The sequence below is a fragment of the Anser brachyrhynchus genome (genome assembly GCF_964034855.1).
Source record: "Anser brachyrhynchus genome assembly, chromosome: 4".
Lineage (NCBI taxonomy): Eukaryota > Metazoa > Chordata > Aves > Anseriformes > Anatidae > Anser > Anser brachyrhynchus.
The window spans coordinates 70,491,841-70,563,504 of NC_137698.1; the positions used below are offsets into that span (position 1 = coordinate 70,491,841).

The following is a 71,664-nucleotide window of genomic DNA, read 5'->3' on the forward strand; positions in this document are numbered from 1 at the left end:
TGAGCAGTGGCAGCGGCGAGCAGGATTACTGCTACTTCTTATCACCATCAAAGCTGCTCTTCTGGCTGTGATGAGAATGAACATGCATGACAGAGGGGACAGGCAAGCAATGATGGTTACTGGTGGACATCTACTTTTTCAGTCACAACCCCCATTCCTTCAAACTTCTGGGAAAGTAAAAGCAAACAGAGGGAAGAACTTGTGTAAAGAAGCTCTAACAATCTTATAATCTCAGAGCACAGCGTAGTTATATAGCAAAATATATGGGGGCAGACTCTGGAAAAAATAAATGACATAATCCACCCCTTAACATTTCTACCCTTGTGACTGTAAATGGAAATAAGGTACAGGTATCCAGATACCTACTGCATCCTCAGCAACAGCTGTTGCACAAACCCATGTCATCTAAGGAAGTGCCCACCTACTTGCTCAGACTGTGCAATTGCTGGAGGAAAAGATTCTTCACCGATCCTCATGTGAAACATTTGTCAGACTGGTGGCACTATTAAAAGGAAATGATTTGCATTTTATCCAAGATCTGTGAAAATACAAGGGCTGAAACTGACACCAAAATATTTTGATTCAAGAAAACAATCCTAATATTAGGATGCAGGGATGGGTTTGGACTAGATTTAATTAAGGGGGGAAAAAGTGGGAGAAAGATTTTTCCTACAGATCAGCTACTGAAAGATGCTTTTAACTGACAAAAATAATACCAGTAAACAAGGAAGTCCCTGAATAAATCTTTTGAGGCATGGGTCCTTAGTCTGATAAAAGATTGACTGAAAACACAGTATCGCATTTCCACGAAAGTATTCTGCATTTAAGACTTTTGGCTCACCTAAGGTACAGGGAAGCCAGCAAAAACACTTCCATCTTTTTCCACTTGTTTCAGGTCAGGAACTTTCTGAGGAACCTAGCACATCCAAAGCAACAGGCACATTTCTGGCTCTGCAGAAAATCTAGCTAGGAATGGAAAGCAGGCAGCAGAGTCAAAAAATTTTGCAATTATTTAACAACAATAGGTGACTATGTAGCCACGCTTTTCCATATTTAATAATATTGACCCCTTGTCCCTTCCCATGCCACTGCTTGTAGTACTCAGTTATTGGCTGAAGTGCTACTGCAACATAAATAACCAGTCAATAAATAATGGCAATGTCGCCTGTAAATGATAAACCCAAAAGTGCCAGGCTTTGCACAGATTTCAGCTGGGTTCAACAGTTCCCCGTAGTCCTCTTCTGTGTCCTTCTGGGCCACGCAGTGCCAAAGGACTCTGCGACTTTGTCCCAGCCCTTGCTAAAATGCTGGCAGGAATTGCTGAGCCTTGCTGACTCCTCTTAATGACAAGGCTGTAGCCAAAGGCACTCAGCAGGTTTGAAGAGATGCTCAGCCCCTTGCAGGATTTGGCCCTGACGTATTGCAGCTGTGTCATGATGAAGAGGGATAAATCTGTTACCAAGCTGTGGACGCTGAATTATCCCTGTAGTAGGATGAGAGAAAAGGGGAGATTATACGTACCATGCCATAGCATGGGGTAGTTCATTGTGAAAGGACGCGTTTTGGGAGATTCAGGACATATTTAGGTAGAATTTGCAGTTCTGGCTGCCTGCACAGATTTTGTGGACGGTGAAAACAACTGTCCTTGTGGCATAATCAGCAGCTAATTCATCAAAAAAGCAGCAAGTTTTCCACCACCAGCTCCCTGTCCTCCTTCTGGAGGCTTGCTGCCCTTCCAGCATCTTGTCCTGGAGCATCCAGCAAACATCTTCCCAAGTGCTGTCCGTGTGCTCCCTGCCCCTTGCTCCCAGGGATGCTGTTCCCTGGACAACGTGCAATGCCCAGCACGGGCATCAGCACCCAGACCCGCAGCCAGACGCGACCCTGCCACGGAGGTCACCTTCTGAGGCTCTGGCAGCAAAAGCCCCAAAATGCTAATTAAAAAAAAGATCAGAACGGAGAGGAGCCAGCAGGCTTCAAGCCTCATCAGAAATGTATGAAGCAAGGGCTCCGGATGATGTCAGGAAGCGCCGAGTGACCCAGTCCCCGGGACTTTCACTGAAATGAAGACCACAGTCTAGCGACGGACTGTTAGGACTAATTAAGCTGAATTGCTGTAAAATGGCCATGAGATTCAAAATTCACTGTGAGGATGATACCTGAAGGCCCAGCAGGTCTTTGCGCGAGGGATGCCCTTGTAAAAAAGGATCAAACTGGGGTTCGGCATTGAAGGCAAAATCCCCCCGAGTGACACAAGATGCCCAGGGAGGCAGGGGCGGCGGGCGGCGCTGTGACACCGCGCAGTGCCAGCAGGTGGCAGTGCTTCAAAGCGCTGCTCGGGGCCCAGCACCAGTTCTTTATTCGTGTTTAACTACCCCGAGCAGAGCCGGTGACAGTGTCTTAGGGGGCCACCCAGCCACTGAAGGGCTGGTGGCAAACACGCGTTGCCCCCAAAGCCCAGACTCGGTGCCTCTGTGCACCACGGGCAGCACGTCCCAGCCCAGATTTTGCTACAGCCCCGTTTGAATTTCCCAACGCAGCGGTGACGGCAGGTGTTTTAGGTATGTGCTAGGCTGGGGCTGGATTTTCTCTGTCTTTCAAGAATCAAAATCAACAAGGCAGGTGCATTTTTGGCTCCAGTTCGCCTCACAGGTCCTCACTGCCACAATGCAGCAGTAGGGCGTTTGTTCAAAAACAGGTCTTCCCTTTTTGCTGTAACCGTGGGGATCATCTGTGGCTATTCAGTGCCTTTAAATCCAAGGTGGCATTGTCCTTTTGGAGGTAAGCAGCAGTGCTGGAACACTGAAAATGGTTTCCCATATCAAAGGTGGCAACGAGGAGAGCGAAGCCGCGCACGGTGATTGCAGGCTGACAGCGCTGAATGGGAAACATGCAAAGTGTGTCAAAGGACCGGATAGCTTAAAATGTGTATTGATGCATGAACTGCAAGGTGTCCTTGAACTTCAGAGCTAGGGGAGGCAGCAGAAAGAGCGATACCCAGCTCACAAAGAGCCTGGATTTAATTTTGTTTGCAATGGCATTGTACTTGCGCTGGGAGCTGCAAAGGCGCTGAGAAACTTTCTCTGGCATGGGCAGGGAATGGGAACCCCCGTGGCGAGGGAAGAGGGATGCTGACGGGATGAAGTGCTGCACTTCTCGCTGCTCCATGTACCACACATTTCTTTTGCAATTACAGGCAAAGCACTCAGAGCTCCTTAGCAGAAAAACCCAAAACTTCAGGCATCTCAGTGATTGTGGATTTAGACTTTGAGGTCTTTGTGCTTGGGTTTTCTGACTGAAAAAAAAAAAAAAAAAAAAAAGAGAGAGAAGAAAAAAAAAGAAAAAAAAAAAAGAGAGAGAGAGAAAATAAACACACCTTGCCCTCTGGAAGCAGAAAAATGTTAACAGATAACACAGGGATAGTGGCTGTACAGATATGTGCAAAGGACAGTCCACGAAGTAGGTTTATCACCAGGGGGCTGATTTGTTTGTCACCAGCCGGATAAGTAAAAGTGCGCTCACTCTGACAAAATCCACCCTGTGCAGAAGGTGTTTGCTAACGGAGAGGCAGCTCTTCAGTTTTCTTGCAATGTCTGGATGGATGCTTGTCATCCACTGTCAAGCTTGTCCACTACAGCGTTTTCAGCAATGAAAATGGCAAATTCCCTGATATGAAGATGGAAATCCATATATCCATTTACTCCTGCAATCAGAGCAGCATTTTGTCTCAGGACATTGGCAGGTATAGCTGGACCATCTCTCACCACCAGCTCTCTAATTGCTTCTGCAAAACAGCCAGAGAATATTTGGAGGGAACTGCAGGGAAGAACCATGGAAAGAATCGCTCATATTTACATGGCAGGAGCAAACTTCCCGTGTAAAAGCCAGGCTGGGTCAGAGGGCACCAACCTCTGCCATATGATGGGGACAGCAAGTCTTACCATGTATGGAGCACTAGAAATAATTCTTTCTCCTATGCCACAGCTACCGGGAGTCATGCCCTTGCTGAAGTTCACTCCTTCCTATGGCTCAGCAACCTGCAGAGTAAAAATGAAGCCAATCTCCCATTAAATTTTGCACTGAGAATCAAGAGCAGCTTTGGGAAGAAGAAGGCAAGGTCCCCAGCACCAACTGGAAAGATTCAACATCCTTAAGTATTTCAGTTTACTCATATATGCAGCTACCTACAGAGCAGGAGACAGGAAAATCCACCCCAGCTACATCCCACTCACGGGAATGGAAAGTCTCGGTGGATCCACGGGTACAAACAGGGAGCTGAGTATGAGCAGTTGGCAGCACACTGCAGGGTTACACAAGCCGAGTTGTTTAAGGAAATAAAAAAGTGAGATGTGTTAAAAGCCAGCCATTGTCTCCTCCTGGAGAGCCGCCCGCGCTGCAGGAACTTACTGCTTGTCTCAGCTTTTAGGCTGGATTTCATATTTACACAGTCCTGGAGATGGCCCTATCCAGATTTGTGCAACACGCAGCATAAATACAAAAAAAACTCCTTCTGTAGAGGCACCTGTTTGGATTTCTATTTTTTCTTGCCAAAACATCATATTCTGCCTGATCTAAAGGAACTTGGCCCATCACTGCAGCCCGACATTCTTTGGAGCATCATTAGAGATTTCGAGGCCTACATTAGCTGAGCAGCCGGCAAGCTTCCAGTCCCCCTAAATATTTTCTAAGCATTCGGCTCCCAGAGGAAAGAGATTTAAGAGGAAATTGGCATGCAGTAAAGCTACTCATATTTGTGCTGCCACTATTGGAGAAATGGCTGTGGGCTTTGGCTGTGGGCTTTTTTTGGGGGAAAAAATGTTCATGCAGGTCTCCATGAGCATTTTGACATTTGTGCCTTTTGGTTTGTAGCTGACATTGCCCAAAATAATGAAAAATCAATTCACTGCATCCACAGTTGGGTGCTAAAGAGAGTTAGAGTCTCCATACACTGCTATTTTATCCTTGCCTCATGGCAGTCCATGCCCTTGGCATGCCCTTCTGGTATAACAGACTGGGAATTTGCAGGTTTTTCCTAAACTGAACATGGATCACCACTAAAACTGCTTGGCTCTGCAGCAGATGTTCAGGATAAAACTTGCTCAGTGTCTTCTGAGTGGGGTCCCAAAGAGACTCTGGCAAAGATCCCACACGGGTCAAGGTGACAAGAAGGGCAAGCGAGCCCAGGTCTGGGAGGGGGAAGAGGTTGGCTCACTCCTTTTTCTGCCTTCTCTTTTGATTTGTGCCCACCACAACCTCTGACAAGGAAGCTGAAGCCCTCATTGGAAATGCTGTGGCTCAGCTTTACCATCCGTGTATTACCCATGGAGCATCTTCAGGTGAAAGGCAGACATTGCTGGACCTGCAGTTATGCAAATTTCCTACATTTATTGGAGTAGTTGAAGGAAACTAATACCACATTGCAAACCCAGTCCAAACAGTCTGACCATGCCTACCACTGTAGCAGCTGCCCTCCGAGTTGGGCAGTCACTTTTCCCCTGGGTTTCCTTGACCAGTGTGTTGTACCACTGCCTCCCTCCATCCTCCCAGCCCTGCCTGTGATACTTATCATGGGCACGGACACCTCCCGCCAGCCCAGGCTGCCCAAAGCCCCATCCAGCCTGGCCTTGGGCACCCCCAGGGATGGGGCAAATCACGAAAAAGCCTTTTATGACTCATCATTACACCCTATCAGGCCATGTTTTGCTTTGAGGTTTTCAGCACAAAGACTTTATCCCAATAATATCATTTCAGTCTAGGAATGCCCACAAAATGTATTTATAATTTAAAAAAAAAAAAAAAAAGGAGAAGAAAATCAGGGAGAAAAACCTCAAGCATGTTATCATGGCAGGATAATAAAACACAGAATATGTGGGAAAAAATAGGATTTTAAACACCTTTGATATTTCTACCCGAGCTTTCTAACATCTGTACAGGTATAAGACAGGGATCCTAGCTGGGGCAGATGCAAGTATCTCCTGCTGTACAGGATTAACAGAAGGCATGGATTTTTCTCAGGCTGTGCAGAAGTGCTGCCCAAGTGCCTTGGTTAACAATCATTGCAGGCTTGTATTCTACCAGAAAATATGGGAGCCTTGTCAAGAATCTTATCTTAGCCTACGCTTTTCCCAGGGGAACTTTTCAGTAACACTTGGGATTGATTCTGTAATGCCCAGAGGAATAAAATGCTGACCTCCTATGGCATTCAGGAACCATGATGAGAACTGAGGCTTTCAAATGATGAATGCTGGGGCTTGGTTCGAGGAAGGCAAACGCAGAAGGTGAGTTCTTATGGATATTCAACTATTCCCCTCCCCAAATAGGGTATGGCTGGAGAAAGCAGGACCAGTCAGCACTCTGACTGCTCTGTGAGGGTCTACATTATTAAATTCTATTTTATTTCTTTGGTCTGAATCCGTATTTATAAACACTCTGTGTTTACCCTTATAATAAAGCACATTGCTGCTACATCACAAGGCCGCAGTGCCCTTCCTAGGGCACATAAGCTGCAGCAAGGGATTAGGGAATAGGCAGTCTTCTGGAATCTGGCTGGAAATGTTGCTGGACCCATGCACACGAGGGAGAAATAGTCTGGGGCAGCAGGGAGGGCCGCCTGTGAGCCTGTGCATGGACTTCTCTCCATGATGATTGCACTTGAGAACTCCCAATCCGTCACAAAGCCTCAAAAACACCATCACCTCTGAAAGGGAACAAGGTTAAGTGAATTGCCAAGGTCACTCGGGAGCCTGAGCAGTAATACAAGCTTCTGAACCCTTACTGTCTTGCAAAATGACCAAATTGCTGTCTCTCAACATGGGTTTTAAGTTTAACGCTCACTACAAGAAGCTAGAGCTGCAAACAGCCATAGTTGTTTTTTTTGCACCGACTGATAATAAAACCAAACATAAAATATTATGAATAAACATTTTTTCATGAAGTGCTTGTAAAACTTGTTTTGCAAAATTGTTTTCTATGTTTCTGTGCATGTTCAAGATTTGCACTGCCACAGTTTGGCTGTGTTAATCTTTAACTAGCCTACACAGCACATGGGCTGATCGGGTAGACGGCTCTGGAGGGAAGAGGACGGAAAATACAGCCATAAGGAAGGAAAAATGTGTAGGAGTTCAGTTTACAAACCAGTCAAACCAACCCATGGGCTATAAATCAAGATGAAGTTAATGTGTCTTACTTCAAGAAGGCCCCGAGCATTGAAAAAACGAAGTCTGACTGAACTAATGAGACTGATTTGAACATAATGAAAGAGAAATTTGGTGTTGGTGTGACAGCAGAGCATCGCCAGGAGCAGCCTTTGTGAGATCTGTTTTATTGCAGACATGCTGGTTTGATTCTTGGCATCACCGAGTGAGGGATGTTCATGCAAGGAAGCGGATCCCAAATCATACATTTCTGGAGCTGTCAGGAGCTGGATACTTGGAGCTACCTCTGAAGTGAAGCAGCTGCTTTTTGTTGTTGCTTCGGATTATGGGGAGAAGAGTAGGGCTCTGTGCCAGCCTGCCTGGCTCCCCCAAATGCTTACAAGCTCCCCTTTTGGCACTCTGGTCAAGATTTTATGCTCTCGAGGGGGATGGCACATGAAAACAAGTAATACTCAGACTGCTCTAAGATCCATTATTATTGCAGCAACAACCAGAACCTAAGGGGAAGAACAGCGGTCACCTACACATCCTTCCTTGTGATGCTTCTCTGCCAGACTGAACTGCTCCTTGCCTGGGGTTGGGTGATTCCAGGTCTTCCCTCATCCCGCACCTCCACTGCTCCTTTGTCAGCAAACCCATACTAACAGGCCCATGAGAGAAAAGCCAGGACCAGGCAACAAATACACTGCTCAGCTGCCAGCCTGCACGCCCTGGTGACACTGCTCGGTCTGGCCTCTTTTCTGACCTAAGTATATTGCTTACATGTAATTGGTTCGGTGACTACCAAATTCTGGTGTTGTATCATGCCCTCTGGACACCATTTTGCCCCAACACAGCTGTAAAGGCACAGAAGGGTGAGATCAGCCCTACACTCAAAAGAGAGTCTGTGACTCAGTCAGGATCCACATACGGCAACACCAAACAGAATTCGTAAGTTGTACAGATTTCCCAGATTGCTGCCCCACTGTTTAATTCACGTACCACAGCTGTCAATACTGATTTGCAGCTGCCTTGGTCAGTGTGCACAGTGCTGGGAAGAACCTATTGTAAATGGACTTTTTTTTTTTTCATCTTTTCCTGCCGTCACTTGGACATATATCTCCAAGCATGACCTCCAGGGCCTTCTTATCTTTGCAGAGGAGTAGCGTGCGTTACCTCTCACGAGGACTTCTACAATCGTACCTTATCCCAGCTGGTCACATAGACTCAGGAGTTTGCTCCAGGCTTGCTTAGCCATCTCTCTGCTACTGCATACGCATTGGAAAGCATTTCATAGCCCACTCAGCTCCTGCTCTCAACCACCTCATAAATCCACCCTCCATCCCAAACGCTGAGACGCGCGCCAGACCTTACAACCTGGGGTCGCTTTCTCTTAAGCATGCTCTCAGCTCTCCTTTAGGCAGCAGGGTGAACAGCCAGATTTCCAGGAACTCAGATAAAATGTTGCTACAAGAGTTGTCATATCAGGAGCTGCGGGATTTCGAGCGCTCTGGAAACCTCAGCCTCTTTTTTTGGGCCTTCTGGATCCAGAGCTGTTTTATTAATCTGGGCCTCGCTGGCTGCGGTATCACTCGAGACGATGTATTTCAAACAAATGTCTGCTTTCCCCTCCAGCATTCAGAAAGGAATGCCAGTGACCCTGAACTCAGGCTGTAAAATACTGTGAGCTGGGATGCTTTTCAGAGCTCTCATATCTTTACAAGTGAGGGCCAGTTTATGGCTCTCCTGAACGGAAAGGCTTGGCAGACATATACAGAAGTGGGCACTGCATCTGGGTCATCATATGAGAAACAGCAGGGTGAAGTTTACTGAAATAAATAAATAAATACATATATATACTCTTTGTGCACAGCTGATTTTATATTACTGGTAGTCTGCTTTGATATTACATCATTATTAAGTAACCGCTCTGCCAATTTTATCTAACTGTGATCCCTTATGTCACCAAGGCAAATTAATTTTCAGGAACATATTGAATACATGGAAGAAGGGAAAAATGTTTTATACACTGTTCTTTGTTTCTTTTCTTCTTTCTTAGTCTCAAGGAAATACTCCTCATTAAAATGCAGTGATATTTTGCCTGTCTTCTTGGCTGAAATTAATTAATTAATTTAAATTAAATTCTTTGAGAATTGTATATTCACCAAAGTTTTAATTTCCAAATTATTTTTTTAATTGTTTAGTCCTAATTTTGTCCTTATTATGCATCTGATGATATTCCAATCATGAAAGGATTTTGAATAAATACGCTCAGCTTGTTATATAATGAAAGCTAGAAGAACATAAACACACATGAAGATGTTTAGCATCGGATCCTCTGAGTTTTCTAAAGTTCCGAGTCTTCTGAATTTCCATTGAAATTGTTGAAAAAAAAATCTGTGAAAAATCAGATCATGAATGGCTAGTGATGAGTTTGTAGCTAATAAATACGTTTGTTTGTGGCTAATGACAAAACTAATGTTTAGATGTATTCTAGAAGATCTGAAAAACCTACTTGAAAAGGTGAGATTTCATTAAGGTTTCTGTTGTTTTGAAATTCCATTTTACATTTTATTCCTTATATGTCTTTGTCCCGTGAGCACTACAGACACGTAACTATGGTATAGTTACCTTTATATTCCAAATGAATCTTAAAGGCCTGCACAGAACGGACTTCATGATGAAGAAAGTCGGGACTATGATCACTTTTCAGTTCTGCTTCTCACTTAATCACCAACACGAATCTCCTCACTTAAGCACCAACACTTCCACCGCCATCTGTGTTTTAGGAGGAAGCTCTGAATCCCACCATAGCCTAGGAAAACGCTCCAGACTGAATCCCAGTTTCACCAGGATGTTTAATGGCAATCATGGGAAAAGCCTCCAAATCCAGGTGAGTGCCAAGAGTTTGGGTGCATCCCTTGCGCTGAAAGACCAGTTGGTTTAAGAATCACCGTAAATCCCAGCCTCGGCACTCGGCTCTTTCACAGTCTTGTACATCCGACTCATCCCACATATCCCTAGCCTGGATGTGGAAGTCACAGCGCACCTCACATCTCAGCCCTAAACTCCCTGAGCCAGACGGGATCTATCTGATGGCATAGCTGCTCTCCCCTGCCGCTCTGGGATGCTGCAAGACCGCTGCTTAATGGTGCGGATGTCAAAGGCCATGTTAGCACTTAGACAAATAGTGAAAAACATCAATTGATCAACTTAACCTGCCTCTGAGCAGTCACTTTGTGCAAACGGCATGGGAGGGTGGAGGGGGGTCACACTTAGTGCTTCTCAGTCCTTTCTAAATTCAGTCTACTCAATACAAATGGTGCTTGTAGGGTTTATTTTTAACCTCCAGGCCTGTGAACTCAGGCTGGGAAACAAGTAAAGCCAAGTCTTCACTAGAAATAGTTACACCAGGCAAATGACCTTACTTGAACATGTAGCTGTGTAACCAGTGCAGCCCATGAAGGCACCCAGAGTGCTGCCCTCACTATATATTTGTGTTAAGGGAGAGCTTCATGCCTGATCAGCAGCTGAGACAGCACGGCAGACACCGTACAAGCAGCAGAGTAGTCCCTAGCCCAAAGCACTTTCACAATAAACAGGCTGGGAGGAATGGCTATCAGATCAATTTGCACGCTGGTTGTTTAACACGGGTTCCTCACAAGTAGGGTTTCTGCCATAAGTGGCTTTGGCTCTTCAGATATCCACGAGGCGAGATTTCTGGGGGATGCAGCCGGCTGTGGGTGGGCAGCAGAGACTCCAGGGCTCTCTCAAAGGGCTGGGATGCTGCTCTTCCTTGTCCTGGCTGCCTCTCACTGCCAAGCCAATTCTCTCCCCCATCCCACCTAGGGACGGGGAGCCAGCGGCTGGGTGGTGCTCAGCTGCCTGCTGGGGCTAAACCACGACATGAATCAGTTTGGAAGATAGCGAGCCACCGAGCATATCTGACACCGTTAGGTAGTGAGTGGTTAAAGCCCCGAGGTAGTACAATATTACTTGTCTCCCCTAACGTCAGCAGAACTGACATGAGTGGCAAGCAAAGCCACTAAATAAGAAAATGCCAGTCTGACAGCCATTTTTCAGAGTAAACCTGCCCTTTATCTCACCCAAACAAAAGTATGCATAATGTTTTTCACAGTCCCAGGACAACCATAATAGTTGCTGGCAGCAGATCTACTTTTATCATTATCAAGAGCCTTGTGATTATGTGTTGTTATTGCTTCCTGTTGAGACTGTTACAGTGAAAACCATTTGTGGAAAATTAAAATGAATAAAAGCTTAAAAACACGGTATCACATTTTGCTGTTATCCCTTAAGGAACAAAATTAAACTATCTAGGTAGTGGAGAAAGCTAAGGGTTCTTGTAAATAGGGACATTGATTTGCCAGGGTGTTTACATCTAACAAATGTGCTTTATCCTCGACAATTTACCCTGCTTGCATCGAGGAGAGCTCGGTCATCATTTAAGCACAGAACCAGGTACACCTCCTAGCAAAGAAACCCACGCTGGGCTGAAGCATGTCCACCTGAGAAAGGCTTGCCTATAGGGCAGCCTGATCCTTTGGCAGCCTCTGGCACAGACTAGAGAAGCACCAACTGGAGTAGAAAAAGCTCAGAGAAGTGTTATTAGATGCGTATCATCTGGGCCAACCTTCCTGACTTCCTTTTATCATCTGGGCCAACCTTCCTGACTTTTATTCCTCCATCAGAGCAAATCTCTGGGGAAGGATCTAGCAGGTACACCCCATACCACAGAGCCTGGAAAGGCATGTGCCTTCTGAAGGTCCAAGGCCACCAAAATTCATGTCAGCGATAGAAATCCACAAGCGAGCACTAAAATCTAGAAGGTCTTTCCATTTACGTCTTGTTCAGGACTGATCACCAAACTGCCTACAGGATGAAGGGAAATTTTAGGAGTGACTTTCTCCTTCCCAGTCTCAAGGGATTAAACTTGCTGAGGCTGCGAAATGAAGGAGACATTTTCATTTCTTCTCATTTTTACATCACTGATCTCACAGAGGATGACATTGGCTATATGTTCTTTATCCTCAGTTCGCAGGGATCCTGCAGGGGAGTCTCAAGACAAAAGTTATCAGTAGATAAAAGAGGGCCTCTCTACAGATTTCACTGTGTTTAGCAAGCATGGGTAAATGAATATTTTATTGTAACACAAAACCCAACTAAGATCTAGGAGAGAGACCGCCAGCAGGAAATGTCAGAACAACACGAAACACTGTGCAACACCTGCTTTACACTGCCATTAACTCCACTGGCTGCACAGGGTGGTCCTCCTGATTTCCAGGGGTGGACGTGACAGGAGAACTCAGCCCAGAAAACCTTCTGTGTGTGAACCGTGGAAAAGGGAACAACTGCCAGCAGCTGGCCAAAAGGGAGAAACGCAAAAGAAGCACAGCCAAGAAGTCAGGTTAAGGAGAGGAGAGGACTCTACAGAGCCACAAAGCACAAGAAAGCAGCATAAAAATGCCTCGTTAATATCCACTTTCTGGAGCAGGCAGGACAGCGCAGGGCTCTGCATGAAATACTGACGGTGACACTGAATGCTGCTGCAGGGGTCTAGGCGGGGGGGAGCTGGTCTATAGTGGGATTTGTGCCGGAGCAATTTTTGTATTATTATTGAAAAACGTGAATCTTGACCATCGGGTGACACCAGGTGCCCTCCTCCTGCAAACTGCTGCCTGTGATAGGAAAGCTATGAGCCCTGATTGCTTCTGAGCGAAACTTTACAGGCTTTAGAAAAAGGGAATGTGAGTTTCATTCAACTGATTGGAAAGTGGGGCACACAGGGATTACAGGTGTTCCCGAAATTGCTCTGGATGCTCAGCTGGCTTCTGATGAGCCTTAAAGGTGATTCTGTGAGCCCTACCTTAGTGAGGAACAGCAGCTGCTATTCCCCACTGAATTGTCACAGTGATTTTAAGGCAGAGAAAAATTTTGTTTCCTATGGAGAGAATTGCTACAGAGAGTGTTTTTGGCCTCTTTCTCTGTGTTAGTCTTATGCAAGAAGTTCACTTCAACTCTAATTTTTCTTTGAATAGATTTTGTGAGGCTGCAGGCTGACCCGAAAGCCCTCAGCAAGCAGAAGAAAAATGCTCGTTCCAACAGCTCTGTGATAGCCTGCGGCAGCTCAGCAGTGCACTGAGCAGCCAGAGCATCTGAGTGCCAGTTTGGGAGCCCATTGCTGCTCATCTGCACTGCCTAATTGGCAGAAAAGGCTGTAATTGCTACAAGTCAACAGCACCAAGAGTTCAACACAGAAATCAAAGAGGGGGGCAAATTAGACGACTGTACATGGCAGGTACACGCTTCTAGCAAGAGACCCAAAGGCTGTGCACCTCTCAGAAGGAGAACTATAAAGCAAATTCCTAACACGTGCATAACCTCCAGCATGCAAATGCACCGGCCTCAGAAAATACTGATGAGCAGGGAAATTGTCATGAATTTAAATATCTCGCAGTGTCGTGGCATAGAGGGGGAGCTTTACATAGTTAGGTTAGGAAGCGAGAAGCATTCGCTTTCTTGTGTAAAGAATTTATGAGACATATCTAGGCCTTTAAGACCAGACATAATTCCTTACTGCTTAAAAGAGGAAAGCAGGTTTCCAGCTCTGATGTATCTCCATTTGCAGGGAGCGGTGGGACTGAAAGACAAAAGAAAAAGACCTGAGTGTTTTTTTTATGAACAACTAAAGGAAAGGCAGCATTAGTACTGCTTTCATACTGATACCTCTCTAAATTGGTTTGTCACAGTACTGTTCCACCTGGCATCCGGCGCTGCCACCCCACCTATGTGCTGTTATGGTATGGAATGACCTTGGTGTATGGTCACCAGTGCATGGTCACCTTGCAAAAGTCATTAGGCATCCTTGGAAAATAGGATATTTCAGGTTCACCCAAGAAATCGTGGTCTCTTCAAAGAGTACTGAAAGCCTTTCTTGGCTGTTCGGTATTTTGGGGTTGGCTTTTCCTTGCTCTTCACTCTGTTGCCCCACAGAATGTAAAGAATTATGTCTCTGGTGCAATCCCATTCTACTGCCATTGATGTGAGCACCCCTCAGCAGCAGCCAGGCCCACTCTGTGAATTCAGCTCCAACCTCTGCAAGTGAAACAGCAGCCTACAGGCTGATGGCCGAGAGACACGTTCAGGCCTTCTGACTTAGCCGTCAGGCAGTGACTGTGGCACGTTAACCCCTCTACTCTTCCTTTTTCTAACTAACGATACCTAAACCTTCAGAAACACCTCCCAGTGAAGCGCACAAGACACATCCAAGGTTTACTTCTTTTGATTCACGTAACCCAACTACATGGCGCTCTGCCTAGGCTCTCACACATTTCCTCTGCAGCATCGTCTTGTTTCCCACTTCTCTGCAGACTCACAGAAGAGCAGCCAAAACATGAGAGCAGAGCGGCTTCAAAGCAGTAGTGCCAGCCTGCCCTATAAATAATGCATGGAGATCTTTTGTAGTGGTGAATTTCGCTTCTGAATCGTAAATAGTGTTATCTTTCCCATTCCTGCCTTCTGCTGCAGCCTTCCCCGTAACCCTCGTAGAAATAAAGTTATGTAAACAGCAGATTTGAAGCTCTTTTTTTTTTTTTTTTTCTAGGAGTTCGGCTACCCACTGAATGGCTCGTACTACTCATTGACTTCACAGGAGAGTGGTTCTCCTTTTCCAGGGAACAGAGAGCTGGGGAGCTGCTGCTCAAAGGAGAAGAGGCCTTGAATTGCAACAGTGCTTCAGTGCTCAGTGAGACAGGACATTAAATACCGTTTTTATAAGTAAACAGGGTTGTGTCCAAGAAAAGCCTGACCTTGACCATCCATTTTTTCCACTTCAGAGAGGAAAAGAAAAAAAAAAAAAAGAAAAAGGCTTCAAATACTGGCAAGCCAAGGGTAGAAATTCTAAGATCAAATCAGATATTTTCCTATAAGCCAAAATCTAATTACCTCTGACTGCTGACTTACAGATAAGGCGCTAAGCCAGTACACTGAGGTGTGAATAATTGCCTGAGATACATGTGAGTGCAGTTCTCTTCCTTAAAACAAACACAAAAGTGTAAGACTTGTAAATTTAAGAGCTATTGGCACATTACTTTGTTTGCTTTGCTCACGGAGACAGAGAGCCTGCTGAAAGTATCATTCCAGCTAGGAAAAAAAGTGATTACTTCAGAAGTTCAAATGTGGGGTTGAATGTTGCACTTGCGTGGCTGAAAGGTCCCCGGAATGAAAGGAACACACAGCTCATCGTAAAGCCTGAATTGTGGCTCGGTGCGTTTATAATTGTACCAGGCGTGCTAATGGCCCTGAAGCAGACATTAAGTGCCTGAGAAAGCACCCGTGCCTTCTGCAGAAAAACATAAACAGATACTAAAAGCAAGGGCGATAATAGGTTTAAAAATAATGCCCTGCAGACCTCCACCAGCTGAGTAATATTTATATAGATGCCTGCCAGACACAAAAGCACCCAGAGGAGTACTTACTGTCACCTCCTCCTAGCCACCACTTTGGTCTTTGGCTCTCTGAGACGGAGCAGAGAGGAATCAATGCACTTGGCCTCTCAGAAGTCCACAGAGATCACTGTTGACCAAAGGGATCCACTTTTTGCTCTTCTCACCCTCTGTTCTGCCTTGAGAGGCTAAGCTTGACTTGGCCACCCTCGCCTCAGAGGAACTGGGACACCAAGCTCTGAACTAGGCCCTGCAGTTTTATCTGTATTTTTGGACCTCAGCAGCAGAGGGCTACTGTGATCGAGTACCCCAATTCTCAGATGGAGCCATTCCTGACTCATGTTTGTTTTCCACAAGGGCAATAAACAGAAGGGAAGCACTGTAGCAACCCAACCTTTCTGACTAAATAAGCACTACATTTCCCAACAGTTAAGATGTACCAGCATATAAGATGCAGATCCTCTCCACCATTAACCATCTTCCTCCTCTTTCTCAGGTTGTTGCAAAGCAACATCTCAGGGTAAGAGATGCTCTGAATTGCTGACCCCTTTTTCCCTTCCTTCTGCTTCTGCAGAGACAGCGTTGGCCATGGAGGGGGCAGGACAGAGAGCCCAGAGTGGCAATTGCTGGCTGCTGTGCTCTGGTGGCGTCCCCATGGCTCTTGGAGTGGCCTTCTGCCTCCGTCACTTCCAGTGCTGGGAGCTGTGGCAACATGGGGACAGCACACTGGTGGTCTCTGTATCCTTTCTTCTCCACCTCCCTGGATTTTTATGTGTCCCAGGCTGTCACCACCCCCCTGTGCAGTGGGCATCCGACTTCAGGTGCAGCCGCTGAGATACCATGGCTACGTACACCAGCGATGTGGTTGATAAATCATGGCTGCATAATGTCTTAAAGGACTGGCCTTCACTAGCCTCATCGCTGCTGTTCTGTTCCCCAGCAAAGCATGTGTTCTTAGTGACTTCTGGCATTTTCACCACCTGGTATTTTGTCCTCTGAAAACTGGGCTCTCCCCACCTATCCCAGGAACAGGTTGGCGGCTGGGTCACCTCGGTACAACTGCTTGCAGCACTTCCCTCCTCTGACATTTCTATTCCCTCTCAACCACGCTGGATCATTAAGGGGCCCGTTACATAGATCATTAATTATTATTTATGCAGAAACTCAAATTGAACACTTTGAACTTGAAAAATTATGTTCCTAGCTGAAAAGTTTTCTTTTTCAGGTTCCTGACACACTTGTCAGTAAGTTGAGCAGACTCGCGTCACTTCCTTGCTGGACGTCCATTTGTGCCCTCCAGCTCAGTCCTCACCACCACTGTTAGCCTCTTCTTAGGAAGAAATGTCAAAGAATAATAAAAGCTAATTATTGGAATTGTGGAAAAATTATATAAGATAAGCTTCCCTTTTTAATGATATAAACCTTCATTATCACATGCAGCTGTGCTTTCCTCAGGCATTTTCTAGCAGTGACTCTTTTAGGCACCAAAGAAGAAAGCTCCAAAGCACTGTGATTGAAACTGTGCCAAACCTTATTGACAAGGAAGCATCAAGGCTTTGGAGGGATATGGAAGAGAAGCCAGTAGAGAAAGAGCTACATTATGTATAAAAATACACTATAGAAAATACCCAAAGGGAAAAAGTAACTAGACTTGAACAAGTGTGACAAAGACACTTCAGCCTCAGTGCTTATATTTCTGTTGAAATGTGGTGTGGAGAACTGATCAGGAGGCTGAAATCAATGAAAGACAACAATTCACAGGTTTCACACAGCGATGAGCCTCTGTGAATCACTTGGATGGATGGGAAAGGTGTGGCTGCTCACTTTCTGTTAGAAATTAGTAAGAACTGGGTTTTCAGACTCCCTAAGGGACTTACAGAAATGAATGCTAAATTCACTGTCATAAAAACTCAATCTGGAACTGCATAAAGTTAACAGATGCATGGAAACAAAGTAATTGTCAGCAAATGGGAAATTTTAGCCTGGAAATCTGTACCTACAAAAGCAGGCAGACAGCAGGCAGGTAAAGGAAAAACTTGGAGGTCCAAATGTACTCAATACACTGACACAAAAACAAAAACAAACAAACAAAAAAAACACTGCAAAACAAAAATAAACCATTCTGTGTCTGACAACTGCATTTCTACAATCAAACCTCGAGCCCTTCTCACATAGTTCAAATTCTTGAGCGATCTTACAAGTGCTTAAGTTTGGGGCAGTCGCATGTGTCTGTGCTTTGGCTAGAAGCTCCTAATGTTTCAGGTGCCTAGTTCCTATAAGGAGCTTACTCAGTTATGATTATCTGAAAAACAAGGTGAAGGTGTTCATTCGTATTCACAGTGCAGTTTAATCCTTACCAGAAGAACACTCCCAGCATCCCAAAACAGTGCATAAAATGGTAATTGTCTGGTCATGATTTTTGAGACACTAAAGAAAATAAATGGCTGAAATTCTAGCAAAGTTACAAATGCCACCATTTCAACTTGCAATAATATAGAGAGTAATTGCTACCCAGGAAGATTCATCTGCTTAATAAAACTTAAATGCCACTGTAATCTGCTTGAATCCTGTCTTCCCTATCCATGATCTTTTCAGTGCCCTAGAAGTGAACCCTTGTAAGGAGACCCTAAGGAATGTTTGAATTGAACCTCTATGACATCTGCAGGCTGAGACAGCTGAACTCCTCACCACAGCTTTTCCAGCCTCAGTTTCCAATGCCGCACTCTGAGTCTTGGGGGAGTCAGCCCTCCCTGCCCCTTCATACTTCCTCATGCAATCTTTGTGGACAAATTTGGGCTGCCGAGCAGAGTAGCATCTGCTCATCTCTTCAGTTATCAAAGTTCATTTGAATGAATTTAAAATTATTTAAATTCTTCACCCCCAAATTTATCCAAGTTAGATCCAACACTGCTTTTCTAAATCTTCTTTGCAAAAATTGTCCCCATGGAATGGGCTGGAGTCTTTCTGTTTCCCACATACTTTTCCCAGCCACAGCATTACCTTTATCAGCTGGGCCTTCAGGATAGCTACAGGGGTCTATCAGTGAAAATCCCTCAGACTCACAGCAGAGTCCTGATGGGGTTACCAGCTTATCACACGGGCAGACTGAGCCACCCTTTAAGTTCCTCTGGCTCTTCTTCCGTGGGACACCCCACAGCAAAGAGGAGCTGTTCTGCAACTTCAGCTGGCCCACTGTAGTTCAGTGACAGTGTAAAATGAAGTGTCCCAAGACGCTGTTTTTAAGTGGGAAAAAGCTGCTGGAAGCCACATTCAAATCTCCTTTCCTGTTCTTGTTAGTGCCCATATTGTAAAGTCCCAAACAATTGTTCTTGAAATGCTGTTTGCAAAAATAGCATTTGGATAGTTTGCACGCTACATTTCCATCTGGAACAGATCTTTTTTTCAACAGTTTGAAACACATGGATATTTAATGGAACCAACTGTCATGGCTTGAATAATGGCATCATTGAATAGAGAGCAAAGCTCACTAAGTGATTAATCCCAAAGAGCACTGAGCCCTCCAGGTCCAATTCTGCAAAGCTGTTAAGCATGGATGTACGTTGTTTTAAGCAAGCTGCTATTGCAGCACCTTGCAAGATTTATTGTTAGTACTCCAAAGGCACATATCGATTACTGGAATGTGCAGAACTGAAACAGTCAGAAAGCGTATCTAGAGTATTACATCTGGAGCAGTGTATTTCAGTTCACTGTTCCATCCACTTTACCAATACAATCTCGCTCCTGTTGTACCTGTTCATCAGTATTCCATGCACAGCTATCCTGTCTTGTTTTTCAGTCAAAACCTGTTAAAACATCTCAGAATTTAATTGATTCTAAGATCACACTGAAGTCCATTGAGCTCCACAACCACATCCTTGGGAAACATTTGATAAGCCATCTGCGTGTACAAACACAGTATCTGCTTTTCTTTATCGGGCACAACAAAACACAGTTCAACAGTCTCCAAGTCTACATCCAAATATAATGAATGACTGGACGTAGATGCAACTTTTGCCTGATTGACCAGACCGAATTCATCAGTAGCTGAACTCTGAGAAAGTCGATAGAGTTCTGTGACTACAGACTGCAGGGGTCTCTGCAGTAGCAAAAGACTTTTCATGCTTTATCTACTCTAACAACTAAAAGCAATGCATCATATAGCTCTCTGGACTTATAAGCTTTTCAGATTTAAAACAATTTCTGTGGTATTTGGTACTGTAGTTTCTAGCTAGCATTATTTAAAGTTTAAAAAATGACACTAAAAGAACAAAATGCATGTATTTATTTCAACTTGTTCCTTTTATAAAAGTCCCATGATTTCTTCCACAGTGCACAGTGCACTCCTGGATTTGGCAGTACATATAACCTGACAAATTCTGTGACTGACAGCGAGGCCGTAACATGGCTGTTCCCATATGATTTAATCACAGTCATGCTAATGAGATAATATAGTGCCAAACTGCATTTTACGTCTGTTCCTTCCTTGCAAACAAACGATACAGCAGCGTCACGCTGGAATCATCCCAAACTGTGCAATGTGGCTATCTCGAGATGAGAGGTGGCTTTGAGCAATCACTGTCAAATACTACAAGGCTGGGGTTTTATGAAAGGCTGCTGGAAGCCAGCTCTGGCCAGGGCTATACCCTTCTTAAGGGGCCAAACCCAGGTACCTCAGGCATAAAATCAACTTGGGGGCCCCTTTTCCACGGAATATGAAGCCTGCATCTCCTTTCCTCCAATTATCACACTGGTGCTGCCTCACAGAAACAACAGAAGTAGGCACAGTTGTTGGTTTCTTTCTAGTTCTTAAGGTATGTACAACCCTTTGTCACTGTGCTCGAGCACAAATAGAAGGCCAGGTCCTCAGCATGCTGACAGCATACGGGTCTTCCACCCTGAAACTCCGCCCGCTGGCAGCCATTTTGTCCACACGTGCAGCTCTAAGGGCCTACAAAATGGCGCCTTGTCTGGGGCACACAAAGTGGTGCCCTGGGTACACAGGTCACAGGCTGCGAATTTCCCTCCTCTTTTCTGTCTGTTTTCGGTGCTGAGCTCGCAGATCAGACTGGTCTGCAGATTAGCAGCCTGTACAGACAGCCTGTCTCTAATAATTTCCTTCTCTCTGAACTACTGAACTCTTCACTGCTTTGTCAACTGCTGCCTCCTGTCTACCCTCACCCTCTTCAGTTCAGACACTGAATCTCAATTTACACTTAAAATATCATTATCATTGACATGATTCTATTAATATACAGTAACAATACACAGATAACTGCAAATTGTGTTTCTAGGTTATGCTTTAAATATTTGTTCTGTTATAATCACTACATTTCTTATTCTGTTCCAAGCAGGTGAGCACTACCATCATGAGTGCTGCATTGATTCTTTCACCACCCCAAATCCGTATCTACCATCTTCTCTGAGACATGGTATGGAGTAGTGATGACAAACAAGCATGTTCCTGGCACCTGCAGCTTCATTGGGAAAGAAACAAATAATTGGCAAAATACTGATGAGACCGTGCCACCACCTCAGCAACTTCAGCAAGGAATATGCAGACTGACAACAAGATGGCAACCAAAGAAGAAGCCCACACTTTGTGTGAGATAGGCTGGAGGGGACTGAAGCTTCATTTACAGAATTAAGGGCCTTCTGGCTTCCCATTCCCTGCTTCATGAAATGCAGTTAAGTTTGGATCATAAGAACTACAAAAACTCTGTCTTTCAAAAGAGTTGTTTCCAGGGTGAACAACCAAACTGGCCCTTAAAGGGAAGGATGAGCACATCTGCAGCCTGCAGGCTGTTCAGACTTGAGGCCAAAGCAACCTGTTTTCGTAGACTGGCATTCTGACCTGCACAAATCCTCATCTTGTCTGCTAGTACAAGAAGCTATAAGATGGGATTAAAAACCACTCTGCTTTTCCTAAAAATGTTTGCCTCATCATTGTTCTGCTCTTCAATTCTAGACATCCAGCGTTGGAAGGCTGGCAGTCTTCAGCTGGGTATTACTCTTTGTCTTGTGCTTTGGCAAACTTAATCTGTGTCATATTTGAGGCATGCATATGTGTATTCAAAGAAGTGCGGAATACAGTCAGTATCAACTGAGATTTTGGGTTCTGAGTTTTTCTTAGCAGATTCATGTATACCTTGACATGCCTCTGAAGTGGTCAGACAGTTGGATTCAGTCTTTGTAGGTCTTCCAACTGAACTATTCATGCCTCTGTGTGCTACAGGGGCAGCAGCACCTACACCAGTTACAGCCTTCTGCTCTCCATGGTCAACACACAACCAAGCCACACTATGCCAGACAGCCTAACAAGCATCTCCCCTGCCAGGATTACAGGCATCCATGCCATTAGGTTTTCCTCGAGAGAGGTGCTGGCTACTCATCTTCCCAGGCATTATGTGCAGCCCACAAATCACTTTGTCAGTGAAGCTCTTCTCAACAGAGCTGGTCAGTCACCCAGGCAAAAGCTGGTTGCTTTTTTCAGGTTGGCAAGGACTGGGAGGAGTATGTTGGTGTCCAGAGGACCAGCTGTTTGCCAGCAGTGTCCAGAAAAGCTCATGCCCGCTTATTCCAAACTCTGAATTTGATGATAAAATTCCTGGCCTGATGTATGTGAGGTATCTGGTGGCCCTCCATGTATAAACTGCAAATCTAAATGGCAACTAACCTTGAGGAGGCAATACAAAAACTTGCTCACATGTCATGTACAATTAAAATTTTAAATGGACAAGGTATAAATCTGACCTCACTTGAAAGGGAAAGTAGCAAAATGCATTTTTCCTAAGTTCACCATGTTTGTCTTTCCAGCTTTTAGCTACTAGTCTGATTTTTTTCCCAAGTGTTGCATGTTTGCACTTGTACTTGGAGAGCTGGCCAAGGTCCAATACCCATTAAATCCATTGCGGGCCTTCATTTACTTCCAAGTCCAGATCTCTCAACAACTGTTTAAATGTGACTAATTCAAACTCCATCACAATAAATTGTTTGAGCTATATAACTGTATGTATGGGAAACAGCTAATTATCTGCAATAAAGAATGTTTTAAATTTTTCAAGTGTTCTTTTTTTTTTCTTTTTTTTTTTTTTTTTTCCATAGCAATGAAACATACTGGAGTCCCTATAACCCATTCTTCAGAATTATTTCACGAAGACAAAATCAATTATTCAATGCATTATTTGGCAAGTACTTGTTCTATTGCAGACAATATACAGCAGTCTAGTTACTATAGCTCATGTTAAGACATACTAAATCTAGTCTCTAAACAGAGATTTATAACCTTCTTCCTTTGCAAATATTCATAGAATAATCTGTATATTTCTTCACTGTTGCCCATCTTGGTATTGAAACTTACTCATGGTTGCTCAGGAAAAGGAAATATGAGCAGCACATTAAAACAGTTCTGGAAGATGTATTAGGAATCTGGACCATAATTTGAGGGAAAGGTTTTTAGTTACCAAATAGGAAAATCATTGATTTTATAAAATGACTTAAACGAGTAACACTCACCTCTTTTTTTTTTTTTTAATCCAGTTTAAATCGTTCAAATATCAGCCAAACAACAGTTAGACACTAATTATTTGTATCTTTGACACAAGGAGTCATACAGGGCTATAATGTCTAAAGATTTACATTTTCATCTAAAGATGTACATTGTTTTAAGTACATTGACAATGATTTTAGTATTTTCATCTACAAAATATGCTTACTTTTAATACATCTGCAGGTGAGACACAGTGGTCAGCAATCCTATTATAAAAACAGTTATTCCTCCACTGATGAATCTGGAGGGCAGAGATAGCAAAGGAAACGTAGCCCGTATCCCAAAGAACCTAACTGGCAAAGATGAATCAGAGCTCAAGAATTCCTGTTTTCTAAATTCTTCAGGTCTATACTATACTTAACTGCTACCAGTGAGCTTTTTTTTGTTTTGTTTTACAGTCTGCTATACATTCAACTCCCACATACACCTGAGTAGTGAAATACAGGCTCAGTTTCTAGAGCAACCAAAAAGAAGAGGAATTAATCATCAGAAAAGATAGGCTCGTTATAATCTGACTAATGTGGATTTGCAAACAATGTATAGATCCATAGTTTCACCTCACCTTCTTAATTTATTTCTATGGAACGAAATCTGGTATAACAAGAATTTGTCCTCTTGAGAGGTGTCAGTTTCCATCTATAATGTATGAAGTAGTACAAGCAGGTTGCTGTATCAAGAGCTAGAAGAAACATCCAGGCTCAGTAACTAGTGCTGCAGACAGCATCTATCTTTAGTATTTTCATGCTTTTAAGATGATTAAATACCTTCTGCACCACTACAAAATGGCTAGACTTCTATTTGTTATTTCACCTAGTCAATACTTAAACAAAAGATAACATTTCATCTTGAAGCCAGCTCTTGATCAGCCTGAGAAATGTGATGTTATAGCATCAAAATTCTTTAGAATTCAGCTTAGTGATGTAGGGACAGGGCACAGGGGCTTTGCTCTCCCCAGGAAAATCTTTTACGTTGCAGTAAGAGGACTGTACATAATCCAAACAGCAGAATAAACACACTGAGTAAATGAAGTACTGTGTTGGTGTGAAACAGGCCTGAGTCACCTTTGTGCTTTCCAGTGAGTTCATGAAGAATCCCATGTGGGCATATATGAGTCGAATTTGTGCCACAATGTTGAGGGAACAGCTCTGATAATGATTTCAGAATAAACAGAAACATATGGAGTTCAAAGAAAGCATTCACACAAGCCAGACTGAACAAAAAGTCCGTCGTTTACTGGGGACTTAATCTGCCAAGAGATATTGCATGGAAAGCATAAGGATGGATGTAGCGAACTGAAGCTTTAACAATGGGTATTAATGAACATCATCATTGATGGTAATTCTTTTTATCTACTAGGGACGGGGCTGTGTTTACACACAGACCAAGCAACTACTTGTGGTTCCTCATTGTATAAAGCTCCATCATGGATGGTTGCTCTGTGTTGCAAATGCTCCTTTTTTTATGCCTTTCTTCTCCATCATCTTTGAGCTCAGCAGTCAACTGGGCCTGATATTTCAGGGATCCAGTTATCTTTCATTTGCCATCCACCTTGGGGATGGAGCATGTGATACAGGCTTGAGAAGATTGGGCTCTGGATGGACTGTGGGTGCAGGGACCCCAAAAGAAAGAACCTGGTAGTTTGTTTTCCTCCTTTGTACAGGTACCTCCTGTCCCACACAAGATCTAAGTTTACCATGTGCTTCAGGCCCCCCTGGAATAACGAGAATGATTAAGTGGTTTTCTAACAGCCTTCTTATGTTTCTCATTCCTCCCCTCTGAAGTTAAGGGAAGAAAGTTCATAACTTCAGCTTCTTCTCTGGACATTTACATTACACAACATAAGCACCTAAGTTTGTCTGCACTGGGTTAGACCAAAGGTCTTTCCAGGGGAGCAAAAATAAAAATAAATATTTTATACATGTTATACATATATATACTTGCTGCTGATATTATTTTTCCACCTCTAGATAACTTTTGCCACCAATGACACCGTTTAAGTGACTGCTGCCTTTTTTTCTTGGCTAATTAAAGCACCTGCAAATTAGTTTCCCCTAAAGATTCAAACTGGCAAGTACAAATTAGCAAAGGATGTTTCTAGATCTTCTGTATTTTCTTTGGAACGGACACAGCACAAAGCCTGCCTGACATTTCCTATGTTTTGAATAACTCCAGCTGAGGAGCACCGGGGTTATTCGCAACCACCTCTTCCACCTGCGTTACGCTGCACAGATCTCAAAAGCAGGTTCTGGAAAGCTTGCAAAATGCACATGCCATGCTCGATGAGAGTGGGGTGAATAAGCCCTTTTGTTGCACCAATGTGCTCCCCATTTCACTGATTTGCCAGGAGCTCAGCCAGGCTGCAGAAGGCAGGTATCCCTTTTCCCCTCCACATTTGCTCCCCTTTTCTCTCTCCCACTGAGTTCTTGCCTGGGGAAGGACTAAGCAGAACATTGTTGTAGGGGAGGGGTCTCCCTTCTTCTCTGCCAGGAGAAGCAAAGGCAAACGTTCTGTCTTGTGCTACTTCCAAAGTAAAAAAAATAAAATAAAGTAAAGAAATCCTTTTTTTATTTTATGTTTCTCTCTCTGCCTCAGGAAAGACACAACAGCCGCAGAGATTTTCTTCTTTTAAATTACCTTTGAACTATTCTGGAATTCCTGTTAGCCTCCGTCAGCACAGCAAGTGTTTCCTCTCAGCAGGGTGAGAACTGTCTTCTGGTAGCAAACAAACAGAATGACCGGCACCCTGCACAAGTCTCACAGCTGCAGGAAGAGGTCTCCTCTCTGAGCTCCAGCCTGGAGCTGACATGGCTGGTCTTCAGGAAAATACCTACACAGTTCGTGACTATTGCTTAGCAAGTGGGGAATGTTTATTGGATGCTCAGATTACCCAGGAGTTACCTACAGACCAGTTCTGATAGAAGTATTTGATTTCTAAATATGAGATTTCCAACTGGAGGGGGGATTCCATGGGGCTTTCAGAGTATTTCAGAGAAACATATGGGCAAGGAACACCAGCCCATATACTTGCCAGATTCAGCTAATCATACTATTTACCCTTGATGTCACCTAAAAAGGATCTTTATTACAAGCAGGCTGAATTGTGTTCCTGTTTTTCAGAACAAAATCCAGAGACAGGTCTTCACAGAGCTATCCCGAGACTCAGCTCAAAATGACTACCTTAGAAAACACACGGAGTTACACCCAAAGAACATTGTAGCTAAGGTGTGAGAAGTTGCGGAGATGCATTACGAGGATTTATCCCACATCTTGCCTACCCAGAGATAGCATCGTGTTAACATGATCATATTTCTCCTCTTCTAGGGAGAATTTAACTGTACGTCTTTACAGCCTACCATTTTCACTCCACCTTGTGTACAAATGCTCTGTGCCCAAGGCTACTTGCAGCAGCACTGCACCAAAAGAAAAGAAGACACAGCTTGGTTTCAAAAGGTCATGAAAATTGCCTTGGCTTCACAGCAAAATGATACTTTAAGTGTTATGAAGCAAAGAAGACTTTCTGATTTAAGGCCTACTGCAATTAAATCCTTTGATAAAATACACAGTTTCTTCCAGCAAATGGGGTTCTGAATTTAAGTTAACTTCATGAGCAATAATAACTTAAATCTATCTAGCTCAATTTTTTCTTCATGCTACCGTATTAATTACAAGGAGCTTTATCATAACCATCATGTACAGAGTATGGAGTCCTTAGAAAGCTCACAAAAATCATTGCAGTACTTTTAATTTCAAATAAGAGTGAGTGAGTGAGTGAGTTCAAATAAGAGTGATAAGGTTCAATTTTAAACTTCATTAAATAGGAATACATTCATAAATTGAGGCCAAATACAAGATTTATTGATTTTTTTAATTCAAAATAGCACTTTTGCCTGATTTTTCCACCTTATTAAAGAGCTGATATTTTTTGCTAAATGAGTGCTATCATGTTCCAAATAAGAAACAAAGTACACCAGATAGTGCAATACATCTTGCCTTTTTATTTGTTAGACAAAGAGGAGTACATATAGTCAGTGCCGAAACTTGCAATGTCACTCTGATCCTTTTGGGAGCCAGAGAACATCCGCTCATCACTCATTCCACCTTTTTATCATAATAAGCTGCGTATATCAAAAGTTATCTGTGAGCAAACTTTTTTTCTAAATGAAAACACAGCCAAAGAAAAGTGTTTGCTAATAGGACTTTGCAAGATTCTTTAAGTGACCAGCGGAATAAGCATGTTCAGTAACAACACAAAACCATAGACATGCTGCTGTTCCCCAAAGGTGAGCTGTGCTGGAATTCTGCCTCCTACAAAAAGTCAACTCATGATCAGTGCATTGCTTAGGTTCAAATCTAGATGGGAGTAAAGCAACCTAAGGTTGGTGTTTCGCAAAGCAGTTGTGTTATGCCTATCAGTTTATCTGTAAAATAAGACACAGTCTGTGCTGAAAGCCTCTGTTGGTTCCCATCAGTCAGTTACCAGTGCTGCAGTGGAGTGTGATGCTATGAGAAGCAATGTGTTGCTGTGTCGTGATGTTTCTTTTTTACACAGTCTAGGTCCTGATGACCTATAAAGGGTTTTTCTAGAATACTACAAAGGACAAAGTAAATTTCCTACTTGAAATGCAGGTGCAAGGAAGCTTTTCCCTGATGAAAAACACAAGCCTTTCAAACAACTTTGGCAGAGTGTACGGTAATACATTCCTTTGTGTTGCTGAGGGTGACTGCACACAAAATAATAAGTTGGCAGTGGCTCGCAGTTCCCTATGCCTGCAGTGGTGGGATAAAATGGAAGAGAAGAGATTTGGAAACATTCAGAGGTTACTAGCTACTGTCATAACTTACTGAGCTGCCTGACAGCAAAATATCAGCCACGTATGGGAAGATGGACATTTTAATAAAGGCTGGTAAAATAACTTTGAATTCCACTGTTGTTGATACTGCTTCCATACTCTTGCTTGTATAAAATTTCTAGTCTGTACATAGATGCTCTAGCTGATCTACTGATCTCTACTAATTACACTTTGGGGAGGGTATTTGAAGTCCTATGAAAAATCTATAATCTACAAAAACTTTCCACTGGGGACATCTTCTGTTCTCTCCACCCTATCCCCCCAAAAAAGGAAAAATGAAAAACAAGGAGAAAGGGACTGCTATTCTTTTTCAAAGACTAACAAGGCGCAATCTTGTCTGCTACTACTACTACACCACCTATTTTTTTCTGTCCTCTCTCGTCTCCCACTGATTGCAGCAGGCATATTAATAGTATCAGCACTGTAACCCATCGCTAGGCAGTGAAATTCATCCCTGTGTAAAGTCCATGCAAGAGCTATGGACCATTTTGCTGGAGCCTAAATATTTTAAAAATACCGTTTGCAGGAGGCTCCTGGGTGTGCAGGCGTTTGGCAGGCTGTCTGCCAAAACTCTCTGCAGAGGCCAGCGAGAGTGGTTCAGCCCAGTATGTGATTTGCTTAATGAAAGACACTTCTCCAGAAGATTTTGGCAGACACAATCGGTTCAACTGCCAGGCGGTATTCATGTGATTATAAATGTTAGCGATCACATTAGATACTTAATAAATCCCTCCAAAAAGATCACAGCTACTGGGTGGCTTTGAAGAGATTAACGTTGGGATGCAGATTACCATGCTTGCTGTGCACTGGACCATTGATACAATTGGGAACAAATTCCTTCCCTGGGCTGCCAAGCTGTCAGTGACAGCTATTAATTTCTACATAAAACCATGACTGCTTGTTTGCAAATTTTTAGCGAAGCATCGTTGTGAAGTAGCTTCCTTTTCATGTTGGGGACACATTCTAACAGAAATATATGAAGGAATGTGACTCCACTGAGTTTCACAGATCTGTGGTGATTTACATGGACTGAGGGGTTGGCCTGACAGCCTAAGGGCAATTTTTGGCTTGAAATAGCAAAAAAGTGAGATGGTGTCCTTGCATAAAACCCATGAGTGAGATGCTGGCACTATTTTCTTCTTTTGACATTTCAGCAGATGCAATATCACATACAGTACTGATAAAACACATTAAAGCAAAAAAGATCTAACTGAGCTGTACCTGTTGGGATAAAAATTATTTTTCTTGTGGTGTGGCACAACTTGCACTCTGTATCTTCCTGTAATTTATTGAACAGCATTTTAAAAATTAATAAATGTCCATTGGCCGAATCCCAGTGCCCATTTCAGAGTATTGCAGGAAAGCAATCACACAGGCCTCTCTTCTCTGCTCTCAGGAGGAGGGATTCTGTCTGAAAAAAAAAATAAAAAATAAAAAATAAAATAAAATGAATATATCACTTTAAAATAGCATATAATTGATTCGACCTAATCCCTCTGCACAGCTGTAGTCAAGGTGCTGTGCTGAGTGAAAAATCATAGTTATTAATGCTGGTTTCCATCCAGAAAAAAAGTGATACAAAATATGTATATTCAGAACTAAGAGGCATGGAGAGTGTTTTTGTAATCTGAATGTTTTCATTTTCATAGTTAACTTCCAGGGACTAGGCTGTCAAAATTATTAGTGTGTCTTTTATAAACGCTGAGCAAAAATTCCACTTTCAGCTGCACTGGTCTTAATTCCTTCTCAGTGATTGATGGTTTCCTGTTGACGATGTCTTCAGTACTGTATAATTTAATTGCACCAGATAGCATGTGCTAAGGAGCCACTTGTGCTCTCAGTTACACTGCTGTTTCTCCAGAGTAACTCTGGGTTCAGTCCAGCTGTCAGTCTAACTTTGTTGTCTGCAACTCGCAATCTTTCAGAGCAGACCTAGACTTTAATTTGTGGCTCCTGTTTCATCCTGAGTTAGTTTGCTGACAGTTGTAAGTATAAGTACAGTGTAAATATAGTATAAGTACAGTGTAAGTGTTAAAGACTTATTACCAACTCCATTTGGAGCCATGCCTCCAGAACCCCATCAAAAGCTTAAAAACCATTCCCTATATACATTATTTAAAATTACTTACTCTTGGTTTTGGAGTGTCTTAGTGGAAAAACATTTCCAAGCTTTTTTTTTTTTTTTTTTTTTTTTTTTAAATCTGTATCCAGGAAAAAAGTAATTTCAGATCGTCAAAGATGAGACTTAGATCTTTTATGGGTCCTGGTCTCACTTTTAGGGGAACAATGGTCGAGTTTCCCAAGCGGCACCATCATTTCAGAAGCTGAGTCTCTTGCAAGACTCAAAATAAAATTGATGGTGCAAGCAACTCATTTTAGCAAGTGCAATCGTGACTGAAGAGAAACTTCCTCCTGAGTACAATTTGTGGTTTTCAACCTGTGGTCTGCGGTCCCTTAAGTATTTTGTAGACTAACTTTGAAGAGTTTCTTGAGAAAAAAATAAAATAAAATAAAATCCAGGCTTAAATTCACCATGAATGGGTTTTCCATCTGCACTGGAAAAGAAAAAAGAAAAAAAAAAAGAAAAAAAAAAGAAAAAAAAGAAAAAAAAAAGAAAAAAAAGAAAAAAAAAGAAAAAAAGGAAAAAAAAATACAAAAGCCTGAAACCTGCTTGTTAACAAAAGATGAAAGAGCTCTGTGAAACATGAGGTCTTCAGTCTGCCAGCGTTCCCCTTGCATGACACCTCCTGACAAATTAAAGATGGCAAAGGCCCAGCTAATGAAGACACCCGGTTCCCATAGGAGTCGCTGGGCACTTCTAAAGAGGCAGGCAGAGGCTGTTTGAGAGCTGCTTTTCCCTCCCCTCCGCAGCCCTCTATCCTTTCCAACCCAAACTTTTGACATCCACCTTTGCTTTAAAGAGGAACTTGCTCACTTTCCTTGTCTGCTTTCACTTACCGGCTTAGTGCAAAGGCAGGCGTTATTAAACGCTGCTCCCCGGGCGTACGGAGCGATCCTGGATGAGTGAATGCTCTCATTGTTGGGGCCCGGTAGAAACAGAATCACCTTAACGTCACACAGGCTTACTGGCTTTCACCATAATGCCAGCAAGCTGTCACTGTTGCCCCAGACCCTGCCTAGGCATCACTCATGCCAATTTACAGGCAGGAAGAGCAGCTCTGGGACCACTCAACTGTGAACTGAAGGACTTTGAGAGAGAAGCATCATTTACCAAAATTAATTGTGGCCCTGTTGGCATTGGCTTAGGGAGTCTCGGATAGAACTCTCCTCCGTGAGGTTTGCCTTTGGAACAAGAAATTTAAAGACTCGGGAGTTGTTAAATGAAGTTATTTTTATATAAAACTCGAGAAGGTAAAGTTGGTCAGCATCAGCCAAGCAGCAGCAGTTCAGTAAGGATACGGAGGCTGTGCCTTTCAGAGAATGGAAAGCCACAATGTGCCACTTATAGAGCCTTGGCCACTTCATTTCCCTTTAGAATCTCTGCACCATTTAGTAATTTATATTTAAATATCTCTTCTAGAAAGGTCTTTGGAGTCTCAGTCCAAAGGCAGGAAAAGATGGAAAATAACATACCCTTTCTTTACTAGCAATATTAAACTTACAGTTGTCAAAGGGAGGGTGATGCTCCGGATAACTGGTTCTGTTTGTTTTCTTGATGGACTATTCCTGTAGCCCTTGTTTGGTTGTACTGACAGCTGTCTGAACCAGAGCTTTGTCATCTCAGGCCTGTCCAGGTCTTTGCAGAATGAGCAGTTTATGAGTTTATGAGCAGCTCTGGGACCACCTTCTCCCTCTACACTTTGCCTAGCCTCTTACCGCACAGCATTGCTCTCTGATGGGTTCTCCTCTCACTACAAACCCCAGATAAAATAGCCAACACAGATGTCAACAGAGGTCTGAATATATTCAGTCAGTGGGATTAAGGGATTGCACTGTCTCTGCTGCACTCAGGAAATCTGCCCAGTGCAGCCTCAGCAGTAATTTAGTACCTCCCGGCCAGGCATAGGTACCAAACATGTCAGCTGAACCTAACCCAAGTGGGTGAAACCCCATCGTGGACCACAGCAGCCCAGCCCAGCTGCAGGGCTAAAGCCCCTCTATTTGCGGTCCGACACCTAATAGTTATTGAGTATTAGGCTAGTGCATGGGAAACTTTTGCGATGTAACCCACGCTGCACGCAGATCTCTGGCCTAATCGGTTTGCTATTGATAGCTCAAGGAAGCTCCAGTCACTCTGACCTTATCATGCAGGGCCCTACCTGATTGCCCAAGGTCACAAGAAACCAAATGCAAAGCAACGTAATTGCCCTTCAGTGGTATAGTTTGAGACATAATTGATTTACATCTCTGTGGCTGACTCTGCTGTGAATGACAATTGGAGCGGAGCGTGACTTTGAAGGAACAAGGAGCACCTCCCTGCCACCAACAGACGGCACTGGATGAAGGCACTGAGCAGTCACCCAAAGGAACTGGCAGATGTGGCTCCAGTCTGACTTCTCTTACCAGAAGTTGCTTTGCTGTCATGCTGCCAATGTTGATGGAGCTATTAGGGATGGAGACGTACTGCAAGACATATGAAGGGCTTTATTAGAGGTGAGAGACCTCCCGGCCCTTGCTAACTTCAGGCAGCATAGAAACCACTTGTGAGTTTTCATTAAGTCCTATTCCAGTGTTTGTGTGTAATTAAGAACCAACATAAGTAGGTATTGCTAAAATCAGGGCACTTAACACACCCTCGTATTTTGTTTATTGGGACCTCTGCAGCACAAGACAGGCAGGTGCAGCTGCAAAATGCCCTGTGTGCTGTGATAGCTACCTAAACAAATGAACCTCACCCTTTTTCATGGAGAGCATGAATTCCTTTTTCATACATGAGGAAGGAATATATGTGCTTGCCTTTCCTCTGTGCCAGCCCTGCTTGCTCTCCCATTCATCTGCTGCTCCTGCCCAGTGGACAAACATCCACAGCTCAGAAGCTACACTGTGAGATAAAGAATAAATCGTCTTTCTCATTCTCCTCCCTTTCATGCATCTTTCCTTCTCTATTTGATGCAGGAACTGTCTGGGGTAATTCTTTAGCCTGTTATGCAAGCAGTTAGACTAGATGATCTTTACTGAAGCTCTCCAGCGTGTGGAAAATAATCTGTACTTGGAACAATCCTATTTGCCGAAATGGAAGTGAGTCAGCAGAGATGTCGTGTCTGCTGTATGCAGACAAGCAGACCTGGCCACTCGAAGATAAAGGCTCAGTCAAAGCATTTCTATAGAAACACATACCCGTGTGTCTAGATTATACGCCGTCTTCTTTAAATCCTGCAACGCCCTCTGCATGAACTCAAACGCATGGCAGTCAACACAGGGACGGCCTGGAGAAAGGTATAGAAAAAAAGACATCACTGTCACAGCATGAAATCTGGTGTGTGGCAGTACAAAGAGGGAAGGCTCAGAGACCTTGTAATTCCAGGAGAAAACCCATGTTACCAGGACCCACGCCTGCATTTGAGCAAAGTTAGGGCCGCCTGTGGACAGGGCTCTGTCTGTTGGTGTGCAAGTGCTCACTTGATGAGGGAGGACCAGCAAAAGCACAAGAGCATTTTGCTACGTGGGCTTTTCTGAATGTAGCCCAAGCTTGGTTCTGCAGGGTGCTGTGTGCCTTCAGCCCCCAGCTTCTCTCCTTGAAATGGAAATCCTCTCCTCCTCCCTGTACACGGGTTAATCCTCCACTGACACGCTGAAAATAGCAGTTTGCAGTGGTTCAAAAATCAGACAAGCAGCTCTGTTTTTACAGGAGCTCTTACAGAACAGCTTGGCAAGGGTCGCTGCCAGCTCTGTATTTGCTTCCTTTCACCTGCTGCTGTATTTTTTCTCTGCCAGGAATGCAAAGCGTCCCACTGGCTCTGCAGCTGATGCCAGTGTGTGTGTGCACAGAGGGGCAGGGCAGGGAGAAGGCAGAGCAGAGGAGGAGGAAGGGATGTGACAACAACCAGCCTGGCTCGCTGCTGGACCTGGGCATTTCTACGCTGCCAGAATTCACCCTGCACCGCTCTCACACCTTTCAGTTCAGCCAGAACAGAGATATTCACAGAGATAATGAAGTTTAATGAGTTTAATGGGTTAATGGGTTTTCAGAGGAAGAAAATGCAGACACTGGAGGAGATGCAGGGGGAAATGGAAAGAGAGGAAAGTTTTTTACGCTGATCCCAGAGTCTCCATAGTGGGGGCAGTGCTAAAATCCTTGTCCCCAGGCAGCCACTCGTGCTGCTCTGACAAAGCAAAGTGAGCGCAAAGCTGAGGCTGCAGTAGGTACAGAGCTCCCTGCAGCCAGAGCCTGTTATCAGTACTTTGGTAGTCAAATTGTTTTCACCTCAGAGCACGGAGCAGAGCCCTTAGGAAGAACCTACATCCTCACTGTGCCATCGGCAAATCTGCCACCCGCTCGGTGCTGCGGCCTGCTCCCTCCCATTGCAGCGAGCTGCTCAGAAAGCTCCACCTCGGGGAAGTGCTGCATGCCCCGTCACAAAATGTTCTCAAAATCAGAACTTGCAGGAGAAAAATTAATACTACAGGTCATAAATGAATGTCTCCCGCTCCTGCCAACATGGAGAAAGCATCTTCGAGGAGTGCCACGAATTCCATAGTTGAAACTACCTGCAACCACAAAGGCTGTGCAGGATCGTTCACTGGTATTTATAGCAGCCAAGTGTTCCTGTGTGGGCAGGGAGGTCCTAGTGGAGCTGCACAACCACGCCAAGTGGTTATTAACACTTCTGCCACCCCTGTGAAAGCAGCTGCCCTGGCATCAGAGCAGCTTCTGCGGGAAAATGGTGGTGCTAAGGAGGACGTATACCCTCACAGCTTTGTGTGCCCTGGATCAGCACACACGAAGCTCCTGATAAAGCACAGCTCTTCAGAGCCACGTTGCAGATGTGTATGGTTTCCTGGGCTGTCCTCCTTGGTGGAGGGTCCTTCTCCAGGTGCAGCTGTGTCTGGGCCCGGGTAGCACCTCTGCTGGCAGCTTTGGCAGCGGGACAGCTCGTGTCATTCCTCTAACCAGCTGCACCCTGTGTGGGACCAGGAGCTGGACCCGATATCTCAGGATATTCTATGAATTCTGTGATATCCTGGGATGGCAAAAGCCAGCTGTTTAACCTGCCCTTTCATTTTGACTTGACAGGACAGCTGTACCTGGGAGGAGGAGGAGGGCAGCTGTGGAGGTGTGAACTCTTCCCCCCACGCAGCCCTGCAGAGCACACATCTGTGCCGAGCTCTGGAGACCAAACTAGGGCAGGGCTGAACTCAAACAAGCATCTTGCACTAGCACAGAGCAACCTGAATGCAGTTCCCCCAGTAAAATAGGGGCAGCAAATCCCCACTACCTGGAAAGTCTACAGCTACAGTCTGATTTTTACCAGCTGAGCTTTTAAACTATCATAGTAGCCAGGCTTTTCCAGCAGACAATAGCAGGTACTTTGATAATATATAAGAATAAACCTCCGGCAATGTTATTCTAGGCTACCAAGAGATTTGGAGACATCCTGAGTCTGGCTGGTGTTTTTACACCTGATAAGCCCTCCAGGGATTTTTCTCACATTAATTTGCTACAGTGCTTCCTGCATCCATGGAAAATTTTGGCATCTACCGCACACTGTGACAATGAGTTCCACAGCTCAGCAGTTCATTGTGTGACAAGTATCAGTCTTGTGCGCTCTGAAGTTAACTGGCGTCATTTCCTGCCTCCGATTTTTGCAATGAAAAAGACAGGCATTATATATTCACCATCTTTGTCCCACTTTTGACTTTGCTGAGCTCCATCACTCCCTGCCTCAGTGTCACTTTTCCAGACTGAAGAGCTGGCCTGGCAAGCTGGCCTATCTAGCCAGACTCAGCCTCTCTTTTTGCTCACAATGTCTTCAGTAGGATAATGTGAACATTTCCCCAGAGTAACAGTTTTTAAGGGTCTGCTTCCGCAAGGGGGTTAAACAAACCTAAATATGCGCTGCTGCCACTTGGAGCAACCCCGCCATCCTTTCTGTCCTTGGCTGCATGTTCCCGCACCTTCCCCTGCTCACAGCAAGCAGTGACCATGCAGTTGCTTGGTCAGCTGGATTGCTGATTTTGTTTTCTCCACATCAGCTCCTGAATGCACAAGTTCTGGGGCCAGAACAAGGACAAGGGGCCAGGTTCTGGGGAGGAGAAGGGTTACATCAGCTTTAAGCACTCGTGAAACCAAACCTTCACGTCGTAGCAAAGTACAGCAGAGTGCTATTAATTCCTTGCTGACAGCTGGGAACAGGCTATCATTCATAGGGAGACTTAACAGGTTTGTGGATTAACATAATGAGAATTATCAAGAGTCAGCTATAATTCTTTAAATGGATCCTGTCAGCACGAAGACTGTATGTGTCTTTGTGTGTTTGGGGAGAAGTGGGGGAGGAGAGCTTAAAATATGCTTCTTGGCTTCTTCTTGGTGAAAAACTGGAACTGAAAGCACTGTGGAAGTCTAATTTACTTTCCCTCTCATGCACATGGCGTTTACTCTTTGTATTTCATGCACCTTGGCTAATGAAACCAGACTGACCAGCTTCTGTTCTTCAAATTCCACGTTTCAGCTTTCGCAGCGGGTGATCTGGGCTGTAAACGCAATGGGAGGTTGGGGAAATTGCTTAATTATTTTTTAGTGGATTGCTCTGAACTTTAGAGAAAAATACTCTGAAAGCATTAGTAACACCATTTCATACTTGAACAGGCTTTGCAAATGCAAAGTGGTGCCTATGAAGTATAAGGACGTGATTAATCACTCCTAATTAGCATTATTTGTAAAAAGTTGGGCCTGGTTCTCCGACTAGCAGAGAGTAAGTGAAGTGAAGAGTAGGAAAAGGCATGCCAGGACAGAGATTAGTGCCGTGCAACAGCACAGGACCTCTCTGCAGCACCAAGAGCTCTGACTCGCTCCCGCACATCTCCTGTGGCTCCTGCACCTCCTACACCTGCAGAGAGCATTGCTGGCCTCTCACGGTGCCGCAGTGGGAACACACTTCTCCCACCAAGTGGGAGAGAGAGGCAGCAGAGCTGTTTGTTCCTATAAAAGGCACATTCCCAGTTCCATGTCCCACACCTGGGAAATGAGAAAAGTACCAAGCACCACGATGGTCTGCCCTGCAGAAGGACACCTAGTATGGTCCATCATCTTCTCTCTCTGTCAGGAACCTGTACTAGAGCCCCCTTTTTCTCCCTGGATCACACACAGCTACCAGTTTACCTGTGCTGACAGTATGGACTTAAGCACAGCAGTAGCACTGCCCCCAGATTGGGTCAGGGCCCAAGAGAAGGAGCTCCTTGATGAGAAATAGGCAGTGGAGCTGAGATCAAGCGGGAAAAGATTCAGGAATGTCTGTACTAGATCAAATCAAAGGTCTTTCTAGCCCAGTGTCCTGTTTTCCATGAGCTGCACCTCTTGTAGTACATTAGGTGTGTCTAGGAGCATTCCCAGGCTTTGAGAGCAGCTCGCACAGATGGGCAAAGGAAGGCAGCTGGAGCACTGAGCAGCTGTGTAGCATTTTCTCCGCAACTGGATGGTGAGGACCACTGCAAGTACCTTGTTTCTTTAAAACTCTGTCCTTGCAGCAGCACAAAACAATTTACAATTCATGATGAGTCAGGAGCCTTTCTCCTGGCCTGGGCTCAAACACGAATACCGTTCGTGCATTCATAGCATTGCTACCGGCCTCCAGGATTCAGGACAGAGCAGCATGTCTCTGCAGAAACACTCAGATCTGCCTTTCGTTTTTCATGCAAGAGCAAGAGCAAGACAAGACAAGGAATCCTTCTCAAGGGCTCATCAGAGGACTCAGTAGCCTGGCCATGGGATATCAAAAAGATCAGATTAGGGTTGGAGACAGTGGCCAAGAGATTTGTTCTGCAGATAAAATAGGAGTTTCCACCACACAAGAGGAACAAGGAACCACAATATACTTTTTCTCCAAAAGGTGTTGACTTACCTACGCTAACATAGACACACAAAGGGTACATATAATTCATTTTTTAATCACAATAGTCTCTTTGAGAAGACAAAATAGACTACTTGCCACAAAACTTATTAAAGTTAATGAATGTATGCCTGGAAAATATATACACAAAACAGAGATGAGGTCTGTTTTAGAACAGACCAACACTTATCACTAATCAAAAGAGAAGAGAATGGAAAAAGGGAATAATTCAGCATTCAAGGCCTATAGAGGCAGCCATGGGTGTATTTGAAAATGAATAACACAATTACAGGAGAATAAGATGCAGTGACTAAATCAGATCTTGATATAAATATTTGAGCAGTTAGGTAAAAAGATATTTGTGATACACAGTGTGCCTAAGAACTAGAGATTGGCTTGTATGCAATTACATTCCTTCTTTTTTTTCTTCCAGAGGATAGTTTAAGTTTTCACTGAGCAGCTACTTCAAACTCATTGTCACCAAACAGCCCGAGAACATTGACTCCATCCCCTAACATCTTAGAACTGTTGCCTCATTTTAGAGATGAGAAAGTTTAACTGGAGATTTGCACAAAATGATGGAAGTTAGTACAGAGCTGTGATCCAAATTTAAGAGCTCCCAGCTCCAAAGTGTGCTCAGGTCAGTCTGTCGTATTTTGGGTTGTGCTTTTTTTGGTCTGCAGAATAGCAGCAGGATTTCAGAAATCTACGTATGTTTTACAAATACACTGTTTGGGACAACTTTACCTGTGTCTATCTGCAGTAATTACAAGAAAGCTGAACTTTTAAATACAAAAAAAAATAAGCAAAATACAATGCCCTAGCAGAAATAAGAACAAATTTATTTCTAACAATACCCAGATCTGGAAGGATGTTGTGTGTATAGGGGCAAATGTGGGAAAAAAGCTCTCAAAAAAAGCAAAACTAAAAGACCTAACAACCAAAGAGCTTTAAAAAAGCTCAGATGAAAATTAGAGTATGCAGTTACTGGTGTTTTTTTTTTTCCTAAATAACTCTATTTTTGGCTTGCTTGCTTGCTGTTTTGATAAGCACTGTCTTCACGTGCTTTGCTAACAGGTCACAAACTCATCATCACTCCCTCCCTAATCAGGCAGCGCAGGGTACCCCCGGAGCTCACTGTATCTGTGTGGCCACGGTGGGCTACGAGGAGGAAACAAAGCAGGACACGGGGCAGCAGGAGGGCATGAGTGCGGCCCGGCGGTACCTACTTTCGGCAGGGATGACACTCCCAGAGTCCTGGCTGGCCCCCACGAGCCTCCCGCTTAGTAGGCCGAGCACCGAGATGAGCGGGATCGCCACCCACATCACGCCGCGGACGGACGGCAACGCCATTGCTCTCGTCAATAATTCAAGCTTTCTTCCCAGCCTGGAACGAGGAGAAAGAGTGAGAATCAGCGGTTTGCTCCCAGCGCGCTCCGCACGGAGAAGTGGGTGAGATGGGATAAGCACGGACCCGCATGCACAAGCAAACCCACATGCATACGGATGGAAACAACACGCCACGGGCTTGCGGTGAACCCCAAGGAGCAGTTTGCCCAGTACCTGAGCTTTCCCTTCGCCTGTGTGCCAGACCCTCGGAGCAGCTGAAGCGAGCAGGCGAGACTCCAGCACCCGCTCTGAGCATGCGTCCCCCTGCATCCCCCCCCTTCCCTGATTAGGGTCATTGCCATGGAGATTTGCCATGGTAACACTGAAAAATTGGAGCTGCCAAGTGGCGGAGAAGATTTAAAGGGACCAAAAATCAGGGGATGGCCACCGCTGTGCTCCCCTGCCTCCACCCCTCAAAGGCCACCTCCTTCCCTTGGCGAACGCCGGCTGCTGCCACCCCCACAAGAGGGTCTTGGGGCAGTGTCAGTGTTGGTTGCTTTTATTCCCAAGGGGACTGTGCTGAAAGATGCAGCTCCCGTCCCTTGCTTTAGCTGTAGCTCACTGAAAGTGAGACTTCATTCTCGGAGGTTTCAGATGAGATGAAAACTCAGAAGTTTGCTTGGAAGGAAAAAAGATCCAGTGCCTGCCGCTGGTGTCCTGTGCCCTGGGGCAGGCTCCGTTATGGACGTTGTTTAATTACAGTGAAAATAAAGCCTTCAGGACAACAACAAGGTTGGCAGAGGAATCAGACAGTACTACGTGTCCTGCACACCATCGCACCAGGTAGCTGTGGTTACAGCTTGCCCCAAACCTATACACTACAAAATGTTAAGGATGCTCGCTTCACCCTCAGCTCTTGATGTAGATTTTTACTGATAGGGTGTGTCCTGACAAAGCTCAAGCGTGAACCTGCCTGGACAGTACCTGGATGAAACCAAGCCCTAAGGAGGTGGTGATACCCTTTGGTAAAGAGAGAGGCTCTCAGTAATTATTTGCCAGGACTTTGCAGAGGGCCAGCCCAGAGCAGTGGAATGAACTCCTACAAGAATGACACATTAAGATAATTTTTAGCCCCAAATTGAAACTGAAATCCAACTTGCCTTGTGTGGAGGGCCCAAGTGAACGTCTCAGTCAGTGGGGTCTTCACAAGGTGAGTCAGGGCGCGTATGTCTGCCAAAATGGCTCCACTGATTCTGTGAGAAGACAAGACTCCTCATCCAGGCTCTGAAGTTGGATGCCTGAAGTGAGGCTGTGTGAGATGGCCCAGTTTAACACTGTCTGTCTCTTCACAGGCCTCAGATGCCTGCAAAAAGAGCAGCTCTGGAAGAGCCAGGGTATAACAGCAACATTGTACAGTTTGACTATATACTCATCTAGGGCTGGTCACACAGTCTAGCCCTGATCTACAGTTTTAAATAACACCAAATGGAAATGCTGGCACAAAATCTATGCCTTACACTTCCATTTACCCTGGCATATGTGTTTCTTGAGCGTACCCTCATTATGGTCCCATGGGCCATATAACACTTTTCATATATGATCTTAAAGAAGAGGACAGACAACAATTGCCTACAGATACAAGGACCTTTGTTAAGGTGGAAAGCATTGTTTTAATATTTTTTCAAGGTACCAGTATAGTCTTTTCTAAAGTTATAAAGATTTTATAAAATAATTTTTCATGTTTGCTTGATCTTTTAATTCTTTTAAGGTAGGACAAGCAACACAACCTACAATGAGGTAAGGAAAGGAATATGACATCTTGGGGAGGAAAGGCAACTGCAGAATTAAGCAGAGGTGTTACCCATCTGAACTGCAAAGAGTATAAAAGGGGATGAGAGCAGAGAACTTGGGAAAATTTGGAATAAAGAGAAGCTGAATGTCCTGAAATATGCCATTCCCAGCATGCCAAGACTCCAAGGTTACCTACACATAGTTAGGTACCTACATAGTTTGACATACCCACGCACAGCCAATATCCTGTTATTAAGGTCTAGATATCACAGCTTAGTTTTTTTATGGTTGTATATGAATCCAATAAAGCCTATTTGTTAGAGGATGGACTGACTTGTCGTTTTCTGACTGCTCAACCACCCACTATCCAGACCTAACACTGTGATAGCACCACAGAAGGAGTACTTGCTGAATTGGACTACTGCCATCCAAACAGTACAACACCACTGAACCTGCTCCCACTTCAAGTAGTGGGGGAATCTGCAGTAGGGCCCCTTCAATCCACCTTCTAATGGGGTGGAAGATGTTATTTCTGTGTTAAAACACACTACTAAGCTTAAAATAATGTCCTTCTTTAATTGCCTGGTGCCAACATAAAACAATCAGACATTGCACTTGCAGAGTCTGTCCAGTTTTTGCCTCAAATGTGATGGTCTTTAAAAATCATGAAAAATGTTCCCAACACCTTTTGCTAACACAAGTGTGTGGTCCAAGAGGCAGTTCTCAATTCACAGGGAAAAGAGCCAGTGTGCATGGATAACTTCCAGCAATCTGTGTTGTTCTATCACCTCCGGCAAAGCTGAAGAAGAGAGAAGCATGAAAGTACTTGCATGACTCTCTGCTATTGCATTCACTACTGCATACCGCTATGACTAATGGGTATCAGTACTAAATTTACTTTGATGGATGAGAAGACTCCAAGACAAACACAGGAGTCCATTTGCTGTCTGAAGAAGGTCATGGTGAATCCTAGAGGACTATTGGAAGTATTTATACTTCATTTTCTCTTTCTACTGAATCCATACTTGATTATAATTTGCTAAGAAAAGATGAGTTTCCTGCAAAATAATCAGAAACATCCAGACATTTATTGGAAAGATGATTAGTGAGGTTAAACATCTGGTAGCTCCCTAAAAAATCACTTATTGATGCCAAAATGTTACAGGTATTGAAAGTTATGTCTTTACAGTTGAAGAAGAAAATGTATACACCTAGTTAAAATCACTAACGTTAAAGGCCTGAGTTAAATATATGTGCATAAAAAGAAAATTCAGGTAAGTGCTCTAATTTCAGAACTTATTATTATGGTCACGGGAACACATGGCAAAGATAGGAGAGGTTAATTCCAGTCTAGTATGAAGTGCTAAATCATTGCCTGCTAACGTGGCCACAAGCCCTTTGTTGAATTAAGAAAGCACAGAGACAGAGGAATCTGGGTCTGGTTACTATTACTTGAATAATAGAGTGGCAAGACAACAGAGGCACAACCCCAGAATGGCCAAGAAACAAAATCAAATGCAAATAGTGAGAAGCATGAAGCAAAAAAGCATTCTCTAAGCACATGGGGAGTAAGGAAGACAAAAGCCAAGTGAGTTTGTTCTCTGTTCAGTGGGAGGGGAAAGTTAATGAAGCTGATGCCTAGAAAGTGATACAGCACTTAGCATCTCCTTTATCTACCAAAACAACAACAAAAAACAAAACAACAACAAAAAGCAGTTGTAGTTGTAGTGAGCAGGTGGCTAAGACAACCAATACCAATGAAAATGTTTCACGCAAGAACAGCTTAGCAGAAAATTTCATTAGTTATATACATTTGTAGGTTTTTGCCAGGTCATTTTTCTGGGTTTCAGTCTGCCCAGTGCTCTTTTTTTGCTCAGTTCTGTCAGTACACCTATCTCAGGCTATTTAAAGAAGCAGCTAAAGCAATTGCTATCATCAATTATTGCTGAGAGCTCAGGGAAGATGTGAGTTCTACCAGCCACAGAAAAGGGTAAATGTGGTGAATATCTTTAAAAGGGGAAAGAGAAACTGAAAAATGACACATGAGCCAGTTTACTTTCAGTCCCTGGAAATATTTTATAAGCAATAATCCTAACAATATTTTGTAAGCGTTTGTAAAACAAGTAGAATTTCCATTAACAGGGTATTTATCAAGAACCAAGTCAAAACATTTCAGAGTCCTTCTGTTATATGGCAACAGGCATTATGGGTAGGGAAAAGCCACATTTAACCAATTTCTGGCAGGTTTCTGATGCTGTGTCACACAGCATTGTCAGAAACAAAGCAAGGAAACTTCTCTGGGTCTGGGTAACTGCTAAGAGTTAGCAGTGGATCACCGTCAGCATGAAAAGATGTATCACATGGGGTCTGGAGAGGCTCGCTTAGGTCAAGGGTTATTCAGCATTTCATTAGTCACCTGGGTAATGAATAAGCAAAGTGATTATTTAGAATATAACACCAGGCCAGGAGGTTGTAAGTAATGCTGGGGGAAAGGACTAGAAACCTAAATCATACAAACAAATTAAAAAGAAAAAAAAAAAAGTCTAAAATCAGATTAAAAATTGATAAGGATGAGGACAAGGTGATACACTTCATCAGCAATAATCAACAACTCACATTTAGAATGGGAAACAGCAGGTTAAGTGGTACTTCTATGGAGGAGCTAGGAAATCATGAGCTGAAATCAGTCTGCAATACTCTGTCACTGCCAAGAAAGGCAATTATACTGGGATGTACAAAAAAGTGCGCAAAAACTTAGACTCTTCAGCACAAGGTCCCAGCTGTAGTACTGCATCTCTTCTGGTCGCTGCAATACAGCAATGCCAGGAACTATCAGGGACACCAACAGCAGCAGAAATGAGCAGAGGTTTAGGAACTGCGCTCTCCCAAAAACAGTTGGAAGAATTGAGGTTGTGTGGTCTAAAGAACAGAAGCGGACATGAAATTTTCTTCAAGTAGATAAAAGGCTGATACAGAGAAAGCATCATTCTGGGCATCTCTGATGGATCAGACAAGAAGTAACAGGTTAAACAGCACCAAGGAGGCAACACCAACATCCCTGGAAAACTTCTTTATGATAGGAATGGCACTGGGATGGCTTGCCTGTGAAGACAGGCGGATATTTAAACTTGTTGATAGACACCGTTTAGGAATGGCATATTGGGATAGCTGGCCCTGCATTCAGACAAGGTGATTTCTTCTGGATATCCTTTCTTCCCTGTTTGTCGTGATTCTTTGATGACAAGAATCATTTTGCTTCCCCAGTAGTTACTTCCCAGCTCTCTGTGTAGTAACTCCAGCATAAACACAGACACCCCTGGGAGAAATGTATTGCCTTCATGCAGCGGCTGAAGTTCAGACTATTTCTCCTTCACCAGTTAGCAGGGCAAAGGCAATGCTTTTCTGGTCTAAACAAGTTAGGTGGCGAGAGTGCATTCCCGTTTTGGGATGAGTCACTGGTAAAGGAATTCAGAGATACTCGACTGAAGGGCAGCTGCCAGGGCCTACAGCTTCTTAACACTCCTTTAAATGATTATTTTACAGTCTTGCAGATGAGTTGAGGGCTGACAGGCTGGTGCACTGTAGATGTTTCAGGACATAAAGAGAATAAACTGTATTATTACTTTTCTGACAGGCATCTCAGGCCCTGAGAAGGACTGAAAATCAAAGCACCCTCTACTTATCTTGTCCCTTGTGCCATGAGATAACGATTCACCTTTGCTTGATGACTCAGTATCTTCTTTAAGCACTAAGTCAGAGTTTTGGTGGAGAAAAAATGCCTTCCTCCTGAAATAATGATTTTGCTCTTGGCAACATTGCTTGACAAGTTCCCCTTCTTAGGGCTTCCTGGAAAACCCTTCAAGAAGCCAGCTGAACCCTGGTCAGACTGCGAGGCTTTGAGGCCCTGCAGCTGTCCCAGCAAAGTCCACATGACATTGCAAAACAGGGATGTGGCTGCAAACCAGGAGCATGATTGAAACTTGGCACAAAGATATCCTTCAGTGCAGGAAATAATCAACTCCAAGAGGTCTCACTCACCACAGTGAAAGATGTGGGGAAAGATCCAGGCTTGATCAATTTGCCCAAAATAAATTGAAGCCAAGTGTGACAAGAATCTTTAGATGATCCCTAACGCCTAGAATGCTCTCAGCTATACAGGAGGGGCAGCTGTCAAGGTATTGTGAAATGAAGGTCAGCTCATGCTTTTAGTTCCAAGAAAAAGTAAGAACCGCTGGCAAAATACCAGAGTTTTCAGAGTTTATATTTGAAGGTTTGCACTGGACTGCTGCAAATCCAGCAATGGTTCACTGTGCTGGACAGGGTGTAAGTTTACAGCATAGGCAAGGGTTGTGTATTATTTGTGTACAGGCAACCCGAATGCCATGAACAGTAAAGCTGACCTATTTGCACTGCTACTGCCAGTCTTAGCCATGTCTAAAATATGAGTATGTCATTTTTTACTTGAGAACTGTACGTGAAAACCTCTCCTGAATTAATTTGTTCTGAAAGCAGTTATGTTCAGGAAGTACCTGGTGGGGTTTTTCTAAGTGCTGGTTTTGGTACATCATTCTGTTGCTATCAAAAGCAGTGGCAGAAGGCACAGACAGTTCTCTGAGCAGCCTGTATGTGCATACAGAAAGAGAAGGTGAGGTCTCATTCTGTTTTAGAAAAGCTTCTAGGACTTCTAGGGCATGCTTCAACCCTCCATGGGTAAAATACAATTTGATTTTACATTGTATATAAAACAAAGCATTCTTCAAATGCGCAATATACCAGCTGTCAAAAGGCATTTAAATATTCTTCAGTTCCTCCTTCAATGCAAGAATAAATTGTGCATTAGTTATATTCAGTGTTGTGTGCTGAAAACAAATACGTTTCACAAGCTGGATGCTTTATTACAGTGTACATATAGTCCTGGAAGAATTCAAGAGCTGCTTAGGCAAGGAACTTTGTGTATCAAATTTACTGCATGGATGATTTGAAGGTCTGTCCTTTAATAGGGAAGAGAAACAACGCAAACTGCTCAAAGCTTTGAAATTCAATTTATTGCACTAAAGATGTTTTCCAACGAAAACCTTGACTATAAGCATTTACAAATGCTGGTAACGTTGATTTTCGTCCCAAAGTTTGTACCCTATATTAACCTGAAGAGTTCCAGAGTAAAACTGTTACTTACATCTTTCTCAGTTGGTCATCTTTCTAGGTTGTGCTTGAGAGCTCAATAGATACAACCTCATCAGACCTGGTATCACTGGGAACTTTAAAGTCAGTTGAGATTTATGCAAAGGAAAACGCCAAGTTTCACCAGGTTCTGTGCAGAAGCCACAAAAATAACAAATGTTGCCAATGTTGTTAGCATAAACGAAGGTTGTTTTGCTCAAAAGTTAGTCCAGATTTGACACAGAAATGTACTTTATATTACCAGATCTTTCCACTAATTTGGACTCGGCACAACTCTGTTATACAAACAAGCTCCTACACTTTCTGCTCATTTCTTAGAAGAGCCACTTAGATTATCTAATAATCACATCAAATTGGCATGCATTAGCATTGCTTTGCACTTAAAGCTAAATAGAAGCTGTGTTTTGTCTCTGCCTTCTCTAACAACGCAAGACCCAAACTGGTTTAATGCAACAACTAACACTTCACAGAGCAAAAAAATTCTGCTGTATTTCCACTGTCCCCGTCATGTGATTTCTTCATTTCTCTGTCTGTGCTACCTACTGGATTTTCCAAAGTTAAATATTTTACAGAGTATAGAAATAAAACAAATGATTAAGATAAAAATAAAGTTATATTCTTTTATATATATATGTATATATATATATATATATATATATATGATAAGAGCAGCAATGCTTAGAAAATACCTAACAATTATATGCAGCTTGAGGCTTAGGCTTCCCTTATGTTTGCCTGAGCATGAAGATTAAGTGTAAAGTGCAGCTTTTAATGCTATTAAAATATTCAAACCCCACCCCAAAACAATAACCTGCATACTGGCCTCCCTTGAAACCTGTGTCTTGCTTACCCCATGGAGCAGTCAGCATTCTTTCCAGTTGTTTCGGACTCTCAAAGAAGAGTGAAGCTATATAAAATAAAATGAGAACATTTCCAGTGCTGTTCCACTTCCAGACTCTATTGACAAAGAGAACAAGATATTGTTTTGCCACTTAGATGACCTGAAAAGTGCAGTATTGCGTAATTTGATTTAAACAGCAAAGGTGCTCAAGGCTAATTAACGCAAGCTGATGTGTTAGTGGGTTTTCAGCAAGTGCATGTTCAGAGCAGAAATCATAGGATGACAACTGGAAAACAGAGGATCAAGTTGTTACATCTATTATGGACACTGCCTCACAGCAAAGAATAATTTAAAAATAAAATTAGTATTGTCAAATTGTTCCCACTGTAGCTCTACAGCCTTGACTACCGGGAAAGGAAGTATGGGCAGACCAACGCAAAAAATGAAGTATCTGCAGAAATATGAGTTTCTCTTCTCATGGTATCCATACCTGCAATTCTTTTTCTTATGTTTTAAGCCATTTCTCAAAATTCAGGACCTTGGGGGCCATGAAAATACTGTCTCTGCCACTCCCCATAACTCTACGAAGTTATAGCTGGAATGGCAAGCTGGGATAAGAAGGTTAAGGAACATCTAAGAAGGTTAAGGAAGATCGATATGGAGATTAAACTGCAAACCTATGCTTAAAAACAAATACTATGTTTGAAACTAGAGCAACAGGCCAGAATATTTTACATTTTGATTTTTATTTAATAAGTTCACAGCACTTGAAGGTGTGGTGGCCACCATCCAGTGTTTTTAACAACTTATTTGTCCCAAACAGCTTTCAGTGCAGTCACAAAGCAAGAGAAAAACCACATAATGCCGTACAGGGAATGAAACGGGACAAGGAGTGAGAAGGATGCATACATGTTCTGATGGCCCTACCAAATACATATAAAACAGTTTGGATTTAATGGAGATCTTTGGATTTTGAGTAAAAAAAATTAACTACTTGTAGGATGTACAGTGGCAATAGCGAGTTTTAAGTATGATGGGAAGAGGTCAGCCTGTTTGTACCAATTGTTTCCAGCCCCAAACTTCCATTTTTCACTGTAAGGCCATAGGGCAGCGAATGAATGCTAGACAGGAATGGGTTTGTACTGTTCAAAAAGAGACCTTAATATCTGAGTAATTATATAGCTCCTTCCTGGCAGCAGGCAAATGTGCAGTACCATTTCTTTTGCTTCCTAAAGGAGCCCTTACTCCTGGCTTCGGAGCAGTCTCTGCAGTGTACCAGGCTACAGAAGCAGGGCCACTGGCCTACTTTATGGGGCCTGTCCTTGGATAATAGGGAAACCCAGAATTTGAGGCTTTTTGAAGGTGTTTGTGTCAAAGGGATAAAAAAGAGTGGCTCTCTGGGGCACTGAGAGAGGGTTTGCTTTATGAATTGAGGAAGCAGTTCATTTCTACACATAAGAACATCCACACCACACCATGCCAAAGATCCTTGTAAGGCCAGTATCTTATCATTGGCACAGACCATTATTAAATGTCAGGAAAAGTATAAAACCAGGGCAACTACTGTGTCTTCCTAAAGTGCTGTTAACCTGTAAGAACTTGTGGTTCAGGGACCTCCTGAATCAAAGTTGTCATTTTTATATTTACCAGTGTGCCATAGGATTTTCAGGCATGAGTCGGAACAGCTGCTTTTTAAACCCATATAAATTTTTAGGATCAGCAACATTCTGCAGAGAGGACTTCTACAACTTAAACACGCAGTAGGTAAGAGCATCATCCTATTTGCTCTGACCTTGTCACCAGCTGGTTTCAGTTCACTGTGCCCCACTTTTTGTTTGGGAAGTGACAGCAAACAGTTGTTCTCTGGTCACTCATGATTTTGTAAATTTATACCATCTCCTTCTTCAATCAGCTCTTGTCCAGACTGAAGACTCAAGTGTGTTCTTTGTGAGTATGGTTTATTCAAGTTGTCTTCATCAGCAGTTTGCCTGCTTAGGCTGTTTTCTTTTGCTCTATAGAAATGGCCTTCACCCTCGTCACTGTGTCATATTAAACCTGAGCATACGTGTTCAAATCCATTAAAAGTTTCTGTTCACTTGCCCAGAACAGACATTCTGGTTGCAGGGTGCAATTCCCAGGCCTCCCTGCCAACCCTTTTTGAGAACTGTGTGCCATATTAGCTGTGTGGGTTCCTGCCCACACCTAAACCAAGCTGGTGAGCTTACAGCAGTGTGGTGGGCCACCAACGAACTCCGCTTTGGGATCTGGGTTTTCACCATGTGCACTCTTCTGGGACTCCCTCCAAGTTCCACAATGGGAATGCTGGCTTCTCAAGTAAAAGCAAGCCCTTCCTCTCAGCACCTTCACCAGGCAGGGAATGAGATATCAGCGTTGCTCAGCACCATGGGCCCTCACTCCACAGCAGGTGGGAACACCGCACATTACTCCCGCAGTGCTGCAGTTGGATCTGAAGGGACTGCAGACCTGAGGAGTATCAGGCCCACCACCCACGCTCGCAGTGACCACACGCACAGTCGTCAGGATGGGGGACCAGGGAGGGGTTCACCAGGAGATTCCTGGGCCTAGAGAGAGGCCACGGCAGGTCCAGAGCAAAGCAGAGGAACAAAGCCAAGCTAGAACAAGACGGGGAAGACCCAACTGCTGCAAAAGCCAAGAAACTCTGAGAAACCATTCTGCTATAACCAGGATCAGCTAAAGCCCTCTAAAGGCAGCCCAGCTCCTGGCACAGCAGTATTCGTGTCTCCTCTCTCATCCACTCCCAGTAAAGTCCCACTGGTTTAGTTAAAGAGATAAGGCCACAGGCAGGAACCTTCTTCCAAACTCAGCTGGAGAGGTTTTGGCCTTCTGGAAAGGCTGCCAGCAAGGCTGCAAAGTCGTGGTCTTACTCTCCTTTTTTTTGTTCTTCCCATTTGACCTGCTAGGATGGAGTTATTTAGAGAGATGGTGGGTTAAGTGTGGAATGTCCAGGGAAGAAAGGTAAGAAATTAAAGGTTTTAATTTAAGAAGACAACACTCTTACACAGGATGCCAGAAATTCAGCACAAAGATATAAGCCGTTTTGGTCCAAGTACAGCACACATATACCTCCTCGTAACACATGCCTCTTTACAGCTGATATAACTACAATATGCCTGAACGTGGCCACAGCACAAACAAACAGAAAGGACTTCCATCATCTTTAATAAACAGGCAAAACCTACAGAGAACACAATTACCTGTCTCAATATAATTGGGGAAGTTGCCACAGAGGTATGCTCATATTAGAGACCAAAACCAGCTGCTGGTGTCTCTAGAGCACCGCTGGCCATATTTATCCTGTGGGTTACACTTGGCCAATTCTGATTTAAAAATCAAAGCATGTAAATTTTCCCCTCGCTCTAATGCCAAGTAGCAGATTAACTGAACTGAGCCCTTACTGGCAACCCAGTGAATATGAAAAGAGGACTATTAAAAAAAAAAAAAAAAAACGGAACAGACAAATACGTAAGACACAACCCCCCAGTATCCTCAGCACAGTGGGGTGTACATGCTTGCAACATGAACTCCATAAAGCTGTATTTTATACAGCTGCATTTTAAAAACCGCTGAACAGGTGATACAGTTGGCCTCCTGGATTCAGTTCAGCAGATTTGCAGTTACACAGTCACACAGATTTCTCTTTTCCACCTGAAGAAGCAGAGTTTCTGTCTGTAAGAGGGGGGGACAAAAGCAACATCAAAAAGAAAGTGTCAGCACTGTAAAACTAATTAGCTCCCAAAGAAAAGTCCGTTTTACTTTTGTTCTAAGATTTGGGATTGGTTTTATGAGATGATGCTTATGGTAACAAAACAGAGCTATTGCTTTCTGGTCTGCAAAGCAATTTAACTTTTGCGTGATTAATTCTCCTACCAACAAGGCAGTACGTCCTGTGACATGGAGGAATTCAGCGTGGTGCATATTTATGTTTTTCTCATTAGTATATTCAATATGAGTCTGGCTGCTCTTGTGGGTTTTTTTTTTGTTTTTTTTTTTTACTTGTCTTTCTTACAATCTTACTTCAACCGCACAAACTGGAACGTAATCTCACAAGGTCATGGGAGGCTTAAAACAAACAAACAAACAAACAAAAAAACCAGCCTACCAGGAATTCTCTTTTTATTTAAAAACAGGCTAAAAAAATAAAATTAGAGTATTATGGCCTTGTCTAACTGTTGAAAGTTACATAGAGAAAGTGAGGCATGTTTTAACTCTGTTTTAACATCTCTTTCTTCACTACTGTTATGGTTAATATGCTGTTAGGGTCTAAAATAGACAATTGGTGCTGAGCAGGCATATGGAAATCATAGTTCAAACATGTGATGGGATCACTGGCTTTAAAGAAAGGGGTCCCAAGCCTGTAAGAACAGAAGCTTACCCAGCTGAAATGGGGTTCATCAATACCAAGACTGGTGCCTGACAGCAACAAGAGCGAATTGGGATCTTTCCCACTGGGAACCTTCCCGAGCCAGAGCTGGGTGTGATCTGAAAGGCCCGCAACCTCTCAGCCTACCTGTGCAAGAGAGGGCTGAGAACAGGGCAGGGTCAGCACAACTGCGTAAGGGAAATGTGGGAATCCTTCCTTTCTAGCACGCACGCGCTTTGCTTTGCCTGTCTGTTTGGAGCACTTGTGGTTTCAGTAAGAGCACAGAGCTTCCTGACACCAACATCATATCTTCATCCATTATATGCAGTCGTCTCTGTCTGTCATGAGCTGGGGCTGTATCTGGGAATCAGTCTGATCAGAGGGAGAACCTCCTTATTGCTCTGGGACACACCAGCTGTGGGAAATCTACTCGCCAAATTAATCTCCACTGGTGTAACCAGTTACATGAAAAAGGACATTACCAAGACTACCAGCTCTAAATGCCAATGAAACCCACCTTTAATCTGCCTGCCTTGTGATTTTGGTATGAGATGGGAAGGCCATGTGATTAAAGGCTATGTTTTAAATGCTATGGTATCTATTGACCCACATCAACTACAGGTCCTTAGAGCACAGCTGAGCATAAACATCCTGCTTAAAACCTGCCTTCTTAGTACAAGACGAGGCATTTATTAGTGAGTTTCCTTTCCCAGCTGATAACTCACTAAACACAGCCTTGTCATACTATATTAAACCAGATATCACTTTTGATTATTTCAGCTGCCCTGCAAGACTGGAAAGATCTGATCAGACTTTGCTAATCACCTAAAAGACACTCAATCACCACCTTCTAACCATCTCCTTGACATCATTTGCAGTGGTTTGAATAAGGGAGGTTGACAGCATGCCAACAGCTTTGGAGTTAAGCCTTAAGGCTGCTTACCACCTTATATATCTTTAATAACATTTCCAAGCCTTTGTTTTTACTTTCATGGGCACATCTAACTTAATGGGCTTTGAATGTTCCAAATAACCACTGACGGTTTAGGAAGAAATAAAGAACAGAATGAATGGCAGTAAATACAGCTTCACTGACTGTTTTGTGAGCATGATCACAAAACCATTTACACAGAGATTTGTTATTATCCCCCGGTGGGTCAAAGCACATCAAAGGGAAAAAAAATCAGGGCAGGGCTCAGACTCTCAACCTACAAAAAAGATTGTAAGTTCCAGCTAAAAATGCAGTTTCTGAGCTTTTTTAAGTTGTAGCGCAATGCCCACTGGTTAACTCTGAAAATGGAGTGGAATTTAAAAATGTTTATAGCGCAGACATACAATGAATCGTGTAGCCCATGGACAGGCTTTGTCTTATGGGAGTTGTTTTATCGCCTGCTCCCTGCTGGCCTCTCTCTCGAGCAGCTTGCTAATGCAGTAGGGAGCTGGCTGGGGGCTGGTGGAATGGTTTTGATGGTAACAGCTCCCTCCCAACAGTAAAAGAGTCCTCTGCTAGTTCATGATCAGAGCTGCACCTGCCAGGTACTGCAGTTTGGTTGTGTGAGTGGAAAACCACAGGTATTCCCATAAAAGACTGCCCAGAGTTGGTTACTGCTGTTAAAAAAACTAATCCAGCAGGCATTCTGCTCCCAGAGGCAGCAGCAACAAAAGCAGTATGTAGAGGTGGCAAATAGATCTGGTATCTGCCCAGGTAGCAGCCAGCCTCTCAGAGGTGGTCTGGGACCCTTCTCTCACCACATGAGTAAAATGCAGCCAGTCTGTCAATCAGTAAAGGATCAGCACACACGTGTAGGTTACAAGCATTTCTAGTCCTGTAAAAGGAAGAGGATATAGCCTATCGCCTACATAAAATGCTGCGTGACCTATGGTAGAGTCAGTTTGCTTTGTCAGACACCATGCAGATCGACACAGGGCCAAATTAACTGTGAAAACTCTTGAGTTGTGCAATAAAATGATATAGTTTCCACCGTGCTGAATTGCATGGTGACACTAGCAGGAGGAATTAAGTGGGAATTTTCTCTCTGAGCTTTTGGGAATCCCTCCCCCTCCAACACAGTTAGGAGCTGCTTAGTCATCATCTAAAATTCCTGTCTGCAAACAAAAGAGAGTTTTTCAGGGAAATGAGTGTCTCTAGTGGGAATATTAACAAAGGGCATTGTATTTTCGGGACAGAAACATTTGCCCCACTCAGCAGCAAACCAGACCAAAATAGTCAAACGTAAAATATATATGTGGCTGAAAGTAATTGTCTTTAAACTCCCAGTTTGCATCAAATTGGGCCACAGAAGAATAATAAAACTGAGAACTGAAACAGTGTAGAAGGCAGTTCTACGAGCCAAGAAGTCCTCAACTATTAAATATTTCCATGTCTTTTGAAGATGTAGGCAGAATTCCTAGCCTAGTGACTAGAATAAGCCTGTCCTATCCAGAGGCCCTGAAGGATCTCAATATGGCTTCAATTATTTAGATTTTAAAGTGGCAAGGAAGTGATAAATTTGTAGTGAGAATGTATCATAGAGCCACATTTTCAAGCTTATTGTCAAATCTACCACTGCAAAACTCGACTATAGGACATTCCTCTCAACTGAGCATTTTTTTTTATCCTTGTTTCTTCTTCTTGGCTGTCTTTTATTTTATTTTTACTTTTAGACATTAAAATACAGTTGCTGTTTTGGGGGCTATGCAGTTCAGTCTTCATTGTTACCACCCAGCTTTGAATACCTTTATTTTATAAAGCTTTACTCATGGTATGAAATCTGTAGGTGTCATAAAGGTCACTGCCATAGCCAGACAACCAGAGAAGATTTTAGTAGTTGAGATATTTTTGAATCAAGATTTAGAAATTCTAGCAAAAAATTCAAAAGCTTCTAACAGAAGGAAAAGGTGTGCTAGGACCACTTTTCAGCACAATCAGAACATCTTGTTTTGGCTGTATGCAGTACTCAGCAGATGTATGCATTAACAGGATTTCTTCATGGAGGAGCCCAAAATACATTTAACCTGTATTTATTGAACAGATTTTGTTTAACTGTAAATCTGCTACATACTAATTTGGTTCTGCTCGAATGTTTGTTTCTTGTAGTACATCACAATTCAAGGCATCTTTATTCCTACAGCTGCATTTTCATCCAAATGTCATGGATCCTGCCTGGAGTTACTTCAAACCATTCTTCAAAAATGCCAGTTTGCAAGCTTTGAACTGCGAATGACCTTGACCATAGATAAGAATAGCAAAAAAGTTTGAGTGCCTTCTGCTGAAAAAATCTGTGCAAGAGTGCAGATATAGCACTTTAGCTAAAGGGTACATGGGAGGTAGGGGAAAATATACCCTCCCAAGACACTACTATCTGACAGCAGCTGGGATACAGCTAGTCACAGATTGCAGGCTGCAGTAGCAAGACACAGATTCAACTTCAGTCACAGAAGGAAGATACCAACCTTGGCAAATTCTCCACTCTGACTGCAAGCCAAACAAGTTTCATTTTCAACGCTGCTCTACTTTGTGGTATTTTTCATCATTATGGAATCAGAGCAATGTAAAAAATATCTATGAGATGATGTTTCCTCCCTTAGCCTCTCCCCAGGGGCAGAAGCATGTATTTTATTTTATGATGGTTTTTTTGTTTGTTTGTTTGAGCTGACTCTCATTTTGGGTAATAAATGTAAATGATGCTGTGACCTTACTCCCTCTGACATAAACACAATGGTGTGCACTCAGCATTTGGAATGAGAACAGCAGCGCTAATGGCTCTAACTTGGCCAAAAGAAGGATAAAGAGCTAAGGACTGTCAGTTCACTTTTATAAACTTCCTAGTTTCCCTGATGACATGATAACCCAAGTGAGAAGAATTCCAGATTACTGCCCAGAGAGGTGAAATGTAATTACCCAGCATCACCTTAGAATGTAGGACAGTACAGCTCAATGACAGTGTATTGTGCAAAAATCATCCAATTTATCTACTCCTACCCACAGCACTTTCTTTCATATTAAGAAAAAAAAAAAAAAAGTTGAATGTTTCCTTACCCGTGTGTCTAAATTATATGCTGTCTTCTTTAAATCCTGTAGAGCCCTCTGCATGAACTCAAATGCATGGCAATCAACACAGGGACGGCCTAGGAGAGCATTTAGCAGAGAATATAGCATGAGCTATTAAGAAGAATGAGTAAACAGTGATCTTGAGCATGATGAAGAACTACAGAAAAAGGTCCACAATGAATACTGATGTATGTACTGCTAAACAATCCAGGCTTTTGCAATTGGTCCATCATGATGGTCCATTCAATGTCTCAATGGCAAAAGAATGACTTCAACAAATTTGCATTAAAAATATCATGTTTTCTTCCCTTTTCTTCTTCCTTCACTGTTGTTCCCTTCATTCTTCTATATCTCTTCCCCTCCCCCTTTCCACTATCTTTCTTCTCTTGTCACAGTTCACAGAAGTGTGGAAACACTAAACCCATAACTTGAGTATTCCATTTTGTTCCACTAACCCTGACCACATGTTCAACCTCATCTTCTCCAGAGATGATCTCTACAACCACGGTCCTGTTCCCAGGAAAAATCTGTCTCCTAATCTCACAAATTTGAGCTCTAAGTAGAAAGCTAATGGAATACAATTGAGATCATTATCACTAAGACAGATCACTAGGACTCCAACTTTGAATATGATACAGCTTTGTCAAAAGCTAGTGAGGCAAGCAGCAGATAAACACAATGCCCTGTGATTAGAGGGTACTGCTGATAAACAAAACTGCTGCATTTTGGAATAATTGCAGTTTAAGATACCTAGATAATCCACACTTAAGGTCACAAGGCCTGCTTTGCCTTGATCATCGTGTAACACAAAGCTGTTCTATAACAAATTGCAGTACAGAGACTGAACAAATACAGACATGATAAAATGTCTCAGAATCATCAGCCTCTACATATGCTCTTCTTTGCTTCTCAGTGCCTGTGTCTCTCTGACAACTTCATAGGCAATAACTGCACAAGTGAGGAATTCTGAGCACAGGCTTAGCTTGCTCTTTGAAGTCTGGTAAGGAAGAAAGGATAAAACCTAGAGTAAGGGTAGAATACCCTGCAGCGTCTGTCAGCCTATTCTGCAAACACTTGATACGTGACTGATTACTACATGCCTCTGATAAGCTGGCCTCCAGCTCATGACCTGTGTGCTAACCAGCAGAGAGGGATCCTGGCTGCGGGAGAGAAGGAGCCTGCCAAATTCTTTAACTGACCAGGGAAAAAAAAAAAAAGAGAGAGAGAGAGAGGGATAAAAAATAAACCCCGAGCAGCACTGAAGACTTCCTCTCTCATTGTTATACTACCACCCAACCTTAGTGTTATCATATATGCACCAGACAAAAGGAGAGGACAGCACTTTCCACACCAACAACTTGATGCATGGACCTGTCATTATGTTTATGACATAAATTAAACTCAACACAGATTAGCACAGGAGAATTAGGTGGTTGAAGGCAGCAATGCTAAGAGTTGACAAGTTGTGCTTTCTTGGCATCTTCACTGTGAAATTTTAAAATAAAAAGTACTGAATTCGTTAGAGCAGACATTACCAAGAATGAAAGATGTAATGAAGGGTCAACATCAGTTGAAAAAAAGTAAGTCTCAAGAATGTCTCTGAAAGGCAAAGAGGGTGATTCATGGTATAGAAAAGGCTAACACAATGAAAGAGCTGCACAAAATAAAAGGTGCAGAACATTGCCAGATTTCAGGTTCAGCAAGACAGCAACAGGCAGGAGACAAGAATAAGAAACTAGAGAGCCTTGAATGCAGGAGGAAAACAGTATGAAAGTTCAGGTTGTGGTTTTAAAACAACATAAGTAAGACATTTCCAAAACACTTTGAATTATTTGGACAAGCTTCAGTGATGTGGTGTCCTGCAACACTAAAGCTACAGTACAGGTTGTGTGAGAGGACTGGAGGGTGGTACATACTTTCAGCTGGTATGGCTGTTCCTGCTTCTTGATCAGATCTAACAGGCTCCATGAGAAGTAGTGCAGCCACAAAAACTAAAGGAACTGTAAGGACCACTCTTCTCAGAAGGCAGGGTGCCAGCATCTCGGGAACGGGTACTTCTCTCTTTATCAAGAGACACAAACAGATCAGGGAGGAACATTATAGATACCAGGGTTTTTGTTACAAAGAACTTTATGTTCCTGATAGCTAAAGCATTGTCAGTCCTCCTTTCAAAGAAAAAAAAAAAAAAAAGCAATCAAGCAACCAGAAGATCTATACCACAGTTATAGCACAGTCAGACATTCCCTGTACTTTTCCAATACTGCATGTAAAACACAACTGGGAGAGAATGTCCCTAGAAATGAAGGAGAAGGTGAGAAGTCCCTAGACAGTTTTCATTTTCATGTGAAATCCAGGATGCCAGCAACTTTGCCCAATCTTTGACTCCAATCTTTTTTTCTAACTGCATGAACACAGACCAGCATGTGAGTCTGGACAGCTGGTTCACTGTTAGACCTTGAGATCAAATCCCTAAGGGTTATAGAGCTACCTGAAATGCATCTGTCCCTCAAAATGAGTTTTTTACCTACTGGATTGCTTTATTGGTGTATCGTCTTTTCACTAGAATAATAACTAAAGCTAACCACTATCATTAACTACACACAACACTGATCATAAAAACTTACTCCGTTATGAAAATAGCTGAAGGAAAAGACTTTTGTTAAACTTCTACAAATTCGTAGGCAGAGAGGTAAATAATCAAAAAAAAGTTTCCCTTCCTAATCTGAGTTTCAGATTATTTGCAGCCATCCATTTGTTCCTGAATATCACAGCCAGCCCACACCATGTCTGGACAACAGGTACAATCTGGTCCTGCAACACCCACCCTTTCACACAGAGGTAACATGTTTGATAAGTACACAGGCTTCAAATGAAGTGTTTTCTTGATCCGACAAGTAAACTGTTCAGATCAAGAGGAAACAGAAAAGTTGGATTGGCTTAAGCTGCAAACGCCTATTAGAGATTTCAATCACAAGCCTCAAGCATCCTGGCGAACTACTAGGGTGGTCCTTAGTTCAGCCAAGTTTACCTTCCGGTCCTGTTTGTTCAAAGGAAAGAAAAAGAGAATCAAATAGGGTTGTAAAAACACAATAAAATCCACATGAAGATTTTCTTTAGCTAAGTCCAGGAAAGCAGTGCAACAGGCTGTTTCTTCCTGTTTTTTTAAGTATATATTAATTGAAAGATGTTGCACAAGAACATCAAATCCACATGTGCTGAATGCAGGAATACAGCATTCTCCAGAACAGCCTGTATTTCACATTTGGAGGTGTAATAGGAGGAGGCAGGAAGGGAGAGGTTTTTCCTTATCTAGCCACAAACACAATGAAACAAGTCTCCTCTTCAATACACGCAAAGCCACTGCTTCGGACACAGCTAATCAGAAGCTGCAAATTCTGCACAAACACTTGCAGTATGTGCAAACCAGCAATTTATCCAGGAAAGGTGAGCATTACACATCTCTTTTCTGTGCACTTGAACCTAAATGCAAGATCAGGGGATGTTTCAGAAGCAAGAAATACACATGCACAGAGTCACAAATACATTTGGGCCCATAGCAGGTAATACATCTGGTAATGTAATTCCTGTAACCCCAGAACTGTGTTTCCTATTCCTTCCACTATTTAGAAGTGATCCGATGTGATGCTTTTTCTTATTTCTTCAATCCTTAAAATAAAGGGATTAAAATCATAACAAGTGGCTTGTTTTTTTCCTGTTTTAGTTAATGGTGACCAGTGATCAAAGCAAGTACAATCAAAGGCACAAGGCTTTGCAACAGGGTGCAGCAGAGTGATTCCAAGTAACAGCATGTTAGGATAACACCAGCCTCCTTTGAAAGTACCTAATGCAGAAGCCTGCAGGTCAGTAGGACAGGAGGCTATTCTCGTTGTGGACTACCAGTCCTATAGAGGTTCAAAAAACAAAGCAGATACACTGTTAAACTTTTTCAAGGTACCTTACACGTTGCCCACCCCGGCCTCAGCTCAGCTTCACACATGAGCCTTGCTGCAAAATAATTGCTCCCTAAGCGCAGCCGTCACCTCAGGCCACATCTAACTCCTGACTCTTAGCAATATTGTGGGAATTAGCTATCTGCAAGAAACAATCACAACAGGCTTCCAGGGTGGTCTCTCGCAGCAATGCATCTGGGAAGAGAGACAGATGTGTGCAAGGTCTTCTATGAAAGAGAAAAGTCACCCCCTCCAACAAAGGAAAAAAAATCGGTACCTGATCTCTCTCTCGCCTTTGTGATGGTCTCTTTGAAATGGCCGCTGCAAACTGCTAACAGAACAAGTGCAGCTTTTCTGAGCATGTGCACTGTCTCTTTTTAACCTTCCCTGAAAGAGGTTATTACTATGGGGAGATTTCTGCCATGGCAACAATGCAGAGCACTGCAGCACACAGCACAGATTTAAAGAGGAACAGGCTGTGTCTCCCACGTCTGGGGAAGGATGTTTCTGCTTTGACACAGGAGTTTCAGCACTGACTGACCTGCTGTGGGTACGGTTTTTAAAGCTGGGCCATCTGATTCATCTTTCTTCGAGTCCACTGAGTGGTTTTCCCCCAGTCTGCTCAGCTGGATGTGGTGCCCGATTCGAGCGACTTGCTCTCTCGTGCCTGAAAATAACCATGACGAATTACACCTGCTTTATGGGAAACAAGGAAAAGCTATAGGATTGCACTCGGGAACTGCAGGGCATGTCACAGCTGAGATTTTGGTGAAGGCCAGGAATTGTTCAGCCCGTCTGCCATGTGAGTGGTTCTGGGTTACAGGGGTTGTACCACTTGTGCCTGGACGTTTCCGCGATCCCAGTCTCAGAGCTGTCAGAAACAGCTGCAAATGTGCAGGCGCTTAAACTCCGAGCGGGACCCAGATTCTGAATTGAGAGCACACTTTGCCCCCCCTTTTCCAGCCTGTACCTCTGTTCCCTTCTCAAGCCCCACAGGCTCCATCCTACAACAACACACTGACGGCGTTCCTGCTGAATGCATACAGGAGCGGAGCACAGATCACAGAGTGCTTTTGTCAAAGCAAAGCTGACTTCAGGGGTCTCATCTCCTCCCCAGAACACATTTCCCACCACAAATGAGGCACTACCAGCTGTTGTTCAAGAGAGAATGAGCACAGCCGAGGGCAGGCGCAGTGCTGGGAAGCATGAACAGCCCTTCAAAGGGGCTGTGCCCTCTGTTTGCTTTGAGCCAGTTCGATAGGGACTCAATCTTTAGCGCTCTCAGGGCAAAAGCTGGGGGCACTCAGCCTCAGGAAGGTCAGGCACACAGTCTTCTTTGCCATGAGCAGAAAGTCCTTCTCAGAGTTATGACTAAATTGCTGGCTAACATTTTTTCTTTTCAATGTGCTCTAAATCCTGTCTCTCCTGTACAGCCCTAGGGGAAGGTTTTGCTCCCATTAATTTAACTTTTCAAGTCAGGTGCTCAGATTTCCAGTTGTTCTGGTGCAATACGAAGTTACTGCATCTATGAGCAGTGTCAAGGGAGGATTAATTATAGTACTGCCTTTCTTATACATCACAAAAACAGAGGGACAGGGAAAATATTTTTTAGAGACTGTTCTTTTGGGCAAACAAGATTTAGCATTGTTCTTGCAGAGATAACCATATAGGATTTGGTCTGATTCAGTATCTGCCTATACACAAATTACCAATGCAAAACTTTATTCATGATCACTGGCAGCCATCTAATCTCACTTCTTGGCCTGTCTTCCTGATAAATAGCATACGTACACATGTATATACATACGTATGTGCCTTTTCTTAACCTGTGCTCTTGATCATTCCCAGCAAATCTTATCTTATTCTCCCAAGTCCCATCCTTTTTCTGTCACAACAGTAACATCTAGCAGCGAGCCACTGGTAGCTTGGGTGTTATCCCTGGTCCGTTTTACCAGAGGCATGCAATGGGCTTCTGACTACTTATTAAATTTTTAAAAATCTGCTTCTGTCATTCCTAGCTGCCTCGTCCAAAATCTACTTGTCCTGCGGCCGCTAGGACCAACTTCCTTTTTGGTGCTTTCACCACATTTCCTCTTTATTCACCTTTCCCCATTCTGTACCAGGTTGAGCACCAGCTTCCCTCTTCACAGAAGCTCATGATTTCTCAAGTGAAAAAATATCAGTTCACCAAAGTGGAAGCTTTCCACGGAGGAGGAAGACACCCCAATTAAGGATATTTTCACTTGAAAAAAAAAAGTTTTAAAAAAATCATTTGACATTTCAAATTGATCATTTCTGGCTTTCTGCTTCAAAATCATTTCCTTCTTAAACCTACGCCAAACAGAGTAAAAATACATTTCATTCTCGGTTAATGAAACTGAAGAGTGGGAGCAGCTCTTACCTTAAGGATATTGGAGCCCATCCCCACCAGGACGGTACAACCACGATAAAATCTTTTGTAGTCTTACTTCCCTCTCGCAGGAGGCGTGGGTGGTGCAGATGCTAGCCCTAGGGAACCCAAAACTGCAAGTACACACCAGGGCTGGGGTGGCACAGCAGCGCTCAGTGGGGATCTCGCTGGCTGTGCCCGAAGCTGCAGTGATGGTCACGTAGCAGCTCGGGCTGAGTGTGAAAAGTGACATTTGGGTGAAAGCTGGAAGGTCCCAACTCCCCTGCTGCCCTGTGGGGATCATTCATGAGGTGAGCAGTGAGAATTTATAGTTTCTTTTTATGATGAAGTCGAACGTAATGGATTTCTTTTCGAGATCCCCAGCAGCTAAAAAACATCAAAGCAATGCTTCTGAGATTTCAGTTTTTCATCTTGATAGCACATGTTTTGATACTATAAATTTTTCTGTGGGATTGGGAGAAAAGCTTGTGCCTTTTCATCTAAGCCTCTTCACTGCTTGGTCTCTCCTTTGCTCTTAAATTTAATACTCTATCACGGCAGAAAACTTTCTTCCCTCACTAAAGATAACAGATTCTGTCACTTCTCCTGCAGACACCTTTATGCTATCTCACAGCCTGCCCTCTCAATCACGGCAAAAATCTCCCCACAGAGGTACCATCTTGTCCTCCATCAGCCCCCCTTTTCAGCTTTACCTCTGCCATGAATCCTACGGAGCGCGGCCACCTGGCAGAGCCTGGGGAGAAAGCTGGCTGCGACTGCTGACGGCATGCAAATGTGCTCATTATACCAATATCACACTGTCTCACACCTCTCCCCAGCTCCCCCCTCGTCATCCCACCCCAACGCCGGCCTGCGATCGCTCCAGGGCAGGCGCCGTGTTTGCTCTTGTTGGCGCAGCACCGCACGGCTGGAGTGTTGATTGAGGCTCTCGGGCAGATGTGAGTGATAATGATGCCAAACTCCCTCGTGCTGATCGCTCTGTCCCACTCTGATATCCGAGCTATTTGCAGAGTAAGCCTCTTATTCTCCTTCCAACTTAAAGCTCTTGGGAAGTGTCGGAGTGGCCAGAATGAGAAACAAATCCTACCTTTGTTCCCTGAACAGGTCTTGCATGTGTTGGTAGCAGCAAATAATTGAAATGGTCCCTCCTTCCACTTTCCCCACCAGCAATTTTAGGAATGATCTCCTTGTCAGTGACTGCAATTCCTGCAGTCCCTATCTGTCCAAGTATGGCTCATCTGAAATCCCCAAAAGTCTTGAGTTTCAGCGCAGCCCAAGTCCGGGCTCATGTCCAGTTCTGACTTTTCCATACAGCTCTTGGGGAGTCCTGCCCTGTCAGAACTACTTACTGCCTTTTGGATGAGATGCTACACTGAGGTCAAATCTTTCAGCTTCTCTCTGGGAGTTGGGAAACATTTAAAGATCTCAAGGTAATTTTCAAGAAGGGTTAGCATTTAGCTGAGCTATCCTTGCCTTGCACTGTCCCTATCAACTCATCTTTGGGGAAATAAACTGTGTTCCAAGCTGTACTTGAGCTATTTCTAGGTACGTAATAATTGCAACTTTAAGTAATTTGGTAAGTCCACAGAGATGTCTCAAGTACTTTGCAGCAACTATACAAATACTGATGCATATGAATGGGCTATGCGTTGAACTGGAGGGGAATAAACTGCTATTTTTCCAAGATCCCCATTCTAGAACCAGAATTCACAGTCCAGAGGCCTTCTAACACAGGTTAGACAGCCTTCTTTTTGCTGAGAAGCGGTGTAGCACTAGCCAGTTTTCTTGCAGTGGCTGCTTTCAAAAATAGCAAGTGAGGAAACTAAGGAAATGAGATTGGTGAAACTGGAAGGATATTACTGACCCCTTTTGCCCCCAGAATTATTTGTTATCCAAAGTTATCCAAGGATGTTCAAGCTTCAGAATCCAGAAGACCCATAGTCAGGGGGCTCCAAATTCATTCCCTACTCTAGAAACCAACTCATTTGCAGCCAGTCACCTGAGACTGATCCAAGATGACTTGTGACAGCAATACCTGGATCTCATTAATGGTTGATAATTTTGTCATTAAGATTTCTATGACTCAATGGCTTAAAGATAGATGTATATTTATATTTGAAAGCAGCACAGAATCATAGAATGGTTTGGGTTGGAAGGGACCTTAAAGATCATCCAGTTCGCAACCCCTGCCATGGGCAGGGACACCTCCCACCAGCCCAGGTTGCCCAAAGCCCCATCCAGCCTGGCCTTGAACACTTCCAGAGATGGGGCAGCATCTTTAACCTGAGTTCATATTTACAAGATATTTGCAAGCTGACATGTGGCTTCTCCTTTCTACATTTTTCTCCTCTTTTCTACAATTACAATGCTACAAATTGCAAGCTGGTTAGTACAGTATTATCCTGATGTTGCACTAACCAGGGCTGCAGTTACCAGCTAAAAGTTTACCCATGTATTCAAAATGTCCTGTAAATGAATTCCTCATTTATGGATGAGGGATGTTTTTAGACACTGGCCAGTAACAAAAGAGCAATTAATATTCCTTAAGTGTCATTATAATGGTCACCATCTTGGCTGAGATGCTGGAGAACAGCCAGAACCACCACTGTTCCTTCACTGTCCACTCCCAATGCCAGTTAGAATACAGTGGTAGCTCATGCCCCAGCAACATCAGACTTGTCTTAAGAAACACCACGGCAGTCCTACAGCTCTGAGACTACGCAGAGTACATTCTAAGAGAGCTGAGAACAAATCAATCTTGTTGAAGGCAGCTTCAGGAGAAATATGTTGAATCCAAAGTCGGATCAGAATTAGGAAATGCTGCAAAATCTTCCTCTTCATAAATCAGCAACCTCCCAGGAGGCTGAAATGCTGAAATGCTCCACTAGAATGCTCCCTCTTCTCCTGAACTCTTTCTGATCTTCACATCTACCCACTTTAAAAGCAACAAAAATCCCTGCCACAGGCAAAAGCATGTATCGTAAGGGGATGAGGATGTTGAAAGGAAACCAAGATACCAAAATGACAGGGGCATTAAAAAAACTCTAAACCAGTTGGATATATTAATAGATAGCAGAAAATCTTAGAAAACTGACAAGCCAGGAAAAGCATGAACAAAAAAATTATAAGCTGCCCATCCATACAAAGAAAAGTCTTCTTGTACTTCCAACCTTCCCTACAGAAGGACAGAGATCCATCTATAAATCAGCCAACAACACAAGAAAGAGATAATGATAAATTGAATCTTGCCAAGAAGTTTGAAGGATATTTGGGGAGCAGACATACAGTCAGATTGGAGGTAGATCTTTTGTGGAGAAAAGAGCAGGTATGGTCACGGGAGATGCAGACAAAAGTATGCAGGTGAAATTAACATAGCTGCAATGCAACAGTGGCATAAGATGAGAAAGTGAATTGGGTAGGGGAGAGAAAAAAATGCTATTTTGTCTGGAAAAGTGGAGTAAAGATCCATTTTCTTAAACTTTCCAAGTCCTCAGACAAGATTGCTATAGTTGTGTTTGATAAGAATTCTGGTGTTGAACAAGAAATATTTTTTTTCTAGACTTTCTCAAAAACGTCAACAGTGATATACAGCACTCTGAGGAAGAAAGAGACATCCTGACTTCAAAGGTCTAGAACTGATCCACGGACTACAAAATGTTGCTGTTGTGGGTTAACACCACTATCCAGCTAAGCACTACACAGACGCTTGATCACTTCTTCATGCCCAGGGAGACAGGGGAAAGGAAGACTAAAAGCAAGAAGAACTTGTGGGTTGAGATTAAAATTATTTAATAAGTGAAGAAGAAGTAGAAGAGAGAGAGAAAACAAAACAAGTGATGCAAAGGTGATTGCTCGCCACCCCCCACAGGTAGACCAATGTTCAGCCAGTCCCCATGCAAAAAGATTGCTAACTCCTAAACCTCACCTCCAACCTCCTCTCCCTTTTAATAGCTGAGCATGATGCCATTTGGCATGGGATATCTATGGTTGGTTTGGTTCATCTGCCTTGTTTTGTCCCCTCCCAACCTCTTGTGCACACCCTAATCTATTCACTGGGGAAGCAGAGAGAAACAGAAGGCCTTCACGCTGTGCAAACAGTGCTCAGCCACAGCTAAAATATTAGTATGATATTAGAACTGGTTTTGGTCACAAATCTAAAACACCGCACCACAGGAGCTGCTGTGAAGAAAACTAAATCCATCCCAGCCAGACCCAGTACGGTTGCTCAAGGGACACAGACATCGAGGTAACACATCATAAGGAATGGGATGCCATCATACAACTTTGTTGCATGGGGTATTCTGCAGACATGTCCCCTTACTGTGGCTAATATGGATTACTGTTTTTAGAAACGTAAACCTCAGTGAATCAGGAGAAACAGGATTTTCACTGTTACGCTGGAACCCAGAACTGTCAGAAAGCCTTAAGCAAGTCTGTCTGATAGGCGAATCTGCCTGCCAAAACAGCTGAACGCTTCTTCCAAAACTCAGCACTGACTGAGTGGGAAGAGGACAGATGCTTATACAATTTTAATAGCTTGAAACAGTGCTTATGTTTAAAAGTAGGAGCAGCTTATTTACACTCCTGCCAAATTTTCAAGGTGAGGAGGAAGAGAATCATTGAAGATATTTTAATGGGTGCTTAGAGATGTGCTCAGGACAGTATGGCGGTTGAGAGAAATGGAAAGCAATATCTGTCAGCCAAACTCTTTCTTACTTTGCCCCTGCTCCTTTCATTTTTTTCTCATCCCTTACACAGCTTCTGCTGTAATACTCTTTCTCTTAGCTCTTTGTCCACCATTAGACACCCTTTTTGTGTCAAGCCCTTGATACTCTCCTGTGAGGCCTAGCTGCAGTGTGCGAACACTGACCCTGGGCTTGGGCCCTCGGCCGAGCGCAGTGTTGAGGCCCTCCAAGGAAACAGCCATTTGTGCCCCTCTCCACCACTTTACCCCTCTGCCAAAATGTTATTGCTCTCTAGAAAGATAGGTTGTAGTTGATAGTTTGGCATACTATGCCAGAATGGATTAGAGTGCTTTGTAAAGGCCAACATGGAGTGTCATTGAATTGTCCCATCTGCCAGAAATAGCATCAGTTCAGCTGGCTTTCTGCTCCTAACATGGCTTGCTCCAAGAAGTACAGACTGTAAACAAAGATGTAAATGGGTGTAAAAGACAGAGAGAGACTCCTTTAAAGTGTCCTGCAACCACCTCGAGAACTTCAAACGTGCATGGAAGTCACTCACAGCATTGCAGAGACGGCCCGTGGCATGGGCTCCCTGAGATCAGTCAATAAATCGAAATGGGCATTGGGACTGTGCTGAATCAGTGCACATTAGATATGTGGGGACAGTAAGACACAAACACACACTTTTTGAAAAAGAAAGGTACAGGCAGGAGAGAGCTGAGAGAAAAATCTGCCCAACTCATCTTCCTCAAAATAACAGCTGGCTCTGAGCCCTAGAAGGCCCTAAATTAGCTGAAAAGGCCTTAACTAGAGGTTCTTCACCTTTTCCACACTGAGGCTCATCTTGGCCTTTCTAGAACTTTCTACTTATTTTTAGGGATATAGGAAAAACAGGGCAATAACCACTTGGTTATCCCTTTTCATTGCTTCTGGATGAGGAGCCTGCAACAGGGAGGAACACCTTCTGCCTGGGAATGTGGGCACCCCTCAGTACCATCCTGCATTATTTCAAGAGCTATGTTTGGATCTGTGATAATGCACAAACTAATTCCCATCTCCCGACCTCAAAACAGGAAATAAAAGAACAAGGCAGAGCTTTCAGTTGCATAAATATTTTTCCCTTGCCAAGAAATCATCTCTGGGCAGGCATCCTATATTTTTATCCCGAGAGCAGCATTCTCTCCTCAGAAAGCAAGTATCTGAACTTACTTTCCCACTATGTTCTGGAAAAGGCATTAGGAGGGGAAAAAATATGTGAGTGTTTAGAGATCCTATTATTCAAAATGCTTGAAATGCCTATGTTAGTGATGCATTTGTGATATGCTGATTTTGCTAACATGAGTTGAAGTCTAATCTAATATGACCCTGAAACACTGTGGGGCAACGTGCTCACACATAGAGCAATGTGGTTGTCATAGGGGGAGATATTTTAATAGGCAACTTGAAGTAAATATTTTTCAAGATTTAAAAAAACAAAACAAAACAAAACATATTTTAGTGGATTTATGTCAACTTTACAATACAGTTGTAAACAAAAATAGGTTTTGCAGTAACATTAGATGAATTATCCTTTTAACAAAGAAGTATCAGGGCTCCCTACAGCATTTGAAAAAGCATGCACGATACATGGCAGATAAACATGGCTGGAGCATTCTTGTTTGTTAAAGCTAAATCACAACTTTTACTGTGATCCTCACTTAACCTCCCCCATTGCTAATTTCTTCATACACTGTCCTGGCACAGAAGTAAATTTAGGGAAAGCACTTTAAACATAATTGATGCACTGATGTGAGAATAAAACAAGCCTACCATTCCTCATTGGTTCCAGTGGGTTTTCTGAGCCTGAAACACTCACACTTGGCTCATCTGTTTTTGTATTTAAACATGAATGATTTTGAGTCAAAAACAAAGAACATCTGTTCAGCAATTTTAAAGCTAGAAGTATTTAACATTTTTCCCTTGATGTGCATGATTTGATTCAGTGCCCTATTGCATTGATGTTACTGGAGGGGCTTCACGCATGATTTAGAAGAAAGATCAGCAATGCAGGACACCCAAGATGGCAAGCAGGCAGACAGCATGCTGTTGGGCTGGTGCAGGGCCAGGAGCCATAGCAGCTTCAGAGAAGGATTTGTGAGAGGCAGTAGCTGTCAGCTCCTGGTTCAAACTGAGTTCTGAGCCCAGCAAAAGGAGCTGCTGCCTTCCAGAAAGGCGAGCGACCTCCCAGTAGCCACCCAAATGTGGGACCTTTTTCCCTTGAGAGGCAGAATTTCCTGGTTCCAGCCAGGCTTCTGCAGGAATAAATGCCCTTTTTCCGAGGAGACAAAAATGAAGCCGATTTTAGGGAATCAGACTAGCAGCGTAGCTCTCTTTATCCTGGACCTCAGGAGTGCCTCTCCTCATTATAATCACTTAGACCTGCAGACCTGCTTTTCTGCTGCAGGCTTGCTGAAACAAAACTAAACTAAAAAGCGTGCACATATTCTGAAATATAAAAAGACTTAAAGAGAGGAAAAAATGTGCTGATTTACCATCAGCTATTTTATATTTTGGATTGTTTTTACTTAGCTATTTAATGGAGAGTGTCAGATATACCTTTTTAAATAAAGTCTGTAATTAAACACAGTCAGGAGTCATTAGCTTATTCAAAAAGCCTACTGTTTCCCATTAACTAATAGCAACTACCAAAACATTATTACTTTTTTTTAATGGGCTAGGCCTAGCTTTAATTGTGAAACTATCTTTGAGGGCAAATGCACACACTATACTTTGAGATCCCATCTCTGTACTATAGGATGTTGTATTGGATAATTAGTTTCCTCCAAGCCGGAGCTGAAAATTGCTTCTTTCCAAAACACCTAACTTAACAGAGGATTAAACTATCACCTTTTGCATAAAAATGAGCTTTGAAGATTGACTGCATCATGAGTCACCTTTTAGCTTGAGATCAGCAATTTGAAGTTAACACAGGTTGCACTTTTTTGCTAGTACTTTTATCTAGGTGGAAAAGAGACTGGGTATTGTGGTGTGGGATGTTTCTGAATTAGTGAATTCTGGCTTTTCTATCTAACCAGTGTTAAACTGCAAATATCACTGCAGAAAAAGAAGGGGGTGCAAATGTAGCAGAAATGGTAACTCTCCAGCATAAAGAAAACATAGTCTTAAGACCCCATCTTCACCTAAGACAGCCAAATGCTAAAAAATACATTTGTTGCACCAGCAAAACCAGCCATAAGAAAATGTTTGGGCACTGTTCATGTCACACCATATTATGTTGGCATTTCCATTTGACACGCAGACTTGTCAGTTTTGAGTGTAGCTGTGAACTACAGATGCTTTTAAAATAAGGGATAGAGGAAAATAGATTTCCATTCAAAACAGAACCTGTGTTGAATGTCTATCTCAGGTCTAAAAAGGTCTGGGATTTACCGGTCATAAAGACAATTTTCCAGCTGCACTAACACTGAGGGAGAGAGAAGAACATACTGAGGTATCCTCTGTCCATTATCTTTCAAGCTGGTTTTGAAATCTCTGAACGGAAATATTTCCTCTGTTTCTACAGACCAGCTGTTCAACAAGAGGTGGGAAATACAGGGAGCAACAGGCAAGCAGCTTTGAAATCTGCTCATGTTGGCATGGCAGAATTGTATTAACTCATCCTTTGGTTGACAGCATGTAAGAGACAATTCACAGAGGGATTTCCCACCTGCGCACGTGTGAGTACACAGAAGAAAATTAGTTATAGTCTCTTTTTGCCATCTATCCAGCAGTCAGCATTTAACAAAGTGTGTTTGGAGAGGGGCATGTTTCAGGCTGAGTAATAGACTTGTAGTGGCTGGAGCTCACCGGGTGCATGACCTTTTTTTTTGGTTATCATCTCCCTTGGGAGCCAATGCTGGCTTTGTGGAAAGGTGGCTGAACCAAGGACAGATCAAACGGAAAGGCAAACTGCAGGCACTGACATCCCAGCAGCAGCCATGCACACAACAGAGAGCAACAGAGGTACTGCATAGCAAACCACCCACTGGTGCTGTGCTACTGAGGAGATCCTTGATACAGCCACATGAAAAACCTCCAGCCTCTTTCAGAGGCATCTCTGCTTATGAGAAACCCAGGCTAAAGCTTGGAAATCCTCCTCCATATGTGCTTTTACACAGCCTAGTTGCCATGTGTATTTTAGTACTTTGCATTCATGAGCTAACATGAACTATAATTTTCCTATAAGCATTATTATTCCTCTATTACTTTTATGAGGAAGAATGTGGTATTTGGGGAGCTTTTTAGTTAAGTGCATGCTGCTTCTGTGTGAGCAGGCCAAAAACTCGCTTATCTATTTCAAGGGATGAGTAATAATTCAAGATGATCCTTAATATCTAGATTTTTGTCTTCAGTCTGTGAGCTACTCCCAAGAAATGCATCTCCATTGGCAGTTATGATTGAGACAAAGGATTGCGCGTTCTCAGCCACCTCAGTGACCTTCCCCACACCTGTATCTTGCTTCACAACTCCAGCTCCCACGTCTTTCTCCTTAATTCCCCACCTAGCCCTGTCTATGAACTGACTTTCTCCATTAAGTCAAGCCACTAGTTATGGACAGCAAAGACAGGCTGTACAGTGCCATGTGGGACTGCTGCTCACCACTACCCACACTTGCAGGCTGCAGCAGACAAATGAACCAAGCATATCATATAACTTCAGGAAAGCTTCTGCATTCAGTCTGGATGGCTGCTGAGGCTTGTACTTTAGGGCATTTCTTTATAGGTATCTGGTGAGCTGGGGGTTGAAAGTGACCCTGAAGTCTGCCATAATTATTAGGCATATTCTTAACTTCCTGTGCATCTGTTCTCCAGCTGACAAATGGGGATAAGTGAAGTTCTCACCTCTCTCAAGCACAGATAGGCTTTATTTACCCTGGTGGTAAAAAGCTTCATGGTGCCTCTCAGAACAGTACTGTTTACTCCAGCCAACAACCCGGAGCAGTGTCTTTTACAGTCCCCAAGCCAGGCCACAGAGCATCTGGGAAATC

At 43.3% G+C, this 71,664-nt stretch overlaps 2 protein-coding genes and 1 long non-coding RNA gene across 4 annotated transcripts; 1 reads left to right on the forward strand and 2 right to left on the reverse strand.

The window, feature by feature from the left end:
• Nucleotides 1-22,156: 22,156 nt before the first annotated feature.
• On the forward strand, nt 22,157-27,989 carry LOC308194275. The gene is made up of 2 exons (XR_013950415.1): nt 22,157-26,901; nt 26,934-27,989. It is a non-coding gene; the product is annotated as an uncharacterized lncRNA (long non-coding RNA).
• Nucleotides 27,117-40,328, reverse strand: LOC308194273 (NELL2-interacting cell ontogeny regulator 1-like). 2 transcript variants are annotated; one of them, XM_080589967.1, is made up of 4 exons: nt 39,562-40,328; nt 39,228-39,385; nt 33,290-33,378; nt 27,117-29,402 (listed from the first exon to the last, which is right to left on the reverse strand). In XM_080589967.1, exons 1-4 carry the CDS (start codon nt 39,687-39,689, stop codon nt 29,337-29,339), a joined length of 441 nt encoding a protein of 146 aa, XP_080446093.1. In that variant the 5' UTR covers nt 39,690-40,328; the 3' UTR covers nt 27,117-29,336. The 2 variants fall into 2 exon arrangements, with proteins under 2 accessions (XP_080446093.1, XP_080446092.1); XM_080589966.1 differs by having other exon boundaries at nt 39,495-39,658.
• A 7,539-nt stretch (nt 40,329-47,867) lies between these two features.
• Nucleotides 47,868-59,972, reverse strand: NICOL1 (NELL2 interacting cell ontogeny regulator 1). The gene is made up of 4 exons (XM_080589968.1): nt 59,821-59,972; nt 57,510-57,654; nt 55,582-55,670; nt 47,868-50,848 (listed from the first exon to the last, which is right to left on the reverse strand). The coding sequence occupies exons 2-4, from the start codon at nt 57,631-57,633 to the stop codon at nt 50,777-50,779; spliced, it is 285 nt and encodes a 94-aa protein (XP_080446094.1). The 5' UTR covers nt 57,634-57,654; nt 59,821-59,972; the 3' UTR covers nt 47,868-50,776.
• Nucleotides 59,973-71,664: the final 11,692 nt, after the last annotated feature.

Bases quoted from the DNA above. Each gene is read 5' to 3' on its own strand.
- LOC308194273 (XM_080589966.1), bottom strand. From the start codon at position 39,643: ATGCTCAGAGCGGGTGCTGGAGTCTCGCCTGCTCGCTTCAGCTGCTCC. The intron at 39,386-39,494 runs GTGGGTTTGCTT...TCCTCGTTCCAG, and splicing joins TTGTTTCCATCCGTATGCAT to GCTGGGAAGAAAGCTTGAAT. The intron at 33,379-39,227 runs GTAGGTACCGCC...ACCTTTCTCCAG, and splicing joins GAGTGTCATCCCTGCCGAAA to GCCGTCCCTGTGTTGACTGC.
- NICOL1 (XM_080589968.1), bottom strand. From the start codon at position 57,633: ATGCTGGCACCCTGCCTTCTGAGAAGAGTGGTCCTTACAGTTCCTTTA. The intron at 55,671-57,509 runs GTATGTACCACC...ATGCTCTCCTAG, and splicing joins AACAGCCATACCAGCTGAAA to GCCGTCCCTGTGTTGATTGC. The intron at 50,849-55,581 runs GTAAGGAAACAT...CCCCTCTTACAG, and splicing joins CATATAATTTAGACACACGG to ACAGAAACTCTGCTTCTTCA.